This window comes from Taudactylus pleione, unplaced genomic scaffold (assembly GCF_031769625.1).
Source record: "Taudactylus pleione unplaced genomic scaffold, aTauple2 ptg000225l, whole genome shotgun sequence".
Lineage (NCBI taxonomy): Eukaryota > Metazoa > Chordata > Amphibia > Anura > Myobatrachidae > Taudactylus > Taudactylus pleione.
The window spans coordinates 12,177,901-12,249,989 of NW_028284627.1; the positions used below are offsets into that span (position 1 = coordinate 12,177,901).

At 45.3% G+C, this 72,089-nt stretch overlaps 1 protein-coding gene across 2 annotated transcripts; it reads right to left on the reverse strand.

Annotated features, from left to right (window-relative positions):
* Positions 1-1,958: 1,958 nt before the first annotated feature.
* Positions 1,959-28,271, reverse strand: IL12B (interleukin 12B). 2 transcript variants are annotated; one of them, XM_088479016.1, is made up of 8 exons: positions 28,000-28,271; positions 22,712-22,799; positions 21,896-22,144; positions 16,724-16,832; positions 13,696-13,874; positions 11,519-11,679; positions 9,280-9,398; positions 1,959-2,179 (listed from the first exon to the last, which is right to left on the reverse strand). In XM_088479016.1, the coding sequence occupies exons 2-8, from the start codon at positions 22,797-22,799 to the stop codon at positions 2,098-2,100; spliced, it is 987 nt and encodes a 328-aa protein (XP_088335142.1). In that variant the 5' UTR covers positions 28,000-28,271; the 3' UTR covers positions 1,959-2,097. The 2 variants fall into 2 exon arrangements, with proteins under 2 accessions (XP_088335142.1, XP_088335143.1); XM_088479017.1 differs by having other exon boundaries at positions 2,097-2,179; positions 9,276-9,398.
* Positions 28,272-72,089: the final 43,818 nt, after the last annotated feature.

The following is a 72,089-nucleotide window of genomic DNA, read 5'->3' on the forward strand; positions in this document are numbered from 1 at the left end:
AGTTGTGCCCATTAAGCAATGCCCCCAGTAGTTGTGCCTCTTCTGCAATGCCCCCTGTAGTTGTGCTGATTAAGAAATGCCCCCAGTAGTTGTGCCCCTTCTGCAATGCCCCCGGTAGTTGTGTCCATTAAGCAATGCCCCCAGTAGTTGTGCCCCTTCTGCAATGCCCCCTGTAGTTGTGCCTTCAATGCAATGCCCCCTGTAGCTGTGCCCCTTCTGCAATGCCCCCTGTAGTTGTGCTCATTAAGCAATGCCTCCAATAAACACAAAAGAGCCGCAGGTTTTACCACCCCTGGCATAGCGCATCTGCATTTTCTTTTCCTTTGCATATTACTTTAAAATCTCAGCATGATAGCACCTTTCATTACTATTAGGGTGTGCAGTCTAGAGCCACTCCCCACACTCTGTTATGTATATCCATACACACACCTGAAGTCTGAGATTACTTCAGTCTAGATTGGCATCCCTCCTCCACCTCCCTCCAGTGGCGGAACTAGCAGCGGTGCAGCCAATGGCTTGCACCAGTATCGGTACTGTATAGGGGGACTGTTACTGGAGGCACTGTATGGGGGACTATTACTGGGGGAAAATGCATAGAGGGGGCTACTTCTAGGGGCACTGCATAGGGGGGGACTACTACTGGCGGCAATGCATAGGGGGGATTACTACTGGGGGCAATGCATAGGGGGGACTACTACTGGGGGCAATGCATAGGGGGGATTACTACTGGGGGCACTGCATAGGGGGGACTACTACTGGGAGCAATGCATAGGGGGGACTACTACTGGGGGCAATGCATAGGGGGGACTACTACTGGGAGAAATGCATAGGGGGGACTGCTACTGGGGGCAATGCATAAGAGGGACTACTACTGGGGGAACTGCATAGGGGGGACTACCACCGCTGTCTTGTTCCGACACTGCCTCCCTCTATATGTTTTTAAGCAGGGCACTAGCACCTGACTGCACTTGGTAACAGGCATAATTTAAATTAAGTCCTATCTATATTTATATAGTGTCAGTTTATTTGGGGAGAGCGTTTGGGCGTGGGGCCCCCTGAGCTGTTCTGGCTGGGCCTCTTCAGGGCATCACCACTTAATACACATAGTAACTTTTTATATTACTTTTACGTTTGTTTATTATTATGTATTTTTTCACACATTTTTTACTTTAGTTACTATTTCAACACTCATTAGCTACCTTCACATAACTGATACTTTATAACCCTTCACTGTCACCTTTTTTTTTTGTGTGTGTGATGTCCTGGGGGGGTCTTTGGCTAGGCTGTTTTTTGGGGTGCCCTGCGCTCAGATGTGAACCCCAGAGTGTTAGGGATCTTCTTGATGAGGTGACCTTGACGTTGGTGGGCAGGCCCGTATCATTGCCCAACGATATGCTACCTCTGATATGATATATAATTACAATGTACATTTAAATTGGAACAGTAATGATCGCATCGTGCATCTGCAATTTCTTTTTCTGTGCATATTACTTTAAAATCTCAGCATGATAGCACCTTTCATTACTATTAGGGTGTGCAGTCTAGAGCCACTCCCCATAATCTCAATGATTGCCAGCTGTCAGTAAATTTTAATAATATTCAGCAGAAAATAGCAAATTTGTCAGTCATCCATCAGTAAATAAGACATTGGACCGAGAGCTCTACGTTATGTTTTACAGTACCACAAAATAATTTTGGGCCTAGGAAGGGGTCAGTAAAAAAATGCTTTGAATGATTGCCAGCCCTGTTACTCCTAATAGCAAAATTTTCTCTATTGTGTTGAAACTTCATTATAAAATAAAAAATATGTTCACAAAATGATACGTGTATTTTGCCATATTAAAGTAATGGGACTAAAAACAAAGCTGAAGATGAACCCAAAGATTTATTTTCTATAAATATATAAATAAAAGATACCCAAGTATTGACATTACAATACATTGGACTATTCACTTTCATGTAATTGTTTAGAAAAATAAAATATGATAGTATTTTCCATTAGTGCAAGAACGCGGGAGGGGTAAGACAGGATGGATACGTGAACTGTCTGCAATTCATTGTCCAGCATCTGTTGTAGCGTTATATTTTTCTTTACATTCATTCTTTTGCTCTTTTTTTCTTCTTCTTATTTTTCCTTTTGTTTTCATTTTTTTGCTTATTCTTTGATTTTCCTTCATGTCTACAATTTAAAGGGGGAATGCAGTTAACAAGTTGTATTTGTTATCCTCACATCCAGTTGTAATTTTGGCTTTTTTATGTTTATTATTTAAAAACATACATCACTAGTTTCATTGCTAGTTCCTATAAACCACCCTCCATCCTCCCCCAAGTTATAGTGCCAAGGGAGATAGTGGGATGTTAGTTTAAAGGAAATGGGCAGATCCTGGAAAATCAGAGGCGTGGCATCATTTGTCTATGCAGTCGGGAATTTTGTGTTGTATGTGTATAAAGAGAATTATTATTAGAATGTGTGTTTTAAAAGGTGTAGTTTACATGTTACTTGTTTACATGCCCACCAGGAGAACTATCAGTAACCAGTACAGGGAACCATGGCCAAGCATGTGTGTGAGTGGAGGTGGGAGAGCGTCTGGCCAAATGCTCTATTTTTTGGCTGCGTCCCTGCCGGGCCACCAGACAGGCCTGGCACCAGCTTTCCCCCATCTTGATGGATTTTAATATGAGATTATTTTATGGATAATCTCATATTGGACATTTAAGCCATACTTGCCAACTCTCCTTCATTGTAAGGGAGACTCCCTGAAATAGCAGTATCTCCCTGTCTCCCTGAAGAGTCTGCCAATCTCCCTGATTGCACCTTACCCCCATTATGAAGCATTTATATAAAAAAAAACAACAGAAATATACATATTCAAATGGGATCATTAGTATAATTTTCCTGTATTGGATATAAGGCACAATGACCCCTATAGCTACATACGTTTTCTGAATAGTATTAGCGTGTTTTCATCAATAAGTAGATCTTACTAACTGCTTTGGGGCGCATTTACAATTGGATGAAAGTCAATTTTATGACACGCCTCTCAGATGTAGCAGTACACGCCCACTTTACCGCCGCGCTCATACTGTAGGTGTTACTTTCAAAATCTTCATGCAATGCTTTTTCAAAAGTAGGCAAGTATGCATTGAAGATGCCATTATTCAAGGATTATTAGATGTGTTCAAATTTTTTATGGTTCAGACATGAATGGCAGAAGTAATAGTTTCATTTGGGAAATATCGTCATTTATATCACTGCAAAGAGGCATGGCACTATACTGCTGTCTAAGCTGGAAATGTCATAGTGCACCTCAATTATGCATGAACATAATCATTTGTAGCCGTGTCAGGCACACTGTGGTCTCTATTTATTAAGACAATTTTATATTAATTTCCAGTGAAACCGCCAAAGATTTGTGTAACCCATGCTGCTATTTATGAAACTGCTAATACTAGAGAAATCAGATATTTCTTAGGCCTTACCCTACTTTGTACACTTGGAATGCTAAACACTTTTCGCCTCTAAGTAATGCCATATTGAGATGGAGATACCTCTACATTACCTACTGCTGGTAATGTATCTCGTACTGGATCCCTGCCAAGCTAAACAACAAAGCATTAGGCTGCTGGTAGCTGGTAAAAGAAGAGACCTGAGGAGGAAGACACCACTGAGGGTCATGAGGAGAGTAAGTACTGATAAATACTGCTGGTATGTATGTTTGTATCACTGTGAGTACCTATAAAACAGCGTGATTTTTATCATTGTTAGAAGTCACAGAGTTTGACCTTTATCAATAGAAAATAAGTCAATCAATGATCCTTGTACCCTATCTATGCTCAGTGTGCTATTTTTAGTCCTACCAGAATGTCTGGGGGACTATTGAAATTTGAGGAGTGCTCCCAGACTCCGGGGAGAGCAGGTCACCCTCACACATCCAGTCCACCTCTTAGCGAAATGAGCGGGACTTGGTCACCACACTCCCCCTTAATGATATTGTGATGTACGGCATTATGCCACAAGGGGACGAGGTCTAATGATGAGAAGCATATGGTACTGACCAGCAGTCATCAGCTATGTCTCCCCCCTGGGTACTCTATTGGAAGGGAAAATAGAAAAAAGTATACTCTTGCTGCTGCCGATGGTGTGCATTGTGTATGCATTGTGCGTATGCGCATACCTTAGTGAAAGTTCACAATGCATTTGCTCGCTGCACATAGACAGCCCAGCACAGTGAGTGACAGGAGAAGCCGTTTGTGGGTAGCAACAGGGGCTGGCCATTAAAAACGGGGGAGTGGAGGTGCAAACGCAGGCGTGCCTGAGCATCAGTGGCGGGCTGGGCCGGGGGGCAGGGTGCCATCTGCCCCCCGGGCCGGTACAATTCTGGTGTGTCAGGGCCGGCATGCAGAGGATGCGACGCTACGGCTCCTGTGCTGCTGCCCAGAGAGAGAGAGACGATTCAAGTAACAGGGGCTAACACAAAATGGCTGCCCCCATATCAGGCTACAAAAAGATGGCCGCTGTTGACCAATGGGGAGCCAGGTTTCCCTACCCACAATTCCAAGAGGCTGGAGAATGAAAAAGGGGGCGTGGCCTATTGGGGGAGTGGGAAGAGCCTAAAGAGGAGCTGCTGCAGAGATGAGGAGTGCCTGCTTCCTGTCTTCTACACCCATACCAGGTAAGTGAAGGGTGTCACAGTGGCATAAACTTTGTGTTGTTTTGTTATTTAAAATATGTGTGTGCTGACTAAGGCCCTCATTCAGAGCCGCTCGCTATTTGCGGTCATTCGTTCTAAAACAAGGGGTGGCTATTCAAATGAACCGTTCGCTAATTGCGGTCTGTTCACGCCTCTATGTCTGAACGAGCGAACAAAAGTTGCGGTTGTAATTTTGAAAAAGACGCCCCTGGCCGCTCGCACCATACGTCATGTCCACTATTTATTAGATTAATTGAGTACATCGAACAGCGTATGAACTGCTCGCTATTCTTGTGGCTGTTTTTTTCAACCGCTATTTTGCGAGCAGTTCGGAGTAAAAAAAAACCAAGTGACGTGGTCAATGACGCTGCTGTATTAATTATGTACTCCCTTAAAACGCCCGTTTTGACCTTTAAGCATGCCTGCGTTCTAATTCCACACCCCCATTTTCAAGCACCTTCCCCTGTTACCACCCACCTACGCCTCCCTCTGTCACTCAAAATAGCAGGCATTCGCTATATAGCGAACAAACGATTTTCGGCCGCACTGACTGGTTCGCGCATGCGTATTAAAATCCGTACGCATGCGCAGATGTGCGAACATCGGTCAGAACGAACGAGCGGCCGCTTACGAGCGGCTCTGAATCAGGGCCTAAGTGTGACTGTATGTATTGTGTGCATGTGTGTGTGCTGACTAAGTGTGACTGTGTGTGTGTGCTGACTAAGTGTGACTGTGTGCATGCTGACTAAGGGCCTGATTCAGAGCCGCTCGTAAGCGGCCTCTCGTTCGCTCCGAGCGATGTTTGCCCAACTGCGCATGTGTACGGATCGTAATACGCATGCGTGAACCAGTCAGTGCGGCCGAAAATCGTTTGTTCGCTAAATAGCGAATGCCTGCTAATATGAGTGACAGGAGGAGGCGTATGTGGGTGGTAACAGGGGAAGGTGCTTGAAAACGGGGAGTGGAAATCAGAATGCAGGCGTGCTTAAAGGTCAAAACGGGCGTTTTAAGGGTGTGCATAATTAAACAGCAGTGTCATTGACCACGTCACTGGGTTATTTTATAGCCAGAACTGCTCGCAAATTTGTGGTAGCAAACACCAGCCACAAGAATAGTGAGCAGTTCATACGCTGTTCGATGTACTCGATTAATCTAATAAATAGCGGACATGACGTATGGTGCGAGCGGCCAGGGGGCGTCTTTTTCAAAATTACAACCGCAAGTTTTGTTCGCTCGTTCAGACATAGAGGCGTCAACAGACCGCAAAGAGCGAACGGTTCATTTGAATAGCCACCCCTTTTTGTTGAACGAACGACCGCAAATAGCGACCGGCTCTGAATCAGGCCCTAAGTGTGACTGTGTGCATGCTAATTGTGACTGTATGTGTGTGTGTCTGCTGACTAAGTGTGACTGTGTGTGACTGTGTGTGACTAAGGGTCTCATTCAGACCGGCTCACAAGCGCTTGAGCGCTCGCAAGTGGGTCAATGTTGTGCCCTGTGCACGTGCAGCGGCCACACTGCATGTGCGCAAGCCCCGGAGTGAGAGAGAGATTCCCTTGCTCCGGGGCTCGCTACAAACGGTGCGGCTGTCGATGGTGATCGACAGCTCGCCCCATTAGTTAGGCGGGCCAGGGGGGTGGCTGGCCAAATGGAGGCGTTCCCATGCGAACGCCTGCTGTTTGGGGGCGGCCCCACTGACATCACGAGTGATGTCAGTGGAGAGCTTACGGCTCTGTTAGTGCCGAAAGCTCTCTGGGGCTTGCGGCAGACGAGACCCTACCTCAAGGGTCTCGTCGCAAGCCCCAATGGTCGCGATGGTCTCGACCATAGCGACCATCTCCTGGTCACTCGCTAAAGCTGTGGGTAGCAACCTATAGCTTAGCGAGCAGCCAGGAGGCCGTCGGAAAAAAAAATGCGGTCGCCCTCATTCAGAGCGAGCGCTCGCATTTTGTGAGCGGCTCTGAATGAGGTCCTAAGTGTGACTGTGTGTATGTGTGTGTTGACTAAGTGTGACTGTATGTGTGTGTGCTGACTAAGTGTGACTGTGTGCTGATTAAGTGTGACTGTGTGTGTGTGTGTGCTAAGTGTGACTGTGTGTGTGTATATATATAATCTGTGCGTGGACATTCTGAAGTGGGTGTATGGAAATATCAGAGGTCCCAAATCCTGAGCCCCCTGATATTTCCATACCCCCACGTCCTCTTAAACACCGCACACATTCCCTCACAGTCACAGCACACCACACACCATAGCTCATAGCATACTTCACACCAAAGCACACTGCCCACCTTACCCTGCTCTGCTCTGGTAAACGCGGTCGCTGCGCTCCCTTCCCTGGGCCCTTCCCCAATCTTTCTCCTTGGTGGTACTGGCATTTTGAATTCAGCGCCGGCTGTGAGCAAATGACAGCTCGCGGACTGTCAGCCAATTGGGTGGCCATGTGGCCGCTCCTGATTGGCTGCCAGTCCATTAACCGTGATTGGCTCATGGCCGGAGCCAAATTTAAACATACAGCTGCTTGGTGACTGGCGCTGAGACAGTGATAGTCCCAGCCCCGGCCTCCCCTGATTGGCTGCTGCTCCGCGAGCCATGATTGATTCGTTGTCGGAGATAAATTTAAACAAGCAGAGAGCAGCCGCTTGTTGACCGGCACTGGGACAGTCCCAGTGCCGGACGGGTGCCGAAGTGAAGTAACGGCATGACATACCATTTCATACCAGCACACTTCAAGCAATGTGTGTGTGTGTGTATATATATATATATAAAAAAAATTCTTGTCAGAAGGTGAAAAACAAGCACCTTATAGTGTAATATATTCAAAGTCATTGAAGTAAATAAAGGTAATTATGATGTGTACCATACCATATAGGTTCAAAAAATCAGGCATGTAGTAGTTTACTGTGGTACACCCCCCCAACATTACTGTCATGCCCGTTTTTAAAATTGCACTCGCCGGTAGAAAAGCAGGGCCACTTGCTCTGGTTTGCCCCCCAGGCTGAAAGTTGCCAGCCAGCCCCTGCTGAGAATCTCAACCGCGTTTTAGAGGTGTGCATAATTATATGACAGCATCATAGTACACGTCACCTGGCTTGTTTTTACACTGAAGGTTCTCGCAGTGCTTGTAGCAGGGTATGGTCAACCTCAAGAGCTGCGATCGCATCTGATGTTACCCTATGTACCAATGGTTGCATACACTATCTGGACATGACGTGCACAAGTGGGCATCTTAAAACAGGGTGGTGGATGTCTGCATACACTATGTGATCGCTCTCTAAGAAATACTGGGCATGCTAATGCATTGCTGTGTGGTAGCACTGCCTACGCAATTTGCATACACATCGTGCGAGCAATCGCATCTAGCGAGCGGCTCTGAATCAGACCCAATGTTTCAGAAAGACTAGGTCACGGAATCCACCACCTCCTGGCTTATTTGATGTTGTGTATTTATTGGAGAACCCTTGTAACACTAGAATGACATTGCTATTCCCTACTCCCTTAATAGAGTTTTTCCCAAACCCAGGGCTTGATTCCAAGGTTTACACAATGCCTATATTTAAGCAGATTGAGCGATTGTTTGACATTGTGAATGCAAGACAGATTGTACTGTGTTCACACTCGTACAGAGGATTCACTCGCAAAGTGAGTGACAGGTAGTCTGCGTTTGGGGGAGGTAACGGGGGTGTGGCTAGGCAAACGCAAGCATGTCGGGACCATTTAAACTCCGTTTCATGGGCGTGCATAAATTAGCCATTGCAATCTCCTTTGCAGCATGAGAGCTCTCAGTGTGCCAGGAGAAATTGTGTCAGTCAGTAATAAATATACCTGTTCTACAGCAAGGAGATAAGGAAAATTTGTACTATTATGGTACCCTGAGGACTGGACTTGGGAAGCACTGGTTTAATACAGACCCCTCTCAGGTGCATAATGCATTTATGTGAGATGTTTCTTATATATGCAGAAGGATCAGTAAAGCACAAATGACAACTTGCTTTTAGTTGCAACAGTTATACTTGCATACTTTTTTTTTTCCTCCCCAGGAGAAGACGGGGGGAGGAGAAGCAGGTGGGTTACAATGGGGGCGGGGCCTGACGGTTAGCATAATTAAGCTCCCCTTCGCAGTAAATTGCCACAAATTTAAATAGGGGATGGGGCTAAGAATCGTATCAATAAGCCCCGCCCCCTACACTGGGACCCGCGATTGCCACAGAAATTTTCCCCATTCTGCCCACTTCCTAGTGAATGCGGGAGAAATGCTTACTCTACCGTGGGTCGTGGGGGGAGTTACCCGAAAAATCGGTAGCCTCCCGTGACCTCCAGGAAAGTAGGCATGTATGTTATAAGTGCATTTTCCACCTTCACATGGCTTTAAGTTTATGTAAACCACCTGCGACTTTTAATAAAGACATCCTTTGTGTCCTAGCATTGGGTTCTGTGCTTTAGTCATGCTTTCAGTGTGGTTAATCAAAGTTTGTTATTTTTGTCAATGACCCAGGTTACAATACAAAATTACTCTGGAGACATTCTTGTTATCAAAGCATAGAGCGCAGCAGAGCTGCACAATCTGGTACACAGACTGTACCTTACCTACTTGCAACATGACCAGTCACTCCATGACGAATTAAAGTACATATCTCTAGCTTGGATGCAGAAACCTGATATTTCTTTATGATGCAGAATAAGATCTGTACCTTCTACATTTTCATGGTGCTAAAAGTTATAAAAAACAAAACATACATATTATTGTATAGCAGTTCAGAAAATATTTATTTTCTCCTAGGACTCCTAGGGGTAAATTTACTAAGATGGGAGTTCTATTTAAGAAGTGATGTTGCCCATAGCAACCAATCAGATTCCAGGTATTATTTTCTAGAAGGTGCTAGACAAATGAGAAGTAGAATCTGATTGGTTGCTATGGGTAACATAAATAGAACTCCCATCTTAGTAAATTTACCCCCTAGAGACGAATCGCTGTTAGGTAATCAGTTAACTGATTTTGATTGGTAAAGCACAAATGACCTACAGTATGATTTTTATATATGCACCACCTCAGCCAAAACATTTTTCTTATGTAATGTTACTAAAGATATTTTCATTTTACCAGGTTTTGTTGCATTGTCCATTTTTTTTTCTTGTAATGGAGACTTTTTCATGACAGTCATATGAATGCTTATAGAGAAAATGCTAGGGCCACCATCACTGGCAGTATGTGGGAGCGTTGGAAATATTGGTGGTTGCCTTGGGGAAGTGGCTGTACACGGGTTTGGGATGGGTACCCTGTATTTGCTTCTCCCCCATTTCGGTGCTCCTGACTATGCATCACTAAAGGGGAGGTCGGCCAACTCCTGTCCTTACAAACACGGCCCAGGAACAAATGCCCCCTACTCCTCCTCTACTAATTGGGATATGTTGCAGTATTAAACCAAATGTATATATTTTTTTAAAAACACTTTTTTATTATGCTGTGACTACAGGCACGGCGCCGTGACTTCTTCATAAAAGCCTATAATAAGGGAATCCCTCTTGTATTATTCCACATTCTTGTTGCTCGTGGTCTTCATTTGAGAGAGCTGAACCAATACAGTAAATTCACAACAACAGAGAAACAGGGAGGGTGAACCAGATAATAGCGCTACTAAATCTGCCAAGCTTCAGCTAAGACTCCACAAACCTAATATTCATATAGGACAGGAGAAAACCACAACTAACATTCTCAATCTTAATGGGTAAACAACTCCAATACATTAAAGAGGCAATACACAGAGATGCACCTCATGATTTAATCTCCTTCATGTATATTTTAATTCAAAACCTTCAGTCCTACTGAGAAGAGTTGAAGAAAGAAAGACTTATGCTGGGTACACACTGGCCGACATATCGGCTGTTCAATTGAACGGCCGATATATCATGGGCGCAACGGCGGGTGTGTACCTAATAACTTTGGATTGTTAATGTTAAAAAGCATTAAAACATTGTTGATCAAGATTTCTAATACATAGTAATGTTTCACAGTATTATATTAATATAATATGCAGGAGTAATTTTTTTTTTCATTAAAACAGTAATGCAAAACAAAATAGTTAAAAAGGTTTAAACCAAATAAATAGTTTTATTTATTTTTTTTCGCTTTTTATAAAACCTGATTATTTTTTCCAACCTGGTATGTTATTACTACAGAACAGATTATTGCTATAAATCAGATGTATACTGAAATCAAAGGGTAGCATGTCAAGTGAGTCACTCTCATTCCATTAGATGTCATTTGAAAATATGGCCTCAGCTGTAAGCAGGATATACTGTACTATATAGGGCCTCATTTATTAATAAGTTTTATCACCAAAACGAGTGATATCGGTAGTAGAGAAGTCACCTTTTGTATACGCCTGACTTCCCCTGCTGTCTTTTTTTACAACAGAAGGTTGAGGCACAAGGAGTAGGTATCAGGGCTCATTTGATGTATTCCTGCAGTATTACAATAGTAATAAATAATAATGGTAATAATAATAATAATTATAACAATTTTCATCTTGATTTTTCCATTCTCTTCTAAACTCTCTGGCTTAAACAAAACAGTTATTTTTACTATATTTTTAAACTTCTTTTGACCATGGCAATCTGTGAAACATTTTTTTCTTTTTCATGACATCTGGGCTACTGAGAAAACTCGGTAATCTCACAAAAAGAGACATCACTTTCTCACTTACTTACTAGCGCCGCTATTACTACTTTAAGTTAAATTCTCCATGATCTGGAATAAATGGTTAGTCACACAATGGAACGACCAAGAATGGACCAAGGTTTAATCATACTTTCCTGATAAATGTAATTACCTCTAGTAGATCATTGTTGCCTTTTGTTATCTTGATGTTAAAGATGAGAGGGAAAAATGTGTGTACATTGCACCAGGTTTTTGGGTATTTCCAATGTATGGAAAAATGTTTATCGTTCTTGGTTTTATTAATTAGCAGATCTTGTGGCGGGTCAGGTTTGACTATAAAACAAAAATTTGAATTAAATTAAAAGGTAAAGTTGTACACATACAGTATATCTAGTCTTGTATCTTAAAGTGCCAAATCTAGGTCCAAGTAGACGGGTTGCAAGGGTTGGACTGGCCCACAGGGGCACAGAGGTCTCCAGGAAAATGGCTCAGTGGCCATTTTGCTGTAGATGTTTCTACTGTGCATACGCAAATTGCTACAACTCCATTTTCCCTGTGATCTGTGTGGGACTTGACGCGGGACCCCGGAGAAGTAAGTATTGAAGAACAGGGTATGCCATTTTGGGCCCTCTGGACAAAGGGGCCTGTGTGCCCCACACACCCTGCACCATTATAGATACGCCAGTGGGTGTGAACCATAGCAATCAATTAGATGTTCGCTTACATATTTTAGATTCCTTTGTTATTATCCTAATTTTTATATGCGGACACAATGGGCACGCAGCGTCTTACAAAGTGCATTAACAGATACAGTACAGACCGTATGTACCTGGATTAACAGCATCAATCAACCTGGGATTTTAGAACAGTTGGCCTAGTTATAGGGGTACTTGGAAAAAAAAAAGGTAAAAAACATTGGGCCTGATTCCCTACGGATCACAACTGCATATGCAATTGCAATTACGCACGCAGTTCAACTGCGATAGGATTCTAATACATTGTGATCGCTATTCCCTCACAGCAGCACTACACAGGGACGCCCATTTTACTTAGCACACATAGGTACTGTTTAGCAAGGCTGCAAAACCATCGGTACAATCGAGTACAATCGCAGCCTCAGGCACACTTGCGCAAGCTCTGACCTTACTCAGAAATTGCTAACTTCCATGCACGCTATGAGATCTCAGGCTGCGTAGGCCGTCACAGTGGCAAATTTATGCACGTCCCTGTAACGATGTCCGAACGCACTGGGACGCCTGCGTTTTGCAGACCACTCCCCCGTCACCTCCCACAAATGGCACTTCGTGTGAATCACTTTGCGGTGGATCTGCGTAGTCACTGCGATCGCAGTCCCCATCGCAGCAGCTGGTTCGCGCACGTGCACTGCAATGCATACGCATGTGCAGAACGGAACAATCGCCTGATTGCGTGTTTAATCGCAGTTACGTAAGGTAAGGAATCAGGCCCATTGTTGTTTGTTATGGTGCATAGTCAAATACATATATAAATGGAAACCTAATGCACCACTGCTTTTAGTAGGTATTAGGATACTGCCTAGGAAGTCCCAAGGGTTTGCCCCGGCCCTGGGACTAATACAATGATAATAAAACTGCAACCTATCATTTCACTACGCAAAGCTCCTCATGCATCAGTACAATCTGCCTTGTGCCTCAATGATGTCAGTAGTTCCAATGCAATTGATAACATTGGTCCACCTCACAGAATTGCTGCTTCCACTGTGTTTCAGTGACGGGTGCCCTTTGAATCTCCATGTGGTTATAGGACCTCATTCAGAGGCGGTCGCAAGAAGCGATCGCTCTCTCTGAATGAGGGCGGCCGCTTCATTTTTGAAGTGCGGCCTCCTGGTCGTTAGATAAGCTGTGGGTTAACTTACCACCCACAGCTTAACGACCGACCAGGTTGATGGTCGCGATGGTAATCACCATCGCGACCATCGGGGCTTACGACCAGACCCTAAGGTTGGGTCTGGGCACTCGTAAGCCCAAGGGAGCTTTCTGCTCTGATGGAGCAGGAAGCTTCCCACTGACATCACTGATGATGTTAGTGCGGCCGCCCACAAAACTGTAGGTGTTCGTTAAGGAACGCCTCCGTTTTGGAAACCACCCCCCCGGCCCACCTACCAAACGGGGCAAGCTGTCGATCAACATCAATAGCCGCCTCTTTGGTAACGAGCTCCGGAGCGAGAGAGTTTCTCTGTCGCTCTGGGGCTTGCGCACGCGCAGTGCAGCCACTGCGCATTCGCAGGACTAACCATCGAGTCGGTTACGAGCGCATCGGCACTTGCGACCTACCCTGAATGAGGTCCATAGTCCAGCTAATTTTACTCACTGATTTCTCTCAATGCGAAGGATAATGTGTGATTCTCGTATCTCTTTTCTTTAATTACGTGCAGGATGACCGTGATGTTGTGTTCCTCTTCTGCATAGTGACATGACTGCGAGTCCTTACAGTCTACCGTATACACAGAGTTCTCTCTCACTGGCTTCTGACAGTCTAGGCTGCTGTTACTGAAACAGGTAATGTTGAATAAGGGGTTGGATACTAGTAAAAGTGTCCAAGTATATATAATGCAAGTAATAGGAAAAAAAAGTAATGAAGTGAAGACAATTTAATGATCGATGTGTCCTCCAATCACATAAAGCTGCATTGCAACCTGAAACTAACCTGCACCTGCCCTCCCTGGACACCCGCACCACTGCCAGCCCTCTTTCCATTTCTTAAATGTATTAATTTAACATACTGTACTACTGAGATTAGGGGCCTTAATCATCACAAACAGCATCTCAGATGCAGATGGGATGTGATAAGTTTGCCCAAAATCAAAAATCCCATATTTGAATATATCGCATGAATGTAGCAAATATAACACAGGCTTGCCTTCTCTCCCGATTTGGTCGGGAACCTCCCGAATATCGAGTGCCGCCCCCGACCCCCCGGAAAGGCAGGCAAGCCTCCCGGGTGCCGCCTGACCCCCCCCCCCCCCCGCTACTACAAGAAACCCCCGCCGCCAATATTTTCGTCATTGTGAAGAGGGGGCGGAGACACAATGACGCTATCGTGTAGCTCCACCCCCGGTTCCGCCCCTAAAACCGCGTCATCGCCTTGCCATGGCCCCGCTGTGCACAGACATTCGGGAGCGAGAGCTATATTCAGAAGACACCTGCACACCCTTAACCACTGCAGCTTTTTTTAAAGAGGGGAACCAAAATGTTCTGCCACTAAGGTTCTAATTCAGGTTTAAATAAAGTCACTTTGCCAATGACAAGTCACATATTTAAAAAAAAAATTGAATCTAATAAAAATCTTTTACATACATTAAAGTACACCAAACTGCTCATATTTTAAAATACACAGTAAAAACCCTTTATATATTTCCTGACTTTACTCTTTCCTTGAAAATACACTTATTTGACCACAAGGGGTATACCTACTAAAGTGACAGTTTTTGGAAGTGGAGATGTTGCCCATAGCAACCAATCAGATTCAACTTAACATGTAACTAGCACCTGCTAGAAGCTAATAGCTAGAATCTGATTGGTTGCTATGGGCAAAATCTCCACTTCTTCTAAAAACTCTCACTATAGTACATTTACCCCCTATAATCTTTAATGCATTCCAGTGATCTCATTTCCCAAATATTCACCTTTTTTCCAGCATTTACCAGCATGAATACTAGCCACTGTTGGAGTTTTGAATAGAATTTATTTGTGATTGAGCATTACTGCAATTGTTTAGTACAAAGCAGCTTGGTTAAGTGTTTTTTTTTTTTTTTTTATGTTTGTTAATTATGCCATCATTGTATACTTTGCCATATTTTGCAGTCATTTTATTTATGGCCCCTAGTAAAACGTAAAATATATACCGTAGTGTTTTGTCTGTATATATCTTTTTAAAGTGTATCTGTCCTCTGCAGAAATTGAAGGCAGCCATTTTTTTGGCTAAACCAACATTCACTGCCTGAGTCAGAGGCATAATGCCATTGCGACTTTTTACGCAGCACAACTGCGTCTTTATGCTAATGCCACTGCCGATGGAATCCATACAGAAACGATCATCGGGTGTGACACTAATCCGCTGCTTTGCGTAAATAGTCAGAATATCGGTAGCGCCATCGAACATCGCACCTACAGAATGTCTGTCTGAACATGGGCACTGGAATCAGTGCAACTGCGTAAAAAGTTGCATTTGCTGACCACGACACGCCCCGCGTCTAGCCAGCCACCCCCAGGTTGCCACCCAGAAACGCCCACTGAAATTCCACATCTCTGCGCACAAATTCTCTCTGCATGCCCCGACAGTAACCATCGGCATACGCAGTGTGATTCGGACACATGCACAGACTGTAAACATCGGCCCCTTGCGTCCGACATCGACATTGGGCCACCTCGGAATCAGGCCCTCAATCTTAAAATTCCCCATAAGCCAGTGACTTCTATTATTATTGCTAGGCTTGTTTTTAACTTCTACTATATTTTCATGTGTAATCTTATTGTTCACTATGGGCCAAATGTAATAGGGTGAGAGTTTAGAAAATGTGAGAGTTTAGCAGTAAACTCTCACATTGGTTGAGTTTTATCTTCAAAATGGGAAAACATCTGAATGAGATTTTAAATCGTGAGTGTTTTTTAAATCTAAAAAAACATGCAAGTTCGCTCTGTTACTTTGTTTTTGGACTCTATTACATTAGCAAAGTTTAAAAAGTGTCAGAAACCCTCACTTTTCTAAACTCTCACCCTATTACATTTGGTCCAATATGTTCATAAGGATTAAGAAATGTTTCATATTCACAATACCTCCCATAAGTTTCTCCTAGTTTGGAGCGACTGATTTTCATATCATAGCAACACGCCACATGGGACCTTGCCCACTGTTTTTTCAGACCTCCTGCTCTAACGTTACTACTTATTTGTTCTTTTTTGGTGATTTTTCTTTTATTTGTTCTGAGGATCTTGGTTTAAGCTCCTCTACCTTACAACAGTGACCCGAACAAGGCCTCTTTATCACTCCTCCTATCCCCCCTCCACTACCCCTCTTTTCTCTTTATTTCTTCACTGTCTTTTCTTTTATGGTTTTATTGATCTCCATTTGTGTTCATTCTATATTTTACAATGTTATTTACAGCTATTTTTGATATGTGCATTAGCATTTAATGGTACTAATTTCTCTATATTTTTCGTGTAGATCAGTCTATTGTTATTGTTGTACTTACATATTTCTATACTGATTCTAGAATCCTAGTAATTTATCTTTATATTTTTCCTAATTTTACTTGTTTATGCATTAATCTTTGTTTTTGTTTTTTTATATATGTTTCATAAACATTGTAATAATAGATAAGTTTATTTGGCGTTCTTACCCTCTGTGCGCTTCAAAAAAAAATTTTGGTATGTTGCCTGTTGAAGTCCACGAGCAGCTGAACCGGCCACTATAGTTTTTGACCTTGCAATGTACTGGTTCTTTTGCATCTACGGTAAAGATTATTATTTAGTATAAAGATAGTATTTTGAAAACAGAAATGTATACTTATTTACAGGGCGGACTCTATAGGTTGGCCAGTGTGGCACTTGCCAGGAGTTCTGGTAGAGGGGGGCACCACCTGGCTCAGCCTGCCAACCCCTAGAGGGACCGTCTGCTGTCCAGATGACCAATTCTAAACCTTTTTAATTATTAATTATATTAATTTTCATTTGCTCTGTTCAGCTGTGTCCAGAATTGTGATAATCATAGGGAGGGAACGAATTATCCCATGTCTAGTTATAAGTTCTGTGCTCAGACAGAACATTGCAGGTAGGTTTGGCTCTGTCAATTATGATGGAGGTGACATCAGTCTAGAAGATTTAGAAGTTAAGAGCCTGCAGCTTCTTATCTGGGACCTTGTCGCGGCTAGAACTGGACTGTGGACACCAGGAGCTGTGCCCTGTCACCACAGTGGGGCTGGGTTGATATTTTAAATGCGTGTCTAGTGGGATGAAAAGCAGCCTTAAGTAACATTACAGCACTATGCGCAATGATTGCTGGTGACGGCTGTTCTGCCACTCAGGCTAGGAGTGCGGAGCTTGGCTGCAACGTTATAGCTAAGCGCCACTCTCTCCCAGCGTAAAACACTGAGGAGCAGTACCGGTGTGATTTTTGATTCTCCTTCATGTCAGCAGCCGGTGCTCCATGTGGGGCAGTGAAAACACTGGATATACGTCATTATGCCACTCATCCAGCACCCGCTAACTATTGGTTCCCTAGGCATCCTCCTAGGTTCCATTAATGTTAGAACTGGCCCCAAATGTGGTAATAAGCTACAACTGCCATTAGCTACTGTATTGTAAACATGCATCAATAGCAACACTAATTCCTGTGTTTATGTGGCATTTACAACTGCATTGATTTTATCAATTTGCATGTCCCTGTTTATATATACTCTGTTGTGTTTTGCTTCTGGGAAATGTAGTCTTGTCCTAGAGCCTGTGCATAATGCTCTATCAGAAGTACAACTGACAATTGACAGAGGCCCATGCACAGGTCACATGGTATATTTGTACCAATCAGTGAGCCCTCATTAGTAAAGTCTGTGCTCTTCTTCAAAGAGGAGACAACTGAGGAGACAACTATAGGCAGGCACTAGTAGTGGCCAGAGATACAGTATGGACTATGGAGGGAAGGGAACCAGCTTTGCCTCACAGCACAGCATATTGCAGCAGGTCCTGTGTTTCCTGCCTGTAGGGTGTTTAAGCAAGGCAGGTAAGTGTAAATGCTATCTTTATACCAATCATCATTATTATTCCATTTGTTTGCCATGTTCTTTGCTGTGTGCAAGTTTGGTCATGGATCTGTTGTGTTACGTAATCTTGGGAATTTTCTGGGTGCTTCTATATACTTCATTCTGCATTAATTTCATGTTTAGGCATAATGTCACCCTTATATACTATAACAATGTAATTTGGTTGGTTCAAAAGAACTGTTGTGTGTATATATAATGCAGAATATTAGGATATTTCTGACTGTCTTGATGTTAAATGCCAGTGATTATGCATACCTCCAATCTGTTCTGATTTAGACAGGACAGTCCCAATATGGACGATCTGTCCCAATGTCATTTTTGGGACAGTTTTGATGGTATATCCCGTTCATCTAAGAGATGGACAGGAGTTGCACGCACCTATCTTGGTGCATGTGGCATTCAAAAAGTGATTTTAGTAGATGGGAAAGGGATATAAGCGGCCCAGTGCTTTGTAAGCTCTGCCCATACCCCCATGACACATGGCAACGCCCCCTTCTCCTGTGTGTGGTGGCGCCGATACCCAGAGTGGAAATGTTGGGAAGTAATGCTTATAACTGAGATATTTCTCATACATAGGGCCGTATTCAATTAGGTGCGAAAAGCCAGTTTCTGCTGAAAAGTATCGCGAGTGACGTCATTTCTCCTTGCGAAAAGTTTCCTCCGTATTCAATTCTGAAGACTTTTCGCTGGTGCGGAAACTCAATGCAATGGGACCTATGGAAAAGTTTCACCTATGAATAGGTGTCGGAAAAAAGTGCAGAATTGGAGTTTTGGGGTACGAAGCTGCGGAACCTCCCCCCTGCTCCCTTGGGACAGTCCCCCAAAGGTAAACTGTGTGAAAAAAAGTTTCAAAAATTATTTTGATAACCCCAAAAAAGTACTTTCGTTTTGGGGGTGAAAAAGGCCAAAGTTGAGGGACAAATGTAAAAACTAGCTAAATATACTTCAGGGGGGTCCCCAAGGATGACCCAGGTGTTTTTAAGTTTGCAGGTGCTTGCGGCAGGTGGATTTTTACGATTTTAAAACTACAAATTTGCTGGGACTACTTATTTTGAGCCAAAAAAACTGCTAAATGCTATTCTTCACCACTTATGTAAAGGCGCTAAATAGCAGCTATTGAGAGCATTTAAGTACCCTAAATACCTTCAGCAGGGCTATTCAGGGGTATCTAGAGTGATCACCAATGTCAGTGCATCTTTTGGGGTGTCAGGCTGATTTCCCCAAATCTAGCAGTACTTTTCACATGTTACAGTTTCGCCGAGTCCCATTTTCACAGATTTCTAATTGAATACGGGGAAAAGCAGGCACGTGCGCGATACACATTGAAAACCAGCAATGTTATCGAAAAGTCCAGCATGCAAAAAGTATGGGACTTTTCGCCTGGAATTGAATATGGCCCTAAGACTAATTATAAAGGAACAATAGGGATGAATTAAACATAGACATAAACAAATTCATAGATATATATACTATATTGTGTCATTATATTGCTTCCATCAACAAAACTCACAAAAAAATAAAAATGTGTTTGTATAATTTACATGTCTGTAATATATATATATATATATATATATATATATATATATATATAAACTTTAAGTCTATTTATAGATACATCTGTAGTAGTATAAAAAACAGCACAACATTAGGTAATGTTATCTGTGTTTTGTTTTTTGTTTTATTAATATACAATTTGTCATCAATTTGCATTTTATGGTAAAATTCTAAATAAATCAGCCAAACCAAGCAACCATCAAACGAGACAATAGTTCTAGAGACAAAACGAGCATGGGGTGTCTAAGGCTGGGTACACACTGTGCGATATGTCATTTGTGTGGCCAACGCACAACGTATTGCATAGTGCATCTGTGCGTGTGTACAAACAATGGTCCTGATTCAGAGGCGCTCGCTATTTGCGAGCGCTCACTCTGAATCACGGCGGATTTTTATTTAAAAAAATCCGCCTTGAAGTCGCTCGCATAGCTGTGGGTGACCACCCACAGCTTGTGCGGGCGGCCTGGCGATGGTTGCGATTATCGCAACCATCGGGCTTGCGACGAGACCCTTGTGGTAGGGTCTCCTCCACCGCAAGCCCCAGTGAACTTCCTGCTCTACTAGAGCAGGAAGTTCACTACTGACATCACGTGTGATGTCAGTAGGGCCCCCCCACAAACGGCAGGCGTTCCTTCGGGTCTGAATCAGGCCCAATGTGTCTGTGAATGACGTTGTCCACAGACATATCAGGTCGGTTCTGCAGCACAGCCGATGCCAGAATATTGCAGATATATCAGTAGATCTGCCAGTGTGTAAGGGTGTTCCGCCGATCGACCCATACACTGGCGGCGAGAACCACTGACATCACAGCTATGTGGGCAGGCCCGCCAAGAGCCGTGGCGGGCCCCGGTAACAGGGGGCGTGGCCTAATCGTGGGAGGCGTGGCCACGCCCCCTTGGCGAGAAAAAAAGATTTGCGCAAAGCCCGGGGGGGCGCGATCAGTGTGATCGCTCCCCCGCACAGGCATAGGAGACTGCCACTGCCAGAGCAGCCACGAGCAGTCTCCAACTGCAGCTCAGCACACGCTGTGTGCTGGGCTGCTGTGAGGGGCGGAGCGGCGCCGGACCCAGGCCCCCGCCGGGCCCCTCAGGAAGCCCGGGTAATCTGTACCCGCTCCCCCCCCCTCTCGGCACCCCTGTATGTGGGCACAGTTACATATCCGCCCAGTTGTGATTTCCACCGGACATTGTGTGTATGGCTTACCAAATCGTTTGCTCGGTGGCTCAAACAGGTGTGTACCCAGCTTTACTGATTAATTATAATAATAATAGTAATAATAATAATAAATTAGATGCAACCTTTTTCTACCCCAACCAAAACATAATTTTAAACAACTTTTTCACCATAGATAAATAGTTTCTGAATTTTTATGTGGAGTACAGATAGGTGATTAGAGGACCTGGATATTAGCCTGTACCAATTCAGCATGACTGAGGCTCACATAAATGGTTATCTTTGCTCAGCTTTTATTAGTTAATATCCCAAATGATAATAACATTTATGTTATAATTGTTTATTGAAGAGCTGAGTGAAATTTTAAAAATTGTTCCACAAAATATTTTCCTCATTCTGCAATTGGCTGCTATAGAAAGTGGCCTAAAGTCTTAATTTTTGTTCCAATTTGACATATCCAGTTTGCACAAAATTTTCATCATCTATATGGTTAATGGTGTTTGACAATGTGCTGATAACGATGAGGGCTGGATGGATATGAAATGTAATAAACAGCAGTTTGTCAAAATTCTGGTTTGTTTCGGTTTTAAAAAAGTCACCGCTTTAAACCCTGTGGCAAAATTGCTGTACAGTGCATTACATCTTTTCTCATGGAATGAGTGAGAAAGTCCCGTTCATAATTATTACAATTTAATTTCCCTTAATCAAAGTCAGTTGTATTATTATTATTATATTATTATTATTATTACTATTATTAATACCATAATATTTCATTAGATGTCATGTGACATTGTTCTGTAAATTAAGCATTCACTTTGGAGGGTAAACTATTCTCCAGGTAACTGTACAGAAAAGGTGATGTTACCCATAGCAACCAATCAGATTGTGCTTCCAGTTTCGAACCAGCACTAGAAAAGTAACAGGTCGAATTTGATAGGTTAATCTGGGCAACATCTTCTTTTCTACACAGTTACCTGTAGATCAGTTTTAAAATAAACAGTTCCTATTAGGAAGTGATGTCATACTTACGTGACAATATTCTTTTGTACACTGGTAGGTTAAGCGAATTTAGTAGTATAACTTTAGAGTCAACGATCCCAGTTGAGGTCTGACAGGTAAAGTTTCCCACATCAGCAAGTTCATTCACAGTTATACTTAATGTCTTTTGTCTATGTAAATGCCTGTTCCACTGGACGGACTGGTGACCAGTAGCATTACACTCAATTTTTACTACCTCTGATGGATTTTTCTCCTTCGAATTCAAGTCTACAATTAAGGCTGAAAGAGAAAAACCGTAATGAATGAAAAGCAATGAGATGCATCTTTGTGCAGTGATTTAACTCTTGGAGATGTACGTGAAGTGCCATCGGTACGCCATGGTGCGGGTCAGTATGCTACCATCTTATGGACACCAATATCACACTTTTCTCTGACCAGCCATAGACATGTATGGGGAAATGAGCAATGTTTCTGCACAATAATTCTCTAGGACTTACAAAGTCGAACATTGCGATCGGACATCATCATGGTCGTGAAGTACAGTAGCATTAACAATTTTCCCCTTGCACTCCATATCGATGTGCAGAGAAATTGGCGATGTTGGGGTACTCTATACTACTGCAATGTACACAGCTGCGTATGGTGGCCGCACGTCATGGAGAATTAAATACGGGCTCTAGAGACATGAATCGGGTAAAAATTGACAGATGACAGATGTAGTTTTGCAACAGCTGTTGGCTATCAATAGAACATTGAACATGTTTTCAAATACATTTTGAAAGTACATTTGCTGCTAATTTGCTTACACTAATATAACATAAATAGCATAACATGTAATACACTTACTATATTTCTTTAAAGGGAACTCCCATGCTCCTTGTAGAGGATGAGCACAAAGTATGAGGAAAATGACTCTTGGTACTAAGTGCAGCATCTGTAATTCAAATGGTCTATTAGTGCGAAAACACAAGCAGGACTAATTAGGTCTCAGAGGTACAAAGACAATACTGGAAAAAGTTAATGGTAATAATTATGGCAATACAGTACAACCGCATAGCGGCCAGCATATAAGTATGTCTTCCCAGGACACGCTGCTGATGGGCAGCTCTGTCATTCAGGACTAATGTTAGTGGATATGGGACTGCACTATCTAACATAACACAAGTATTTGACATTACCATAGTACAGTATTACTGTACTTCAAATATTACTTTTCAGTCTATTCCATGACAAATGCCGGAGCCATTCTACTTGCGTACGGCATCGCTGACGCTGGATGTGACACGCCCCCGAAACGGTCGCAACATTCCTACGTTTTTTCCTGTCACTCCCCCAAATGCTTCCTGACTCTCAGTCACACTAAATGCATGCGCAGTTTATTGATAATTGCTCAGCTCAGTAAATATCGGCAGTGCGTACATCTCAGGCCCTATGATCTTCAGGTAAAAATCTTAAAAAAAAAAAAAGTTTGTTCCTTCAAAGTGGAAAGAGTTGGTAGCAGTCTACTTATATCCAACAAATTAGATCTCACCTGAGGGAAAATATGGCGGCCCACACTCGTTACTTAATGTAAATAAATGATCTATGGAATAGCGTCTTATTAGTGTGGCTAGGTTAGAACGTTATTGAAGATGATGTGAGAAAACACATCCCTTTAGCAATTATCTCTGCGCTGCATAACATAATTAATAAACCCTGCTTGTAAATGTTCCTTGTAATGCACTGCCAAATCCTGCAGGATATAAATTCCCAGGTACAGTAATCCTTTATAAAATTGCCTATGAGCTGTTCCTTTCCCTTTTCCGGATGTTTCACAGCATAGATCGAGCCAATTAGTGATCACATGAAGCAGCCATGTAATCAAATGACTCACAGCACAGCAAGCACCACTCCCAACAACGTGGACTTATATCTTTGTTTAGTATAATGTAATAGCGTTGACTCCATATGCTGCAGTATTAGCATTTATGTCTGCCTATTATTTCTGTAGCAACCAGTGACATCCCTGAGGCACGACGTCACTTCTTCATAATGAATTTCTCAATTATATCACTGCTTCATAGTGAATTTCTCAATTATATTCTCATAACTATTGATCATAATGCCAAAGAATATCCAGTTAAAGCATCAAGTCCACATAGCTATTCTTTATCTTCTTTTCAAGAGGGGAAGGAGTGGGATGCAATGATGGTATTTATAATAAGCGACAAAGCGTGTCTGTCTGTTTATCCTTTATGCACAGCCAGAGTTTTGGACCTAGCTCCACCAAATTTAGCATAGTGGTGTAGTTTGACCAGGATTAGGGGTTTGCCTAGGTTTATACTTTGTCAGGGCTACACACTGTCAAACAATCCCTTAAAATGGGGACACTTACATTACACAGGTTCTGGGGATGACACCAGTGGAAATTGGCAGGCTGCCAAAAACCTGTGTGAACGCTACAAATGTATCCTTTTAATCTCACAAGCTGAGCAAACTTTATGTCTCATGCAAGTTCATATTAAATCCAGAGTAATGCTGGGCATACACTATACATTTATCTGTCAGATATCTGTCCAATCTAGCTGGTTGGAATGAAAATCTGGTAATGTTTGGGAGCAAATGACATTCGACTATATGGGCCCAAAACACTGGAAAACAGACAAAAACGATTGTTCAAAATGGTTAAATTTCTTTGATTTAACCAATTTGTCTGAATGTTCATTTTTTTCTGTTTTTCAGTATTTGTAAGCAAATGGTCAATTGTCATGTGCTCCCATACATTACCAGATTTTCAATCTAATCAGCCAGACTGGACAGATATCTGACACTAAGGCCCGTATTCAATTAGCCGTGATAATTTCACTGCCGGCGGCAGAATCTAGTTTCCGCCTACATCGCATGTTTTGGACGTGGAAACTTATCAGGAGCGCCCCCTCTATTCGCCCTATTCAATTCAAATGAACGCGAAAACGGCAAGCCACGATGTCGGAACAGGCGGAAAGTGCTGTCAGAAATGGGGAAATCAGCCTGAACCCCCCAAAAAGGTGCACTAACATTGGGGATCAATGTAGATGTCCCCGAATAGGCCTAAATAAAGCTGTTTGGGGTTCTTAAGTTGTTCCAATAGCTTCTAATTAAGTGTCTTTGCACAAGTGGTGAACAATGGCATAAAACAGTTTTTTTTGTGAAAATAAGTAGTCCTGTCAAATTTGGGGTACTGCAAAATGGGTATTAGCATGTTTTAAAGTCTCTAAAGTGAAGTTAAAAATATTGAGAAAAACCCACCAGTTGCAAGCACCTGCAATCAAAAAAACACCTCACCCCTACTTGCAGACCCCCCAAAGACTATTTTGCTACTTTTTATGTTTGTACCCCAACTTTGAACTTTTTTGCCCCCATTTTCAAAGTCATTTTTTGTGGTCTCCTTCACTTTTTTTTTTAGGGATTTTTGACACAGTTATCGTTTGGGGGGCTGTCCCAAGGGTGCTGAGTAGTTTTTTGATGTTTGCACCCCTAAACCCCAATCCTGCCTGCTTTCATAGGCGAATCTTTGCCGCCTATTACACGAACGCAAAAAGTCTTTGCAATTGAATACGGCCAAAAGTTTCTGCCTGGCGAAATTACGTCATCCATTTCCGCTGATTCCGACTTTTCGCATCTAATTGAATATGGGCCATAATTGTATAGTGTATGCCCAGCATTAGTCCTTTGTAAAGTGACCATATATGTTAGTCAGCCCTCTGTGTTTGCATGCAAGAGCGTAACTAGAACTTTGGGGACCACAGAGCAAGATCTTAAAAAGGTCCCACCAAGGGTAAAAAACACATACATTTGCTCCCACATATCGCAGGTATGTACCTATAAAATCGAAAAGGATAGCTCTCCTGAGCTGCCATTTGCGATAGAGCGACTTCAGGGGTTTATGACCCAGAAGTCCCTCTGAGTGTCATCGGTACGCCATGGTGCTGGTCAGTACGCTGCCATCTAATGGGCACCAACATCACACATATTCTCTCACCAGCCATAGATATGTGTGGGAAAATGACGTGCCCGCTGCAAAGCACACTGGGAGGGATCCAAATATTGGTTAATGCCATCTAAAGAAGATGTTACCCACGGGTCCAAACTCCGGTATGCATCGTATTCTGGAGATTAGTGGATATGAGAAATGCGTTAAACGCCCGAAAAACTGCATTTTGTGGGGTTTGGCGCCTTTCTGCCCTTAGTACATCCCACCCACCTCCTTTAAAGCACACTTATTTTCTCTCCCGGGAGTCGCAGGAGGCTCCCGATTTTTCGCATTACCCCCCGCACCCCTGAAAGAGTAGGCATATCTCCTGCATCCCGCCCACTTCCTAGTGAAGCTGGCAGGATGGGGAGATTTTTAGAAAAATTTGCCGGTCCTTATGGAGATGTGAATCGCATCATTTAGCCCCGCCCCCTCCACATGGGCCGCGAATTGCAAGGTCTTCATGTAAATTAAAAAGGGGCCTAATGACGGCTATAGTCTGGCCCCGCCCCCGGAAGATGAGAGTAGCAGGTCCTCTCCGGCTGGTGCCCTTAAAAGTCGGTAAGTATGCTATAAAGTGACAGAAGCTGATTGGTTGGTATTTCTTTATTCCACAGAGTTCTAGGTAATCGACACTGATGTATCAAATTGGTGCTTGCATTAGTTCATGAAATAAGGAGTTACCTCTTGTGTAGCCACAATAATCTGTAGTGTAGCAAATGGTATTGCAGTGAAGCTGTTACACTTCCATATTAAAGTTTCAATTAAACAAATCTAAAATCCTGATGTAAAATATCCTATGCAGATTCCATATACTCACAGTCCAGGATCAGTGGTTAAAGGTAGTCCAGCTCCTCACTAGTTGTCCTGAATTGGTGAGTGAGCTGCAAAATAAAGACCGTCCGTGTACACTAGCCGCACTGTGCGGCTCTCTGTCAGAGAACCCGGCGTACTTCAGCAGTTGCCCGGCGTCTCCAACAAAGTAATGAGAGCAATGTCCGTAATGCATCTAATCACAATAGGAAGTAACGGAGCAACAGTGTCCCTTGTACAGCGTCTTAATGCTCACCCTCAGCTATAGAGGCATGCACCCTCTAATAGCGGCTTCTGTGATGGATATAATCAAGTAAAGGGCAACCGGAGTTTTAGGATCCTAGGTCTGGCGCCTATGTTCTAACCCTCAGATGGATTGTTAGCACCCTCCTTAATGAGTACCCCAGGTGCAATGAGGGATGAGCTGATTCCCAGGTCCAGTGAGTATATTTAAGACAAACTCCTTCTGTGTCCAACTAGTGAGGAGCTGGACTACCTTCAACCATTGACTGATCCGGGACTGTGAGTATATGGAATCCGCATAGAATATTTTACATCAGGATTTTAGATTTGTTTCATTGAAAACCTAGTCGATTACCTAGAACTCTGTGGAATAAGGATATACGACATTTCTCAGGTCCTTTTTGAGACCTTTGTTGAGACGTTTGACATGTACATGTGTACGTTTATCTTTTAAGATATGTATTTTATTTTTGTGATATTGTGACTGTGATTAAAATAGGATATTTAATCCTTACATTGTTTTGTGTCTATTAAGTGCCACCTTATACTATTTTTCTGTTTTGCTTTGATTTTTGCTTCTCGTATAGGTGTGCAGCATCATGACACTTTTTGCATATACACCACTGCTAGCGCCGGGTCCTGTTTTACTGTTTGTTGGTTGGTATATCTTTTCTGCAAGGCTTAGTACATAGAACCCTTATTTAGTAAACAACGGCACTTCCCAGTGCGTTGAAATGTGCAGGCTCGGTTCTACTCGGTTCCGTTCGGTTTTCTTTACCGAATCTTATTGGCTATCCAAAACTCGTGACAGCTGATACCCAATAAGATTCGGTAAAAAAAACCGAACGGAGCCGAATAGAACCGAGCCTGCACATCCCCTGAAAATTAAAGTGGCAATGCTTTTAATAGCTACACATGGGGTGTTTTGCTACAAAAAGCATCGTCCTCTTAAATTTAGGGCTTAAAAACCCCATAGTGTCCTGTTTTTCATTTAACATTTAAATAGTTCTTTAATATACAGAAAAGTACTATAGACACATACAAATACTAATATATAAAACAGACAAAATATAATTGATCACCTTACCTCTCTGCTTGTGACTGGAACAGATCCTGGAGCAGATCTCTTGGTATTGAGTGTAAATGCTCTCTTTTCCTCAGAGTAGAGGATTCTGGGTTATATACTGGAGAAACACTAAAAAAGCAAATGACGTCACCGTAATGTCCCAGACCAGGAGGAAGCTGCTATGGTTCATATTGTTTTATTTTTGAAGCTGATAGATTATTTCCTCTTTCCTCTTTTAGTATGTCTTGCTGTATAGAGGTAAAGCAATATTTTATACATCCGCCTGTCATGTAGTGTTCTGCTTCCACCTGTTAGGGCCGACAGTAATGTAACTTCACAGCAGTGATCAATCAGTTAAAAGGGAAATTTGGTCAAAACTGGTATGGCTTTACTATGGAATTTATACAATTGCTACTATTACCAGAAAAGATATGTCCCATCAAAGATATACCACATTTCTAAGTAGTTTCTTCTAAAAAGAAAACAGAACAAAGTTTCAGTTTTTTATATATATTTTTTTAAATCTAAAGCCTTTTACAGGTTTTACAGTGCGGACGCTTGGAGATTACATCATCTCCTTGTGCCGGAATGCAGCTCTCCTCGTGCTGTAAACGGGATCCGAGTAGGACTACCCAGGTTATCCGTTTACACCGAAGCTCACACAGGTCCTTCCCATGTAAGGGTGCATACACACCTGAACGATTTGTAATCGTTCCGATTTCCTATCCAATTTCCCTTGAAGGCAGAACTTCCCAAATTGAGCGTTCACACTGTCCAATTTAGCATAAGATTTGACGATTTGTTGAATCGTCAAATCGAATGCGCTGTACAGTGTACGGTGGGCTGATCGTCCGGTTGTCCGTACACACTGTGCGATTGGCACCTTATCGTATGCGTTATCTTATGATTGTCTGTGCTGCACAGACAATCATAAGACGTCGCATACGACCAGCGAGTGCGCGCAATTGTGCGTACACACTATGCGATTTACACGATTCATCGTTCCAATTACCTTAATCGTGCCGATATCGTTCTGGTGTGTATGCACCCTAAGACCCTGCTAGGGACACGGGAAGGATTCCCAGGTGACGGAACCTGGGTGAAGCCGTTTCCACTGACAAAAATCATTCATGTGCAATAACCCGGGATTTTCAAGCCAGTGGAAAAGGGGTGTAAGTTCCTAAGTTACATACCTGCCAACATGACACATTTCAGGAGGGACAAAATGCTCTGCCCTGGACTTCACTCTTAATTTATGATTCCCGTCACCTGTGTAGAAACACCTTTCTTATCAATTAACTAGTTCAACACAGGTAACTGCAATCATAAATTATGAGGAAGGTCCAGGACCAGAGCATTTTGTTCCTCCTGGAATGGGACATGTTGGGAGGTATGCAGTTATTTATGATCCATAATGCCCATAAAGTAGCAGAGATCCTGTTTTCCAAACTACAGCTCTTGCAGCATTTGTCCTGAGTTTTCTTTGGAGACATCATTACGTGAGCTATTTAACACTCTCAGAGAAGTTTATCTTAGACATCTTCGCATCTGAAGATGGTGTTCACTTCTATGGGGATGGTCTGTAAAGGCCCCCATACATCTGCGACAGATCGTCGCGATGTAGCGATCCCACAAACCAGCATCGCAGGATCAGTGAAATCTGCCGATCACAATCAAAAAATTATCGTGATTGGCAGATCGGTGAAATTTAACATGTAGAATTTCACCAATCCTGCGATGGATCGAGGAACATCGATGGCCACCGGTCGGCATTTCCAACTGGCAGATCGGCGTTTTTGTTCCGATTGCAACATTGCGGCGATCCGTCGCAGATGTATGGGGACTTTTAGACTGATCTTCAGTTCTACCCCTGGAGGCTTAAGCTGTTTTTGACGCCCATTACACAGTCAGGTCTGAACTTGGAAGCAAAATTATAGCGTTCCCTATCACTTTACTTTTTACGGAAGCTAATTCCCTTATGCATGTCCCTTGATAAATTGCCATGAAAACACATTCCAAATTTATAAGATATGGGGCCATTAAGTATGTTCATTTTTGGATAAGCAGAAATTTTAATAAACAGGTCTGCAGGTGTGGCATGGTGGCACAATGGGTAACCCTGTTGCCTAGCAGCCCTGTGGCCTTGGGTATCATTCTAACTAGGATGCTGTGTGCAGTTTGCATTTTGATCACATGGGTTTCACTCATGTCCTCTAGTTTTCTCCCACGGTCCAATATACTAGTAGTAGTTGGCTTCAAGCTATGGGCGGTATTCAATTAGTTTTGCATCGGCGAGAAAGTTTTACTTGCCGTACTTTTCACCTGCATCACATGTTTTGAATGCGGAATCTTATCGTGCGCATCCCCGCTATTCGCCGTATTTCATTACAAAACAGGCGAAAACTGCAAGCGGCAAATGCAGAACAGGCGGAAAGTACTGTCAGAAATGGGGAAATCAGTCTGAACCCCCCCAAAAGATGCACTAACATTGGGGATCAATGTAGAAATGTTCCAATAGCCCTAATAAAACTATGTGGGGTACTGAAGTTGTTGAAACTTCTTGTTATTAGTGTCCTTGTAAAAGTGGTGAAGAATGGCATTAAGCAGTATTTTTTGGTGAAAATAAGTAGCCCAGTCAAATTTGGGGTACTTGAAAATGGGTGCTAGCATGTTTTAAAGTCTCTAAAGTGAAGTTTTGAAAAACGCACCTGTTGCATGCACCAGCAATCCTAAAACACCTGACCCATCCTTGCAGACCCCATAGAAGGCTATTTCGCTAGTATTTATGTTTGTGCCCCCACTTTGTACTTTTTCGCCCCCAAAATGAAAGTACTTTTTTGGGGTGTTCTTTTATTTTTCCCCAGGATTTTTGTACACAGTTGTCCTTTGGGGGGCTGTCCCAAGGGTTCTGAGTGTTTTCCCCACCTTTGAACCCCATATCGTTTGGGGGGCCAAGAGTGCTGAATGGTTTTCCGACATTTGCACCCCTAAACCCCAATTCTGCCCTTTTTTTCCGCCTGCTTTCATAGGCGAATCTTTTTCGCCTATTACATTGCATTGACTTTCCGCGTACGTGAAACCCGGCTGGAATTGAATTTGGAGATAAGTTCCGACCACGCGAAAAGCCGAGATCGGCGATACTTTTCTGAGGATAACGGCTTTACGCTTCTAATTGAATACCGCCCTAAGTTGGCCTTGTGTGTGTTTATGATAGGTACAGTAAGTAGATAGTAAGCTCTACTGAGACAGATACTGATGTGAATGAATAAACATTGTCTGAATCCAATCACTGTGTAAATGTTTTGGCACTGAATAAAAGTTACACATATGGGATACATACGATTTGTTGATATTTATGCTGTCGACAGCGTAATGTCTATGTAAGAATGCCGGCATGAAAGTTATGTGATTTAAAGCATGTTAACCATGTCGGCATTATAACTTTTAAGCATGTTTAAAATGATTATGCCAACACCGTTAACATGCTTTAAATTATTCCGCAGATCACTCCTGCATCAGCCTTGTCCCATTGTCATTACGCCAGGGGTTCCCAAACTTTCTTGAGTATCAGCCTCTTTTTCACGGCACCCCTATGCCAAAAGTTTCTTATTGAGAAATTCAGCAAATGTATTTAATTAAGTAAACTGTACTTACCTGTCATCTATAAATACTGTTGTGTGCTGGTGAACAGGGTTCCTCTTCTGTGTGTCCACGTATGTTATGGTTTGCAGCCACCAGCACTGTGTTTTTCTATCACATTGACTATATTATTTGGTACTGGACCACCAGCCCATGGCACCCCAACATCCCAAAAATATGTTTGCACTCAATACTTTTATAATGACCCTCCTAATATCGGCCTTCAAAATATGATCATGTGGGCTACAAAACGTTGCATATAAAATCGCTACTAAATGAAGTATTATTTACAAATTTTGGCAAACAATGGTGATTGATAAAACAATGTAAAAAAATTAAATAAAATCAGTTAACCGGTACTGGTCACAGATAGGCCCTCTTTTCTGTAGTGGAAACAGGTGTTTCAGGTAGTGCTATCAGGTCACATGGATTCTGGCTGGACAGTGGACAGATGTGGCATGGTGACACAATGCAGTGCTGGGACCCTGTGTTTCATTATTGACGGAGGACTGTGTGCAGTAACCAATAATAGTTTATTGTTGTAGGAGAAACATAACATGCTACCGTGTCTGTCCTCCAACTCCACACTAAGGTGTGAATTCAATGAGCTAGACCCTGCAAGTCCATGCAAGTAGTTGTTGCTGTATGCCGCATCGACGGTTGCTCCAGATTTGCTGTAGAGCTTTGTACAAATATTCGCTAGTCTGGGGCGAGACCAGGCCGCATGGGCGTCGAGAGGAGGTTCTATTGCCGTCTTTTCCACGACGTTGTGTCGGCAATTTGCGCTCCTCAGGTCTAACTGAATTGACCCCCTAAGTGTTTAACCTAAGCGCTTCTGCAGTATAGTGTAACCGCTCAGCTAAGGCAGTAAACCTCTACCTAGTTACACTAGAGAATAGTTATACTTCGTCAGTAGTCGCCATGGAGTGTTGAGTGCACTCTGGTTCTGACGCAGAGTGTAGTTAATGCCCATTTGCGGAGAGTATCTTGCATGTTTTCGTAATGCACATGCATATGCTGGTGACTGATGCGGTGTAACTGAGCTGTGAGAGTAATGACGATGGAACTGCGGCCGACTAAAGTAAAGAAAATCCCCTTGATATCCAGATCAAGTTATGATAGCCTTGATCTGGATATCAAGGGGATGTTCTGCAATCTGGATATCAAGGGTGGTCTTGTCATTTGGGAGCCAGTCATGGTACATGAATATTCAGAGAGAAATTCTATAAATCAATACTACAAAGTCAATTAATAAACTGGGGCTCAGTCGGGGATGGGCCGGGGCTGTAGAACAGCCCTGACATCCACAGAAGAGGGGTGTGGCCACACTTCATGGGGCTAAACTATGAGAAGATTTCCACAGAGTAAAGAAAATCCCCTTGATATCCAGATCAAGTTATGATAGCCTTGATCTGGATATCAAGGGGATGTTCTGCAATCTGGATATCAAGGGTGGTCTTGTCATTTGGGAGCCAGTCATGGTACATGAATATTCAGAGAGAAATTCTATAAATCAATACTACAAAGTCAATTAATAAACTGGGGCTCAGTCGGGGATGGGCCGGGGCTGTAGAACAGCCCTGACATCCACAGAAGAGGGGTGTGGCCACACTTCATGGGACTAAACTATGAGAAGATTTCCACAGAGTAAAGAAAATCCCCTTGATATCCAGATCAAGTTATGATAGCCTTGATCTGGATATCAAGGGGATGTTCTGCAATCTGGATATCAAGGGTGGTCTTGTCATTTGGGAGCCAGTCATGGTACATGAATATTCAGAGAGAAATTCTATAAATCAATACTACAAAGTCAATTAATAAACTGGGGCTCAGTCGGGGATGGGCCGGGGCTGTAGAACAGCCCTGACATCCACAGAAGAGGGGTGTGGCCACACTTCATGGGGCTAAACTATGAGATTTCCACAGAGTAAAGAAGTTATGAAAAAACAGACAAACTGCCGCCCATATCAATAGATGCACCGAGTGGGTGGCGCTACAAAGTGTCAGTCACTTGGCCGGGACCGCCTCCCCCAGTGAGTCTCCCCCCTACGGCCACAGGAACGAGATCGGGCGCCTGTCTCTCATGCCGTGCGAAGAGGAGGCGCCCTGAGGACCCACGCCATGTGAACGCTGTTCAGCGATCATTTCTTTGATAATAATTATGAGCCTGCCTTGCAGCCTGTGTGTATCCGCTCTCACTGTGCTGTGCAGTCCAGGCAGTGGGCATTTATTATTTTGATTCAGCAAGGAACGGTGGGAAGTCCCGGAGCAGAGCATTTAGTACCTGGTGGAAAGGGTCATGATGGAGGGTCTGTAACAGTGCACCATTCTAAAATGATGAAGAGTTTGCCTGCAACAGCTAAAAGTGCCTGGACCTAGACAGAAGGGGTATGATCTCTTCGCCAGTGTGCTTTTCTTAGGAGCAATGATGACCGAGGGGAGGGAGCAGAGCCTCTAGAAGTGGTGAGTTCCTCCACCTCTGTAGGACCACTTTAAGCACTGGTTTGGGGTGGCAGTTGGTGTGGCTCCCTTATTTGAATTTTGGGTTGCGCTGCAGCCCCACCTCTGGAGCCACCACTGGATACAATTATGGGAATTAAGATATAAGAAACTACCATAATAATCAATTACAATAAATTATATATATTATAACTTCTTAAGAGAGGAGCTGAACTATTATGGGAAGAGATACTGCAAACATTCTGAATCACAGAATACACTGAAGGAGCCAAGTGTGAAATAATGCATTTGGAAAAACAGGAATTATTACACTGAGACAGTTTGTTTCATCATAACGTCTTTATACTGTGGGATCCTCTCACAGCTTACGTAAAATAGAACATTTGACAACATATGTGCCATCATACTGATACTTGAATACTTGAGTGTATATAGTATCAATAATGGGCCTGGGCTGCCGTGGAGCCTATGCAAAGCTCTCAAGATGGCATGAACCACCTTTAGCAGGCGGCATAGGGTCATATTCAATTTGGAGCGAAAAACCGTTATCGGCGATACTTTATAGCCGATGACGTCATTTTCGCAGGTTTGACTTATCCCCGTATTAAATTTTCACGACTTTTCGACAGAGCGAAAAGTCAATGCATCAGACCCTATGAGTATCACCTATGAATAGGTGGTGAAAAAAAATGCAGAATTGGGGTTTTGGGGTGCAAACTTCCAAAAACCACCCTGCACCCCTTGGACAGTCCCCCGATAGTAATCTATGTCAAAAGAGTTTTAAAAAGTACCACAGGACACCCCAAAAAAGATACTTTCATTTTGAGGGTGAATAAAAAAAAGTTGGGGGACAAACTTCTAAACTAGCAAAATAGACTCAGGGGGGGACCCCAAGTATGGCCCAGGTGTTTTTTTTATTGCAGGTGGTTGCGGCAGGTGGATTTTTCCCAATTTTTAAAACTTCACATTAGCACTTTACCCATTTTCATGTACCCCAAATTTGATGGGACTACTTAGTTTTGCAAAAAAAAGTTGCTAACTACTATTCTTCACCACTTTCCCAAAGACGCTAAATGCACCTACTGAGACCATTTAAAGACCCAAAATACCTTTTGCAGGGCTATTTGGGGGTACCCATAGTAAACCCCCATGTCAGAGCATCTTTGGGGGGTGTCAGGCTGATTTCCTCAAAAATGACAGAACTTTTCACAGATTTTCACTTCGCCGGGTCCCGTTTTCGCCAATTTGCAATTGAATACGGGCAATTTTATATTACTCTTGCTGGGATACCCGTCGTTGCCTGGACTACAGCACTTTTCGCCTATTTTGCCTAATGACAGCACTTTTCGCTTATTTCTGTTTTGCCAGGTCCCGTTTTCGCTGATTTGGAATTGAATGCGGGGACAAACGCAATACTTTATCCCTCTGAAAAGCGGCGATGACCGCGAAAAGTCTGGCAATGGACTTTTTGCTTCTAATTGAATATGCCCCCATGTCTAGCATGGCAGCCATCAGGGGGGAATGCCTGGACTGGAGTCCCCTTCCCGTACAAAAGGGAGCCCGTCTGCAGTCGCACTGTGTGGCTGAAATTAATCTCCCCTGCTGTTTGTAATCTTTGTATGCTAAGCTTTGCTAGAATCAAAGATTGTGGATTGATTATGCTGTCTGCAACAGTTTGAATGTATCTACAGTAGTGCTGAGCTGCTCATGAGCCTGCCAGACAGTCTGCTAAGTTCCACAGGGCGGCTGCTGTAAGATGAGACAGTGAGTGAAATGCTAATAATGCACACTGTTTAATGTCAAAGTGGGCTTATCCATGCAAACACAGAGGGCTGACGAACTCTATATTTCATGTATGCAGCTGTTGGAAATGTGATATAAAACAGAACTTTAAGAGTGCCCTGGTTTTATGGGATTGTGTGACAGTGTGTGGTCCTGGATTTTTCCTATGTGGCTGACCTAAACTAATGAGCAGGAATTTCAACTTTTTGCACTGGCGTATCTATGATTGGTCATGGTGTGTGGTCCACGGAGGCCCACACTGCACACCCTGCACCCATTTCTTCAATACTCACCTCTCTTCAATACTCACCTCTCCATCTCTACAGCCATGTCAGCAGTGGCTGTACAGATCACTGGGAAAATGGTGGAGTGGCCATTTTCCTGGCATTTTGTGCATGCGCAGAATGAAACAAATCGCCTGAAAAATGGCCACCGTGCCATCTTCCTGGAGACCTGTGCATGCACAGTAGACTCTGGCACAGTACCCTAGTTTACTGATGCTCATTAATGTGCTGCTGACTAGAGAGGAGAGGGCCCATACAGAGACTGCACACGGGTCCCCTCCTCTCTTAATACGCCCCTGCCTTTTTGCATTAAGTTTTGTTCTCGAATTGTAAACAAGGAATGCCGGTATTATCTCTTCACTCTACAGTGCTGCGGAATTTGTTGGCACTTTATAAACAAAAGATTATAATTAAGATTGCATTCCTTTAACAACAGAGCTTTAATAAGAAAGATGTGTTGTGTAAGATAAAATTGAGCTTCATATTGTTAATTTTTTATTTAAAAGATCTTCATCTTTGGTCTTTGCGGTAATTCTGTGCCTTATTCAGAGATGGACGCAGTATCGAAGTATGCGCAGTTGAGCGATTATTTGCTCAAAGTCCTGGAGACCCCTACTGTGCATGTGTACCAGTGAGTATATGCAGAGGTCGCTGTCGAGAATAGAATCGATTGCAATAGAGCTGGTGGCGCACAACCATTGGGTGTTCCCGGGAGATGGCGTGAAGTGTTTGCAAAAAAGGCTGTCTCATGCGGGTGGCGTGGCTGTGTCATGGGCGTGTCGTTGAATGCCTCTGCATTCCCCTACGCAGTGCCACGGCCACAGAAACCATGTTTAGAGGCATTTAAAAAGGAATCAATGAGCAGCCCATAGGCAGTTGCAGGTGGCGATGGTGCGCCAGTGGTGTAGTGTTTACAACCGCCAGTGGAGTTGCACTGTCGACTGGGCATTGAAGGGGGCATCTCAGAACTTGCACAGTTCGTTGCACGCTAGTACACAAGGGGAAGCCGCGCATGCATTAGTGCCCATCTCTGGATTAGGCCGTTTATTGGCAACCATTTTCAATGGTAATTCTCTACTGGGTTCAGTTAGCTAACACAATAGATAATCAGTGGAGGCATCCAATCAGAAAATAGGAAAAAAATGGAGGGACTGATAATGATAGTTATCATGCGTCCATCTTGCCATGAAGCAGGGCTCCCTCTTCCCCTTGGATTGTAAGCTCTCACGAGCTGGGCCCTCTTCCCTCATATGCTTTTCCTTCCCTCACTTATGCCAAAATCCCCTTCCCATTGCCAACAATAGCACCAAGCCTTTGGGTTCAGCAGACGATGCTTATATGTGTATTATGACTACTGATACAGCAAAGTTTATATACCTTGTAGTTCATGTCCTGCAATCTTTTGTACTTTCAGTCTCCTTTTTTTTGTTATGTTCAATTAGACGCGAAAAGCCGAGATCCACAGAAAAGTTTCGCAGATCAGGGCTTTTTGCGTGGCGGAAACGAATTTCCGTATTCAATTCCAGCCGGGTTACGTGTACGCGGAAAGTCAATGCAGTGTAATATGTGAAAAATGATTCGCCTCTGAATAGCAGGAGAAAAGAAGGGCAATATTTTTATTTTGGGGTGCAAAGGTGGGGTAACCAATAATAACCCTTGGGACAACCCCCAAAGGACAACTGCGTCAAAAAATTCCATGAAAAAAATTAAAAACGCCCAAAAAAAGTACTTTAATTTTGGGGGCGATAAAGCACAAAGTGGGGGGGAACAACTTCAAAATTAGCGAAATAAGGTTCTGGGGGTGCTCTAAGAAGGGGCCAAGTGTATTTGTGATTGCAGGTGCTTTTATGAGGGAGGAATTTCACTTTTATTAATACTTCACTTTAGAGACATTAAAATATGCTAGCACCCATTTTCAGGTACCCCGAATTTGACAGGACTCCTTATTTTCACCAAAAAATACTGCTTAATGTCATTCTTCACCACTTGTGCAAAGACGCTAATAAGAAGCTATTGAAACAACTTAAGTACCACAAATAGCTTTATTAGGGCTATTCAGGGAACATCTACATTGATCCCCAATGTTAGTGCATCTTTTTGGGGTGTTCAGGCTGATTACCCCATTTCTGACAGCACTTTCTACCTGTTCCGACTTCGCGGCTTGCCATTTTCGCGTGGTGCGCACAATAAGTTTCCGTGTCCAAAACACGAGATGTAGGCGGAAAGTCCGGCATGCAAAACTTTTCCGCGGTCGCAAAACTAATTGAATACTGTCCTTAGTGCAGGGCTCGACAAATCCCGGTGCCAGGTCGCCATGGTGACCAGATTTTGGTGCCTGGCGACCAGGTTTTACAGGGAGGGAAGAAGCAGATCTATCAGCCCCAGCGGAGATTATTGCAGTGGGCATTTCATGCACAGTGTGTGAGGCCCAGTGATCGCAGTTTTAATTGTTTCCTGTTACCTGTAGGACCTGGTGGCGTTGCGGCGGCAGCGTCTCCCTGACCAATCACCGCACGGCACCTCACCCCAGCCAATCACCGTGCGGCATGTAGCAAGCCAATCAACGTGTGGTGCCTCCCCCCTGCCAATCGCCATGCGGCGTTTAGCAAGCCAATCACTGTGCGGTGTCACCCCTGCTAATTGTCTTCTCCGTGGCAAATGTATACGGGCAGGTGTTTTGTCGGTGGTGACGGGCCATCTAGCAGCCGACGCTCCTTCAGCAGCGCTGAGCTCTGTGCACGAAGGAGGCAGGGAAGGTGGACACTGCAGAGAGGATGGAGCTGCAACAGTGACCCCGCCGGGGGCTCCCAGCAAAAGCAAGGAGGTAATCACTACCCCATGTGCTGTGTAACACCCTTTTAATCCTGTCATTTTTTTTTGGGGGGGGGGTGGTCTGGCTCCTACACATTCACCCTGGCTCCTAGATTTTAGAAAAATTTGTTGAGCCCTGCCTTAGGACCTGATTCAGAGCCACTCGCTAGATGCAATCGCATCCAGCGGATACAAATTTGTCAAAGTGATGCCATGGGAAGCGCTCGCTCGCCACGGCATATGCACACCCACTTTGGCGGTGCGAGCGATCGCTCTGTGTATGCAGCCACCCACTAGCGTATGTAGAGACGCCCACTAGCGCACATCATCTCCAGGAAGTGTTTTAAAACATTGGAACATCGAGCACCATCGCATGTGATCGCAGCGCTTGTGGTTGCCTTACCCTACCGCAAGCACTGCAAGGACTTCAGTGTAAAAAAAGAGGCATGTGACGTGTACTGTGACGCCTTAAAGACGGCGTTGAAACACCCGGGCACGCCTGCGTTCGCACCACCACTCCCCCGTTATTAGTGTCCTGCCCCTATTACCACCCACAAACGGCCTCGCCTGTCACTCATTTCACTGGGCTGTCTTTGCTGGGCGAGCGAGCGGGCTGCGATTGCACAGAGTAGTTTGCTCATGCGCAGAACGAAGCGTGCGCATGTGTGTACGCACACCATCAGGCCGCTTGGGAGCGCACAGTGCTAGCGAGCGGCTCTGAATCAGGTCCTTGGGACCTCATTCAGAGCCGCTCGCAAAAAGCGAACGCTTGCTCTGAATGAGGGCAGCCGCTTTTCTTTTGAAAGGTGGCCACCTGGCCGCACGCTAAGCTGTGGGTTGCCACCCACAGCTTTAGCGAGTGACTAGGTGATGGTCGCGATGGTCGAGACCATCGCGACCATCGGGGCTTGCGGCGGGACCCTTGCGATCGGGGCTTGCGACGAGACCCCCCCACCCCGCTTACAAAACGTAGCGAGCCCCGGAGTGAGTGCATTTGTCACTCGCTCTGGGGCTTGCGCACGCGCAGGCCCTCACCATCGACCCGCTTGCGAGCGCATAGCGCTTGCAAGCGGGTCTGAATGAGGTCCTCAGTGTGTTGCCTAAAAAGGGAACATTTTGTTATAATTGGTTTGCTGTTATATAAATGATAATTCAAAGTCACTTACTTGAAAACTGTATTTCATGGTGGGATTTTTTGGGGGGGCAGATTTCCTGTGAAAAACATTTGGTTAATGATGAATAAAATGACAGAAGATGACTGCTTTCTATTACGTGTGTGTTTTTCCATTTTAATTTGTGTTTTACTTCCCCATTTAATATTGGCCCTGAAGCCGATAGCAATTGTTACTTTTTTTTTAAGCCGTTGCTCTTTCAAGTGAAATCAGATTGGATTTTATACATGTTTTAACATCCACATAATGGGCCTGATTTCTAGTCAAAATATCCACAAGTGCGGACATCTGCTGAAGCCAGATTTAATACACTATGCTAAGGCTACTATCCAGATACCTTCATGCGTATGGTTGTACTGCCCGCGTTTTTAATTGTTTAGCCGTCATCATTATTATTGGCACTCACACTCGCCCCATGCTGGGTGCTTTACTTTTGGGCTTGTGTGCGAATCAGGCCTAGTGTTAGCAGTGCTGTAAAGGGGCCCATACATCTATCCTGCAATTCCCCGATCCCCCATCGCCGATTCGATCTGTCGGGGAATGGGGGAATTTCTACATGTTAAAAATCCCAGAATTGCCAATCTTGAACATTTTGTGGTCATGATGGGCAAATCAGGGAAATCCAACATGTTGGTTTTCCCAGATGCCCTGACCCAGACGTCTGGGGATCGGGGAATTGCGACTATCCATTGCTGATATATGGGGCCTTAACCCAAGGCTCGACAAATCCCGGGGGCCAGGTCGCCATGGCTACCAGATTTTGGTGCCTGGCTACTAGATTTTGCAGTGAGGGAGGAAGCAGATCCTCATCAGCTCCAGCAAAGATTCGTGCCTATAGTATTGCGGTGTTCATATCATGCACAGGAGTACATGTGCTGAGTGTCGCCTGCGGTGACTGTTGTGCATACTTGCCGGTATCCTGGCTGCCCCTTCCGGGAGGGAGCAGCCAGGTTGGCTTAGCAGGGGGACGGGGGCCGGCAAAAGGGGGCGGGGCCAGGGCAGGACGTGCTGTTTGGGGCTATGGGCGGAGCCACTTACTCGCATCATTTTGCCCCCGCCCCCGCTACACAATGCCAAGATTTCCGGCATTGTGGAGCAGGGGGCAGGGTCTTGATGAGGCAATTTTCGGGAGGCTCGGGAGGAGTTTGTGCTAAACAGGCGGCCCTGCATTATAAAGTGGTCTGGGTTTTATGCCCAGATCACTAGTTTGTGCTAAACAGGCAGCCCTGCATTGTAGGGTGGTCTGGGCATTGGACCCAGATCCCTAGAGATTGGGTATAAGTAGGTGGGCCTGAATTATAAGGTGATCTGGGCATCAGAAATCGGATAATCAATAATAATCCTCCTGTCCCTGGTGACACTATAAGCACTAGGGCGGTTGGGTGAATGGACATCATCGGCACGAAGCCTCAGCTACCCAGTATTCACCTATACAGTGCTCACACACTCAGGTGTACTTTGGATCTCCCACTGTTGTGCGAGATCCCCTAACCGGTACTCAAGGAAAGAACAGACAGAGGGAGAGAGATGTAGAATTTTTGGATCTCCCACCATTGTAAGAGATCCCCTATCTGACGCTCAGGTGAAGGACAGACAGACACTGAGAGATACTCACACTAGACCTCTTGTCACCTTGACGTCCGCCAGCCGCTATGAATCAAAAGAAAACTTCACTTCCGGAAACTAGGTGTGCAGGTAAGGTACGTTACTTCACAAACTCTCCGCTATAGTAACAAGAGGATTCAATGCAGCCAACAAATAAACATTCTTTTACACACTATATAAACTAGGCTTAGCGACAATGCACATCTAGCGGAAACACTCTCAATATAGCTGCCCCTCTCTCTCTTCCCAGCCGGCCGGTCCTGTCTGTACCCTTTAGGAAAACCCTGCTGCCTTTACCTTGCTCCTCTAGACTGGGTCTTCAGAATCCCCACTGCATAGATTCAGCGCCAAGGCCGGACAACCTCTTCCGCTGACTCCTGAGGAAAGAATGCCCAGTATCGTGAGCCTAATACTCAGGCCCACCTAGCTGGGGCTATCACGGGCGGTCTGGGTCTAATGCCCAGATTACCTTATCAATAGGGCCCACTTACCAGGGCCCAGTACCTAGTGATCTAGGTCTGATGCCCAGATCATCTTATAATTCAGGCCCACCTACTTATACCCAATCTCTAGGGATCTGGGCCTAATGCCCAGACCATCCTACAATGCAGGGCACACTGTTTAGCACAAACTAGTGATCTGGGCCTAATGCCCAGACCACTTTATAACGCAGGGTCGCCTGTTTAGCACAAACTAGCGATCTGGGCATAATGCCCAGATCACTTTATAATGCAGGGCCGCCTGTTTAGCACAAACTAGAGGGCCTAATGCCCACTTATAGGCCCGGGCCTAATGCCCAACTCTGTGCCCCCAGGCCTAGCGCCTGATTGCGCCACGGACCTAATGCCCGAACCTTGATGGTCTAGGGAGGAATTTACAGGTAAGTGAAGGTGGCCCACTGCCGCCTACCCTTCTCGTCGGGAGAGTCTGCAGTGGGGAACTTCGTTAAGCTCTTTAACTTCCCACCACTACAGAGCTCTCCGCTCCTCAGCTTCGGCTCAGCCGCCAGCCACCGTCTTCCTCGTTCAGCCGTGGTGCTTCTGCCTTCAAATGTTGATCGCGGCGTCTTCCAGCGCCTCTGGAGCTCTCCTTTCCTGCAGACGATCCTCTTTTCTTGATCCCCGCCGACGGACTGACTCGCCCTGCTCAGCAGCGCCTAATATACGGAGCCGCGAGGGGACGGAGCCATGAACCGGATTGGCTGTCCGCCCGCGAGCTATTACTGGCTCACAAACGGCGCCAAGTTCAAAATCCGCGTATTTGGTTGGATAAGCTTGTATCTTTTCAGATGCAAGCTCGTCCAGCCCCGTCTCCCACCACAGCACCGCGATGCCCGAAACGCCGACGCCTGCCGGTCCAGTGGACACTGGATTCCGGCACGGATCAGGCCCTGTACTGGTGGCCCCGCTCACATGTGCCTAACCCTAACCTCAACCCTCAAAACCTTTCCCTAACCCCGCTACTTACCTCGTTCGGGCTGTCATCCTTCGGCATTTCGGCATTGGGATTAAGATAGGCGGCAGTATTTCAACACCTATTTTAAGGGATTTCCCTGTTGGTATTGAGACCGGCGGCATCGCGACCGCCGGTTGTATATCTACATCCCGCAGGCAACATAATTGTGATGCTCTGTGATCTTGATACCTCTTGTGTCCAGTTCACTGTTTGGCTGCTGTACCATCCAATCAGTGTTTTAGAAACAGAATGGCAGGTGTCGACAGCATTATAATTCAAAAATGTATTATACCATTGCCAGAGGGCGAGTGTCTCGCACATGGCAGAAGTGAAGTGTAACTTTAAATTCTGCTTATCACAATTTCCCATAGGTGAAGTGCACACCATATATTCTCATGTGTGGGCAGCATAGTCCTAAACAAACCTATTACATTTAATTGTTACTGACTGTGTTTGAAAACAGGAAATGCCAAACACTAGCACACAAAGAACACGATCACATGTCTGGGAAATCACAGCTCCTCAATTATGCTTTGTACAGTCTGTGACATCATACATCCTAACTTACATTTTCCAAATTCCTGTTCAGAGACAGGTAATGCACAATCTTTTTATTAATGGATAATCTATCACCTAATTTTATATATATATATATATATATATATATATATATTTTGTTTTTTATTTTTTTTTTCAACTCATTGCCAAAGACCATAATTGCTTACAGGAGAACTGTGTTCTTTTAACACATGTAAAACGCTGTTTAACTTTTACTAGGATAACATTCCAGTGTACATACAGATACAGTATATAATGTCAGCATGTAGTGTTGCACTTTTAAGAAAATGTTTGTAATCATTCACACCAGTCCTTGTCCCAGTATTACTTATGGGTGGGATATACTAAGCATCCGCCACTTACCAGGTACATATCGTCGATAATATCACCGGTATGTACCTAGAAAATCACAAAGGAAAGATCTTCTGTTAAGAGCTGCCCTTTGCGATAGAGGGACTTCTGGGTTTATGACCAGGGAGGGACTTTGTAGCATTAGCAACAGTTGCATCAGGGTCAGACTCAGAATCAGCTCTATGTGTCATCATGTTGCAGATTATTTAGTTTCCTCATATAGATGTTTGTTTGTCATCTCATTTATCACTTTTATGACGCCTTTAAAAGAGAAGTAGTCACTTTTCCAGTAAATAATATCATGTCTCCAGGCTCAAAAACAAATATGTTTTATTACAATGTTTTCTTATTTTATACTTTCTAATTAGGGTACCTAGTAATTAAGCCAAGAGGAGGAAATGGAGATTAGTTGAGGGAATTCAGTTAAGATTTTCAAATCTAGGATGTTTGTGGTGAATATTAGGGATCTTTCACCACATATCCCAATATAACCCTAACAAATTGTTGAAACGGACTATTGGCCCCCGATAATTAAGTATCCAAATCGCTGCGAGTTGAAGCGGTGAATACTTTCCTTCTGGGGCAATTTAGCATTGTTCCAGTGAGAGGACATCTGATCTGACTATCAGCTGTCCCCACGATCCCTAACACTGCTACCGAGGTAGCAAAGATGTTTACCCTTTCCGAACCTGCCCAGTGTGCATGTGCATGGACCAGTGCTGTAGAGCGCTGGCCTGGGGAAGGGGGTGTGGCCTAATCACAGGAGGCGTGGCCATGTCCCCTTAGGAAAAAAATCTCTTTTTGCAGTGCCATGAGCCCGTCAGCCCGACGCAAATCCAGGGGGGGGTGCGATCAATGTGATGTGCTGCTGATAGGTAAGAGGGAGAGGGTGGGAGCGGCATAGGACACGGGCCTTTCCAACAAGCCCGGGTCCGGGAAATTAGTACCCACTCCCCCCCCCCCTTCTCTGCGCCCCTGGCACGGACACAGGGTATGCAGTATGGAGGTGGTGGATTGGATCTCTCTGTGCAACCGGACCCTTTTTTTCCATTGGAAGGAGCGGGGCTCCGGTGGAACCAACACCATCTAGTTTTTGGAGTTTACTGAATACTAGGCCCCTTGTAATTAATGTTTCCGCATGTGTAACGAGGTCATTTGTGATAATCAATAGGACCCTAAGGGGCCCATTTATCAATGATCGCTTTTGCAATGCAATCAGGGTATGCCAGTAACACCTCTGATCGCATTTCAAAAAGGATCCTATCGGCCGGATGTATCTCCTGCGATGTCTCTGGAGAGCTGTCAGCCAGTGCAGGGGGTGGTGCTCATGAACATCCGCCATAGCTGGGGAGGATTCCGCCGGCTAATAGTGCGCAGTGTAACCCATAGGCTACCGCGGCTAACGTCATCTTCAGATGGCGTTAGCTGCTGGGGCCAATATCTGGAATGCATTGCATTCCGGATATTGGTGAATTTGGCAGCATAGAAACCTATGGGGGAGGTGGCTGCCAGCGGCAATGGAGGGATCACAGCAGGTATCAGAGATACAGAACCTGCTTCAGTCCCTCCTTCATACATACGGGGGATACTTAGTACATACTTGCCTACTTTGAAAAAGCATTTCAGAGAGATTGTGATAGCAACACCTATGAGCGCGGCGGTAAAGTGGGCGTGTACTGCTACATCTAAGGGGTGTATCATTTAATTAATTTACATCCAAATGTAAGATTTATTTGTTGATGAAAAGACATTAAAACTTTTCAGAAAATGTATGTAGCCATAGGGATGTTTGTGCCCTAAAACCAATACAGGGAAATTATACTAATGATCCCATTTGAATGTAAATATCTCTGTTTTTTTAAATATAACAGCTACATAATAAGGGTAAGGTGGAATCAGGGAGATTGCTAGACTCTTCAGGGAGACAGGGAGATTACTGCTATTTCAGGGAGTCTCCCTGACAATGAGGGAGAGTTGGCAAGTATGACTTATTTGAGGTAAACCCCCGGAAACCTGTGTTTTCGGGGATTTTACCTCAAATACACTTTGATAAATGGGCCCCTATGCCTTTATGTGGTCAAGGTAATTTCTGGTGACTACATTGAATCACACCTGTCATGTGACATTCTTCACAGTGGGAAAACAGAAGGGATTGTAAGCTAGTATCTCACTTCTTTACGTGTTCCTTTTATAAAACACAAACACTGAGCATCCTCTTTCAGTACAGACACAGTATCGACCTAAAAGGGGAAATAACAAAAAATCACCTTATTGCTATGTTGTGCTACACATGCAGGTGGAATGTTTATATTCCCTCAGCAGGATATCCCACACTTCTCTATTTTACAGATCAGTAAATCAGATATCAATAAAACTAAGTAGAAATATATGTGTTTAAATTTAAATATGACCTTCTAACTACTAGTAAGAGACATTAAAGGATTTGTTTTGGTATTCATTTCATAGTAACAGAAAAGGTTGCAGGAGGCCTGTTGTACTGACTTGATGACCAGTATAAATAGATTTTATATCCCCTTATTAAAGTAATTTGATTATGAAATGTGATATTCATAAAAGGGGTTCTGCCACGCCACCTACGCAAAACAGCTAATTGGATAAGACATTGGTAGGACTGCATTCTGTGCTAAGGAGAAATGAACATGATTGTGAACATCATTTTAGAGGATGTTTTTTCTCTGTGCAGGGTTACAGCATTAAATTAAATTCAGCAGTCAGCTGCATTTTACTCCCCTGGCAAAAGAACAAGGGAGCTGTGAATGTTCTCAGTGCAAGCCTGCCAACCTTCTTCAAGTGGGTATCAGGACCTTTGCGCGTGTTGAAAGAGGAAATGATGTGCCCATGAGCCCCCGACCCTAGTAGGCAAAATTATTCTGTCTATTCATGTACAACATAAAGTGGGTACTAAAAGATATCGCTATATATCGTATCACATCGATGCGATATATAGTGAAGCTTAGTAGCCATTCATGTACACTTACCTGTCTGGCGTCTTCGAGCGCTATCTGGACCCTCTCCACGATCCCTAGACGCAGTGAGAAGACAGATATATCGGGAGCCGGATATGTCTGTATTCTTACTGCGCATGCGCCGGTGTCTGAGAGCAGCAGGTCAGGTCAGACCTGCTGCAATGGACGTTGGGAAAAGGGGGCAGAGACAGCGTCCGGGTGCTGGGCAGACCTGCGGTATAGATAACGGCATCATCAGATGGCGAATCTGTGCGGATTTTTAGAAGTGGAGTTGTTGCCCATAACAACCAATCAGATTTTAGCTATCTTCTAGAAGGTGCTAGATAGATGATAAGAATTTTTTTGCTATGGGTAACAACTCCACTTTGGAAAACCTGTACTTTAGTAAATATACCCTCTAGTTGGCCTGCACTTTAGTAAATATACCCCTAGTTGGGTGTGGCTCACAAGCCAGCCCTTGTCTAGATGTTATCCTGAGAGGTGAGTGCATTTAACTGCAATTTAATGGTGTGTTGGGCATATATGCATAGAATTGGGGTCTTTTGACAGTGGGCTGCAAGCAGGGGCGGATCTAGACTCTTGCTTATGGGAGTACGGCGTGTGTGTGTATATGCAGTGGTGGTAAGGATGTGCTTGCCACCACGTCGGCGATCCGTCCATCATCATGGATGCCAATGGGGCCCCAGGGAGTGAGGTACGTGTCGCCTGGTTCCTCAGACACCTCATTTATCCGGTTTTAGTCACCTGTAGGAGGGGGACCTTGTGTTTCAGGGATGGGCTAGACCAAGTAGAGCCCAGGGCGAAAAATTCCTTTTGGTGCCCCACTTAAAAGGCCAAAAAAATCATTACTGTATTTGTGTGTACTAAATAAAAACTCACCTAACCTATATGGTGGTTTCTTGGCAATGGGGACCCTCTGAAGAAATTGATCCTTCGTGGGCAGACAATGTCCTCAGTCAGTAGTCACTATTCATGTTGAAGATCACATGGTCTGGAAGATGCCTGTTTTTGTAGGAATATAACCAATGTCATCATCGTACAACAGAAAGTTCAACCAGAAATGTGCCCCCTGTGTCCCCTCCAGCCTCCGGCCCCATGTTCCGTCCAGCTTCCACCCCTCTATGTCCCCTCCAATCCCCTGTCATTCCAGCCTCCAGTCCTCTGTGTACCCTCCAGCCCCCCATCATTCCAGCCTCCAACCACTTGTCATTCCAGCCTTCAGCCCTGTATCCCCTCCAGCCACCTGTCATTCCAGCCTCCTGTCCCCTCCAGCCCCTCATCATTCCAGCCATTCAGCCCTCTGTGTCCCCTCCAGCCTCCGGCCCCTTGTTCCGTCCAGCTTCCACCCCTCTATGTCCCCTCCAATCCCCTGTCATTCCAGCCTCCAGTCCTCTGTGTACCCTCCAGCCCCCCATCATTCCAGCCTCCAACCACTTGTCATTCCAGCCTTCAGCCCTGTATACCCTCCAACCACCTGTCATTCCAGCCTCCTGTCCCCTCCATCACCTCATCATTCCAGCCATTCAGCCCTCTGTGTCCCCTCCAGCCTCCGGCCCCGTGTTCCGTCCAGCTTCCACCCCTCCATGTCTCCTCCAATCCCCTGTCATTCCAGCCTCCAGTCCTCTGTGTACCCTCCAGCCCCCCATCATTCCAGCCTCCAACCACTTGTCATTCCAGCCTTCAGCCCTGTATCCCCTCCAGCCACCTGTCATTCCAGCCTCCTGTCCCCACCAGCCCCTCATCATTCCAGCCTTTAGCTTTCTGTGTCCCGTCCAGCCACCTGTCATTCCAGCCTCCTGTCCCCTACAGCCCCTCATCATTGAAGCCTTCAGCCCTCTGTGTTTTGATCAAACTATGAACAAACTTTTATTTGCTAGTACACAGAGATTTGCTGTATATTATTGTTAGCGCCGATATCAAAAATATTTCTATTATATATTGAAGAATCCTCAGGTCCCTGTTCTGTGGTAGATGTGGAGTCTGCGGAATTGCAGAGCTGCACACAAGCGCCTGTGCAATTCCGTCCATGTAACATGCTAATGCCGCAGGAGCTGTCTGTAGGAAACAGACGCCTCCTTGCTGCATCTGCGATCCCAGCGCTGCGACCGAGGTCGCAGCCTGGAATTACCACTGTGACCATTGGTTGCAATGTTTGCCCCTTTAGCCTGACCGGGTCCTGGCAGCTTGCAAGACCAGGAAATCTACATCCACCCTGGCCTCGTCCCTCCTGGAAAACTGGGGCAATACGCCTGAGGGTTGCCTTAGCAGGAAAGACTCCTCAAAAGGTGTACAAATGTATGAAATTAGCAGCTTCTTTATTTAATCCACATCAAAGAAGATGAATGGGTTTTGTGCAGCCATCCAGGTTTTTCAAATTTGTCTGTTTTATTTGACATAGACCCATCAATGACTTCAAATTATATAGGGGCTTATTCATCATCGGGGGCCATATGATAAAGCGATTAGTAGGGCTATCCTGATAAATATGTATATATTATAAATATATATGTCAGTGAGGGTTTCCCTTCTATCTTAGTACAGGATACCCTGGTGGCACAGGCTTTATTGCTGGGAAGCCATGGCTGCAGTATGAAGTATGCTCGGACTGGGCAGGTGCCTTCAGTCACCTTCCCTTTGGGTGTGGATAAGGCCAGGGTCCTTTTCTCAAATAACAGATGATTTTTATGATTTAATTGGGAGATCACTTATTGCAGTGGAAAATTATGGTATTCAACCATTTTATTGTCCCGTTCATTTTCAACAGATTCATGGAGTAGTAATATCACACAGTTGTCAGAAGTGTGTTCAATGAATGTATATCCAGGTGATATACTAGTAGCACATTCCGCCAGTCTAGTTGGCTGGTTGGAATGGAATGGTAATGTGAAGGAACAAACGTCAATCTCAACATTTTTCTCTGAAATGGGGGAAGACCGCCAAAAACGGTCATTGAAACTAATTGCTGTATTTGAATAAAATAGATTTATTCAACTTGTCAGAACAACCATTTTTATCTGTTCTCCAGTGTTTGGGAGCAAACTCATACATTACTAACTCTTTGTTCCAAACAGTCTTCTAATTGGCTGGTTGGAAAGATAATTTTGGGTATATAGCCAGCTTTAGGGGTCCCTGAGGACTGGAGTTGGGAAACACTGGTGTAATCCAATAGTTCTTGTTCCAAAAAAGGATGTGTGTGATATTGTGTGTTGTCTTTCCGAAGGTCAGTGCAATGTCTTGCTTTGAAGCTTACTCTATGCCAACAGTGCAAGAGTTATTGACAAAATTGGCTCAACCAGATACTGTATATTACAGATCCCCAATCTGACAAAGGGATATTGGCAGAATAGTATTCAAATCATAAAATGGCTTTCACCGCTACCTTTGGGCATTTTCAACTTAAAAACATGCCTTTCGGTTTAACTGTAGGTCTTCGGCCCCTTTCAGAAGTAGGCGGTAGCATATTTTGGTGGCATTGTCATTTCTGCATAGAACAATCAATTCTGATGGCCAGAATTACATTTGTAAGGCAAGAAACCAATCATTTGTGAGGTTTATGTATTAATGCAGTTGTAACACTTCTTATAGGAAAGGTAGAAGCTTTGACCAAGGCTACTGTACCTACAACAGAAATGGATGTACAGCAGTAGTTAAATATCGCAGGATTATACTGGAAGTTCATTTCTCATTTCTAAACAAAAGTAACTCTATTAATAGATCTGTTAAAAAAATAAAGTACAAAAAGTTGAAGTGACTTCCTCATGCTAAGGAAGCATTTGATTCTAGTTTATTTTATTTTTGCAATAAATGTTTTCATTAAGCTCACCAAAAACATTGACACAGGGTGTAATACACCCTCACAAAGGAGTGTCTTAAATTCACAATTTGTCTCAAACCATTATTTTCCAGACGTGTGCTTCAAATGTAGGTTTAAGGGCAGCCCTGTCCCAGATACATGATGCTGTGGATTACACAATTATCTTTATTAGCAGGAAGCTCTTCCCAAGCAAATAAAACATTCAGTAATTGAAATGGAGTCCAGGAAGTGCAATGGTCCAGTGATTCCTAAGTATATTATTTGACAGGTGTTCTATTTCATTTCGTTGCGGATTTTGCTCTTCTAAGACTCCATGAAAGATAATAATCCTAAGCAGATGGCACAAGGCTTTCTCTCCAAGTCTGGAAGAGCCAGGCTTCAGCCAAAAGCATTTGGGGTCCCCAAACCTGTTATTGTTAGGGAGTTGATGTCTCCCTTGTGTGTCCGCTGTGCCGCTGGAATCCTCAGTGCAACTGCATGGGTGTTAACCATCACAGTTAGACTCCTCTACCTTTTCTTGGTTTTTTTCTCAGCACAATGCCTACACCTTAGTGAGGTCCATCTTTTCAGGTCATGGATCCTTATAGTTCAATTAGTGGATGAAACTTGGAAGCCCCTATCTGACGCGCTGGAAACAACAGGAACACATACCCACGCACAGGTAAAGGGATAAGTCATTTGTTACTGGGATGAAGGCCTGGTAACCTATGCCCTAACAGCTAGGCAGTGTGTGCTGTTACTCTTCGAGCAACAACAATGGAAAAAGGTATAGGGCCTGATTCAAAGCTCTGCTGATGTCTGACATAGTGGTGCAATTATTTGCTACTGCGTATGTGTCTAAGTTGCACCATGCGCGCATCCCGATTATAAGCCTGATTCAGAGATGTACTGTATGCTCAGCCAATGGTTAGCGTACATCTCTGATTGTTAGAGGACAGTGCATGCGCAGGATCTCTCCATCTGTGATTGATAGACAGGAGCGTTTGGGAGGCAGAGCGGGAGCATTGCTGGGCAGCGTTCCCGGAAATGGGGACATGTCGGTGGACACAGATTTTCTCGCAAGCTTCCAGGACCCGGTCAGGCTGCAGTAAGCTTCGCCCAAAGGGCAAGTAGCAAAGGTGATCCCAAGCTGCGACCTTGGTCACAGCGCTGGGATCACAGATGCAGCAAGGAGGTGTCTGTTTCTTACATTTGAGATTGATGGAATTTCACAGCTACTTGTGTGCGGCTCTGCAATTCCGTCCATCTCTGAATCAGGCCCTATGTCTGTGTAGAGTTGTAATTTCAGGCACACGAAGGGTGAAGTGTAGTGAAAATGTAGTGTGTGTTCCTGGGTGGTTTGAAATGGGAGTGGCGTGAGCATGTCTGTGAAGGTGGTTGCGTACACAGACGCTGGAACGCTCACATTGGAGGCCATAGTCAGACAAAGAAACTGCACCTGTCACTGTTGGTGCAACTGATGGTGGCATCTAAGGAGGCACCAATCGGTATTAGTGCGTGTACAGACGCTGAATGTGGGCGTATCAGTCCTTGCACATTTGGATGCAATGATGAACACAAAGGAAGGACTTTGTAGCAGCATTTGCATAAAGTTGCAGACGGGTGACCGCCAATAGACCCCAATGCCTCTGAATCCGTCTGCTAATGGTATTTCAATTATTATTTTTTTTTAGAAATATATTTTATTAAAGCAATATTACATAGTGTTACATAAAGATATAAAAGATATAGATAAGGCGTACAGTAATCAATGGGTATTTTTTTGTTTTGAAGATTAAAAGTTGAACAAAATATCTTTGTATAGAAAAAAGTTACATTAGCAAAGTTTATCACAACAAAAGAGATATGCTCGCTCACCTCATCCCCTCTCCCCCCAACCCAATACAATCCCCCATGTCTGTATAAAGATGCATTTTTGTATTATAAAATTACGTAGTTATTGGAGGGTCATTGTCCACCATACGGAGCATATACCATGTGGCATTTGAAAAAGAGCTGTGAATTTGGGATTTAACAGCTGCAGAAAGTGTTGCTATATAGCTCTCCCATACTGCTAATGTAGTTCCTACCCACTCCATCCTAAAAAGATAAAAAGGCTAATAGAAGGGGGCTCAGGATGTATACAGGTTTGTAATATGGCTTTTCTTGCCGCTGCACTTACTGCCAGTAATTTTCAATTGTTTTTTAATTGAATGCAGTGATCGCTGAAAAATTGTGGGTCCCAGGGACCCCTCACTTTAATAAATTAGGGTCCTCCATTGTTTCTGGGTCCCATCACATATTGTGGGGGATGAGGGCCGGTAGCAATTGGGACAGTGCTGGGGACATGTAGTAGATGGGGTAGAGGGGGATAAGGGCAAGCAGCAATTGAGGTAGAGCTGGGGGTAAAGGCAGGGATAAGTTGGGGTAGATCTAGAGGGGAGTAAGGGCAGTCAGTGCTAAGGGTAGGGAGGGAGTAAGAGCAGACAGTAGTTGCAACAGTGCTGGGGGCCAAGGAGGGGGCTAGGGGAAGACAGTGCTGGGGTAGGGAGGTGGCAAAAGTGCAGTACTGGGGGTCAGGGAGGGGGTTACGGGCTTTCATTGGCATTGCAGAAAAGGGTCCCACCACACACTGTCAGTACCCTGGGGCAATTAAAACAGGCAGACCCGTCGCCACTACTCCGGCTTTCCCCTTCTCAGTACAGCCCCCACATGCTCTTCGTCCCACCCCCCCATTGGACAAAGATACGCTGCGAATGAACCAGATTTTTTTGTGAAGATACTGGTCCGGCGGCTGCTATGTGTATAATTAATATATATATATATATATATATATACACACACACAGCAGTTGCGGCCGGCACTCCTTAGGGCTGAAAAGAATATCATGCGTCTGGTGCCTTCCTTAATTACCTATCCCAAAGAAGGGAAGGAAATAATATTATATGCAGTAATGGGCAGCACTCACGACGACTTCACAAAAGACACAGTACTTGTGTGGATAATATATATGTACACACATACACAAACATATACACATGCACCTTCCAGCCCTCACATCCCCCATGTCACCCCAGAGAGTGTAAAAGAACTGGAGGTGAGCTGTCCCCACCCCACACTAAGTCACTTTTCACCCAAACAACCCACAGCCAAGGGCACCCTACCACCTCTCACCTGGGTTCTGGGCAGAGTGCCCCTCTGCAGAGTCTTCGGTCCGCGGCTGCCGGGAGAGTGTAGATGCCGGTAACTGGAAAAAGGCTCCAGGATACACGGTTCCCCTGACACCTCCTTCTGCTGCTTGGAGTTGGGGTGCTGGTGCCACATGTACAGGTGGTGAATCGGAGGTTCCGCCTGTATTGTCCAGGGTGCAGGTGCTGCCAGTGCCTGTATGGGGGGAGGATTAAAGGTGCAGCCGGTACTGGGAGGGGATTGGAGGTGCAGGTGCCGTCTGTACTGGGGATGGGATGGGAGGAGATCTTAGGTGCAGTGCTCAGAGGTGCAGTGACGAGTAGCACATGCTCCAGCTTCCGTTCCTCTCTGGGTCGGCTCCAAGCTCCTCGTGCTGTGCACAGTCCTCCCCTCCCCTTCTGTGGTGGGTGTGGCTGCTGCTGTGTACAATCCAGGCCTGGATCTGCTGTTTGTGTCCTCCAATAGCTAACTGGTGGCGAGCCACGGACGGTGAGGGCGTCCTCCTCATTGGATGAGGAGATGCTGCCGCCCGAACCTGAATGGTTTGGGAAGATGCTGGGGCTGGGCCAGCTGCTGCGGCAAGCTGGGGACGGGGCGGACGTCCTCCTCATAGGCCAAGGAGACGCTGCTGCCCGAAGCTGACTGGTTTGGGAAGTTGCTCGGCCAGCTGCTGTGGCGCGTCCTGCGGGACCCATTCAATTTTAAAAAATTAGTCCCTCATTGCCCGTAGCGCGTAAATACGCACTATAGCGCGTATTTTGCGAACACTGTGAATGTATTAAACTCCCCATCACCAGATGCATGTCTTCCCACTCCCAGGACCTCATTCAGAGTCGGTCGTTGCGGCCGCACGGTCATACGTCACCGATGTTCGCTAAACTGCGCATGCGTAAAGTTCGCAATGCGCGTGTGCAAACTAGCCGCTACGATCAGAAATTTCTCTCTCCTTGAACACAGCCAGGTCGGTAGTTTGAGTGACAGATTGAGGCGTTTGTGGGTGGTAACAGGGGAAGGTGCTTGAAAACGGGGGAGTGGAGATCCGAACGCAGGCGTGCCAAATTATGCGAACACAGTTTTATGGGAGTGCATACGGTTTATGGGAGTGCATAATTAACAAAGTAGCGTCATGGCACATGTGACATGGGAGGTTTTTACACTGACATGATCGTAGTGCTTAAGAGAGGGTATGGTCAACCTTAAGCTCTATGACCAGTTCCGATGGTCTCGATCAATCCTTATATGCCCGGAGATGACGTGTAATGCGTACGAGAAGGGGGCGTATTTTTTTGTCTTCCGGCCGCTTCCTCCCCTTGGTCGGCCAGTTACCGATCCAAACTTAGGGACGCAACTTGCGAGGGAATCATTTGCATATCCTACCCCTTTTCCCGTACGACCATGCGGCCGCTTCGACCGACTCTGAATGAGGTCCCCAGTGTAATGCAAAACCAGTAAACCATAACAACATGAAATAACGACACTGAGACTTGCTTAAGGGGAAAGGAAGGTCAGCTTTTATTTAATTTACCTAGGTAAACTATTAATAACTAATTAAACTAGCAGAATACTAAAACACTAAATAATCTTAAGAAGAAGGAAAAGACAGACAAAGAACGGTGGCACCAAAAGAACGGCCCCACAATGTAAAATCCACCATCTGTCACTCCATTACTCCACCCCTACCAAAATGGAAGGCGACCAGCCAGCCCATTTCCACGCCCATGGTATCCACCTCCCGCCCCAATGACACAACATGAGCTCACCTGGAGCATTGGTACCGCTGACCCCAGCAGGGAAGAATCAGCCTAATGGTGCATACACACGGTCAGATAAAAAGGACAATATAAACTATATCGTTTATCGTTCAATCTTTTATATTGTCCTTTTTTTTAAGACCCCTCCAATGACCAAACGACCATCGTGCATGCAGTCCAACCTGGTTGATATCGAACAGGTTAGCCTATTTACTAGAAAAAGGAGGGGGATTTAACCCCCTATTGTACCTCAGCACACTGAATAATACCTGCAACAATATATGAAGACTATATGGTCATAGAAATTCAGAGATATTAGTTGCAGGCATTTGCAAATACATGGGAGGCTGCTGGGCCACGTCACGGCTTCTCTGTTACCAGCAGTCCCTAACACTAAGTATGACCCCTCCCTTTCATGCACCTGATTAGTACTGCTAGATTGATTGAGCAGCTGCCATTTTTGTTTGTTTGTTATGAGTTGCATGAAGGAGCCAGCATTAGTAGGGCATGCTGGTTCTAGTAGTGCTAGTTGGAGTTCCCAGGGGTTACTCCCAGGTAAGCTGGCTCTCAATTTGGATGCATTTATGTATGTGCCTTTATCATGAGGCCTTACATTTGACAAAATTATATATGTGCCTTTATCATGAGGCCTTATAATTGGTATATTTTACATTTGGGGTGAGCGTTTGGGCGTAGGGCCCCCGACTCTGGTCTGGCTGGGCCTCCTCAGGGCATCACCACTTAATACACATAGTTGCTTTTCACATCACCTTTTATGTTTGTTTATTATTCATGTATTTTTTCACATATATTTTAACCTCTCATTCCACACTTAATGATTACTCACACACAGCTATACTTTACACTGCACTGTCACTCTTTTTCCATTTTCGTGTGATGCCCTGGGGGGGTCCTGGGCTGGACGTTTTTTGGGGTGCACTGCGCCCTGGACGTGAACCCCTTAGTGTTAGGGACTGCTGGTAACAGAGAAGCCGTGACGTGGCCCAGCAGCCTCCCATGTATTTGCAAATGCATGCAACTAATATCTCTGAATTTCTATGACCATATAGTCTTCATATATTGTTGCAGGTATTATTCAGTGTGCAGGTATAAATGTTAAATCCCCCTCCTTTTTCTACTTAGTATGACCCCTCCCTTTCATGCACCTGATTAGTACTGCTAGATTGATTGAGCAGCTGCCATTTTTGTTAGCCTATTTACTATAGGGACCCGCGATCGTTGATCATGGGTCGTTATAGTAGTTTGGTGGTGGTGCATGTGCTGGATGTTCAATATCGAACATGCAGGACGTTCAGACAACGATATCTGATTGTTGTCTGATCATCCTGTGTGTACAAGCCATTAGCCATGTACTGGGAGGGGGAGCACCTGAAGCTCCATAGACAGATGGCGACCAGTCTTTCCCGCCAACCATGGACCTCAGTCGAGAACTGTGCCGCCACCATAACCTAATCCATAACCTCTAAAATACCCCTAACTAGATCCTCAACAAACAAGAAACAACCCTCCTCATTCAAATGCACACCATCTGGATGGAATAAATGAGAATCCCGAAAACCAATACAAGGATGTGAGATCACACCACCACAAAACATCCAGAAGCTGGCTGCACCCTGGGTTAAAACCAGTGGTAAAACAAAAACTCCTCAAGACCCCCACCGGAGTGACGAGTAGCTAGTCATTCAAGTTGGGATGCCATACACTTACCGAGGGTGGATATACCGCCTGTAGACATTCGACTTCCAGCGCCCCAGTGCTTTTATCTACTCCACCGATGTGGCTGCCCTGATATGGAAGGAATGAGTCCCGAACTCTCTTGCTGGGAGGCCAACTGCCTCCAAACTTGTTTAAGAACACAACCAAATTGAAAACAGGTAATTGGGGATCCATCGGCATGCATTAACCAAGCCCCTTCTTTCACTGAAGGACAAAGGTCTTCGTATCTCCTTGCCCAAACCACCAGACACACTGCAGCATCTGAGCAAGCTGGCATGTAAACCCAAACGACCCCTTCCCAACTGATCGGTCTTAGACCTGCGAACTCTGCACAGCAACGCCGAGTCATCTACAAAAACTTGTGAAGAGAGCAGCGAAGGGAGCCCCCGTTTTGAGGGCGGATCAAGCACCGAAACCCTGAAAGACTCGTGATACGCCATCACGAACGCCATACTGAATAACCGCACCTCGAGGTCAGATGAGCAAACAGATAACAAGTCCTGCAACAATCGTGCCAGCAGTTGCGAATCGATAGGACGCTGGGTATCTGGAGGAACCAGAGCCAAACGCACGCAACCCTTCAAAGCCTTCTGCACCAAGAAGTACTTTGAAAGGTTCTCCAACTCCTTCACCCGGAAAAAATGGGACAACCCAGCCAAGGTTTTAACAGCCACAGCCCTGGACCTGCCCAAATCTAACAGGCTCCACACCAATTCGAGCATAAGCTCTCGACTGGTCTTACCTCAGTTTTCAGGGCGGACTGCAAACATACGCCATTCTGCCCTTGGTGCACGATAGCTTCGCAATGTCCCTGGGGCCAGTGGTCGATGGGCTAACACTACATGCCAGCTCGATAACCTGCCAAACATAAGATGGGCACAACCCACCAACCTGATGAGCCACAGGTGAAAGAGAACGAAAAATGCAGCCAATCAGAACGAGACAAGATATCACTGTTCACTCTCAGGACATCTTGTGCCCGAAACACGATGTTAAATTGCAAACAACGTAGAACCAATTGAGCCATCAAACTAATAGCAGGCAGGGATGCCGCTCGTTGTTGATAGACCGCGTGAACCACACCAAAATTAGGGCACTGTGATTGCGCAATAAATGAGTCCGAAGACCATAATAGGGAAAAGTTCAAGAAGGAGAAGGTCCCTCGTTAAACCTCTAGTCACCCACTCATCAGGCCAAGGGGCTGCGCACCAATGACCGTCAAAATAAGCCCCAAACCTGATGAGCCCGCTGCATCTGTGAACAACTGGAGGACACAGCTGGGCTCCGTGGGCGAAACCCAAATGCGTGTTCCGTTGAATGCAGCTATGAACCCTACCTAGACCCTGAAGTCCCTCAGCAATTCCGCCGACAAGCGAATAAAGTGATGTGGTTTTCGCACTCGCGCAAGAAGCCCGTTCCAACTTTCGGCTGAACACCAGCCCCATTGCAATCACTCGGCACGCAAAATTGAGAAGTCCAAGCAATGATTGACCATGACGTAAGGTAACTTTACTCGACGCCAACGCCCTCGCTAGCGCATTATGCAGCCTGTCAACCTGTTCTTTTGGAAGATGGCACTCTCCCATCAGAGTATCGATCTCGATCGGCGAGGGCTCTTACTTCTTATCGAGGGCAACGGGTACGCCGAACTCCAAGAACAACGAAAGAGTCCCCGCCAACATGTTAGCACAACGTGAAGATTCAGGGGGAACCATTAGCAGGAAATCATCCAAATAGTGAGCCACTCCCCGCTCCCCCGACCTATAAAATACGACACAAGTGCAAGAACATGCTGTACCTCTCAAAATATGCGCATGAAATGGAGCAACACATAAGGAGGCATCTATCTAGAGAAAACCCGTCCTCCAGCCGAAAACCCATGAACAGAAAATAATTTGGATGCAGCGGCAACAACCAGAAAGCGGACTCAACATCTATCTTGGCCAAGAGGGCCCTGGCCCCAATGGACCGGACCAAATCCAACGCCTTGTCAAATGACTGATAAGTCACCCGACAAAGGTCCTCTGGTATTACATTAACTGAGGACCACCCTCCCTGGCCAAGACAGATGCTGGATAAGCCGGAATTTACCTGGGATCCTCTCTGGGACCACCCCCAAAGAAGACAGAACTAAATCCGGTAGAGGGGGCCCACCATGCGACCCAGACTGACCTCCTACATGACCTTCTCCCTAACCGCAGATGGAAACTTGCCTGCTGAATGTAAGTTATGCGGCGAGCCTGTGCGAACTACACCTAGTACTGGTAACCAAAAGCCATAAAGGGAGCCAGCCCGCATCATTGCGCTGTGGGTAAACGTTGAGCCAGCGCGACATGGCAGTGATGTCGACTGGCGTGGGGGCCCTACTTCGTACCAAGACCTCCAGGCTGTCCCCCTGATGAGGGGCCACCACCCCTGACTCATGGCACACGACTACACTCCCTCCCCGCGTGCGCACCCCCGCATCTGAGACATTGGTGACGAAAATGACACTTAGTGCCATAGGGGCACCTTCCGCTGTTGAACGCAATGCACTTACCCTTAGGCCCAGCCATCCCCCCAGAGAGCGCCGCCACTTTGCCAGCCTCCTGCCCGCACTTAACGCCCATAAGCTCCGCACCTATCCGTTGCGGGTTAGTGGCCTCAAGCCAATCCTCAACGACTTTTAAGCCAAACTGCCCAGCCATGCTGCTTACGACAAAATTCCTTGTCGTAAGTGCGCCACACATAACCCTTTGCTGACCGATACAGATTATGGATCAAATGTAAATATTCGTCGGGGCACATAGGTAAATAGCAAGCCATGAAAACACAAAAGCCACTCACCCAATTCGTATAGGATTTATACGAGTTAAGTGCCTTCTCTTCGCTACTGCCAGCACCTTACGGGCTTTAGAAGTAAGCACAAAAATGTTGACATAACGGCCCACTCTAATTCACTCCCAGACACTTTGCAACCCCTTTGTCGTCACAGCACAATTCCGATGAAGTCGAATCCGTGGATGACGTGGAAGACTCACCTCGCTGACTCCTCCCAGAGCGCCATCGCCGCTTGCATAACCTGTACGCAGACTTATATCTAGAAGTCTCAACTTCCGAAACCCATGAACTATCACCCACACCGGAAGCACTTTCTAAGGAGACCATATCTGCCTGCCAATCCCCGGCACCAGACACCACATCTCTGACTCCATCCCCGGCGGGAACACCAGTCTCCGGACTCACAGCAGCACCATCTGGTGAAGAAACAGATAAAGAAGCAGGAGGAGGCACCACACTAACACCACCAGAGCCCGTTGCATCAGAGGAAGAAGACATAGCTGTAACAGGCGTATTCGCCCGAATACTAGAAACCCATCCCAGCACATTCACCCCTGGATTCACACAGGAAGAGGGGGCCCCCACACCACCGAGCACCGGCGTCAAAATTTGTAGAAACTGCACTGCCAGAGGAACTGAGTCCCCAGCTGCTGAAAATCAACTGGCGGTGCTTGAACCCCAGATGCCATAGCACCCTGAGACCCCGACAGTAATGGAACCATGGCGGAAGCCATGACTGTCATTAATGACGCTAGCGGGGATATAGCTACGCTGGACACTGCGCTACTCTCCGGGGCCAGGAGCGTAGATGCCAGAGCCACAACCAAAGGGACCACAGCAGGAGCCAAGGGGAAAGGGGGAGCCGTGGGCAGTACCCCGGGCCACCACCTGCGCATATGTCATGGCTACCTCCCCAAATGGTCTGCCTGACCCACCACCAGAAAGCGGCCACACCAAAAGCCCCCCCTGCTGTAGCCTACTAAAATGTGGAGCCTGCAGCTCCTTTGTGCCCCTACCATGCGACACCTGTACATTTTGCTGGCGCTGCGCCCTGCCACCCCAGAGAGGTGGCTCCAGCTCTGGACCAGAGTCCCCTGATCCCAGCCAGAACTCAGAGCCAGAGCCGCAATGATAAACAAGGGAGGAGCATGAGGGGGAAGGAGGCATACGTGCTCGGCAGCGGAGACTCGCAGCAGCACTGCCCGCCGGGCAAATTGGCCTCGCTGCGGTGCTTCCCAGACCCCCCGCGGCCATTATCACCATGACGATCGCCTTAAGTACTGACTAGCGGCACCGCCGGGTGCACTCACAATTTCGTCTGGAAGCCGCAGCCGATGCCTGTCCTTGTTGCAAGCCGTCCCCGGCATCCATATACCGAGGTCCGGCCCGTTGTGACGGGGGCAAGGCATAGTTAAGTTGTGGGGATGCGGGGCACACATGCTGCAATGAGAAAAAACTGCACACGCTGCACTGCAGGGCAAATAAGGAAGGCATAGCTAGAGGGAAAACAAGTGTGATGGAGAACAGAGGAAAGAGGGAGAGCTAGACTGAAAAGACAAGTGAAAGAAATGGAGAGAGAAAAAAACTGAAAGAGGGAGACAACTATGAAGATAGCAGACATAAAAGGTAGGAAAGGGACAGAAGTACCAGCTAAATACCACAAAGCACAAATTAACTTATGAGACATACTTCCCTGCAGCAGAACCGAAAAGGAAGATATCCTGAAATGGCTGCTGCAGCAGTCTCCCTGAAATGGCCCAGAAACCCCACCCCCTTACATCCCTCCTATAGGCTGACCCCACTCACCCCATCCCATAATACTATATAATAACTAAAACATTAACCCTCTCTAGCACGTAGACAGACATTCACTGGCACGGGTGTTTAATTTTACTCCTTGCATATGAAATGCACTCTGCCTTAATTCTAAATGTCCGAGATGCATCATGAATCTTTCTTGTACAATTTACAACCCAAATCTTGTACAGGGGCGTCTTTAGAAGATTTTGTTTTCCATTTTAGCCACAAGCACATCACGTGGCTAAACAGTGATATGAAAATAAACGATACTGAAATAAAGGGGAGTTCTAAACATTTTTTTAAAATTTACTTTGTGCTAGTTCTGCAAATAAAAGGTATTTTTTGTTTTTATTTCTTTTCACCTTTAGCCTATTTGGCTTTCTGATTGTCTGGAGATTCCCTGTCCTGAGTTTCTCTGCTGACATTACCAGCACCAGTGCTTTACTGTACATGTTTTATTACAGCTCTTCTCAAAGGCATTTTAAGACAAAAACCATGTTCAAATTTCCTTGTGTTGTAACTCTCCACTGAAAAAATGGCACTGGGGCACATTAACTTACAAAGACTGGCATTATACCACAGTCTTCTGCTCATGTACCATAGTTCTGACACTGGGATGTAGTCCGGAAGCCGACTGTCTAAATGCCGACCGCCGGCTTCCAGACACTGTAATCCCGACTAAATCTAGACGCCTGTCATTTGACCGTTGTCGGGAGACCAGCGCCCGGCATCCCGATCAAGCGGATGCCGGGCGCCGGAGCGGACAGCCGCGCGGGGGGGAGGAGGGTTAGGTTTAGGGCCCCTGGGGGGGACTTAAGATTAGTTACCCCCCCGGGAGGTTACGGTTAGGCTAGGGGGAGGGAGTGTTAGGGTTAGGCACCCCCGGGAGGGAGGGGTTAGGGTTAGGCACCACCCCATGGGACTTAGGTTTAGGCAGCGGAATAGGGGGGGTTAGGTTTAGGCCCTTAGAGGGGGAGTTAGGGTTAGGTACAGGGGGGGGGGAGGTTAGGGTTAGGCACCCTAAAGGAGGGTTAGGGGGTAGAATTAGATTAGCTAATAATTACCTTTAGGACGATAAGGATTTCCTCCTTTGTCGGGCAGCCATGCGGCCGGCGGTAATACATATCACACCCCTGACACTAGCTTCATAAATATGGTGCCGATGCCATTAATCTGGTGATTTTGGCCGAAATTCTCTGATGAAAGAAAGCGTCAGGTTCAGATGGTATTTGCTGGGATAGCAAGCTATTCGCAGTTATTGTAAGAAAGGGAGCTTGAACACATTCAGGATTTTCACTAAGCTTTTGCAAGTACACAGGTTTTGGAGTCTGGAGAGTGCTGCAATATAGGACTAAGGCCCTCATTCAGAGCCGCTCGTAAGCGGCCGCTCGTTCGTTCTGACCGATGTTCGCACATCTGCGCATGCGTACGGATTTTAATACGCATGCGCTAACCAGTCAGTGAGGCCGAAAATCGTTTGTTCGCTAAATAGCGAATGCCTGCTATTTTGCGTGACAGGAGGAGGCGTATGTGGGTGGTAACAGGGGAAGATGCTTGAAAACGGGGAGTGGATTTCAGAACGCAGGCGTGCTTAAAGGTCAAAACGGGCGTTTTAAGGGAGTGCATAATTAAAACAGAAGCATCATTGACCACGTCACTTGGTTTTTTTTTAGTCAGAACTGCTCGCAAAATAGCGGTAGGGAAAACCAGCCACAAGAATAGCGAGCAGTTCATACGCTGTTCGATGTACTCGATTAATCAAATAAATAGCGGACATGACGTATGGTGCGAGCGGCAAGGAGGTGTCTTTTTCAAAATTAGGACCGCAAGTTTTGATTGCTCGTTCAGACATAGAGGCGTGAACAGACCGCAAAGAGGGAAGGGTTCAGTTGAATAGCCACCCCTTTTTTTTGAACGAACGGCCGCAAATAGCGACCGGCTCTGAATGAGGGTCTAAGCCAGCAGCAGGGAGCACATTATATAACATAACTGCACTAAAATGCGAATGGAATGACTGTGTGAATTGACTGTATCCTGTCTATAATTATCTTGTAGGATGTACCCTATTATTTGTATGCTGAAATTTTAATGAAGAGTCTAACCTAACAATCATTTGTAAACTAGCATGCTTAGAGCAGTATTCAGTTAGCGGCGATATTATCGGATCTCCGTTTTTACGGCGATATTATCGGATTACCGATTTTTCATGTAAAAATGGAGAAAACTTTTCTCAATTTTAAAAAGGGGAAAATGTGCAAAATCCCTATTTTTGTGTAAAAATGTGGGGATTTCTTACAGAACCTTTGGACAGCCCCCCTAATGATACTTTAGCTAAAAAAAAAATCGTAAATTGCGTACTTTGGCGATAAACGACCGCTGACATTTCGGTCAAATTTTTATATTTTTCGTGAAAAATGCATTTAATGTATTGGGGGTGGTATTTCGGAGGGACATAAAGATGCGCCAAGTGTTTTAAACATCGCACGTGGCTGGCGCAGGCATTTTTTAGCAGTTTTAAAAAGCCACCTGCGCCAGCCACGTGCGATGTTTAAAACACTTGGCGCATCCTTATGGCCTTCTGGAATACCAGACCCAATATAGTAAATGCCTTTTTCACTGAAAAAAGAAACATTTTGACCGAAATTTCAGCTACCATTTTTCGCCAAAGTACGCAACTTCCGAAAAAAAATTTCGACGGGCTGTCCAAAGGGTTCTGTAAGAAATGCCCTAATTTTTACCCAAAAATAGGGATTTTGCTAATTTTTTTTGCCTGCCCTAGGCTGGAGAAAAGTTTTCTCCAGTTTTTAGCCGGAAAACTGCAGTTTTTAGCCAAAAAACTCAAATTTTTCGCCGTTGTTGGCGAAATCGTCCGCAAATAGACTGATCGCGGTCGATATAGCGACAGATCGGATGGCCGATTCGCAAACGACAGTGAAAACGGGCAATTTCGCCTCTAATTGAATAAGGCCCTTACTGATCAAGATACTAAACTTGTTTTATCGTCTCTGTATTGGTACCAGTTCATATTTGCACACTGATATATGATTAGTTCTATAATCAAGCAAATATTATCTGTAGTAGATTACTCAGCTGTTTTGTTATTAATATAAATAAATATATATATATTTAAATGTTTTAGTAATTGTTATTTACAGTGGTTGCATATTTACTTGTACATACGTCATGTTGCTTGTCAGAGCCTCTTTTTTTTAGATGCACTCATTGGAGGTTCCAGACAGAGTCGTAACTAGATTGTTTGGTGCCCTGTGCCAGAGAGAGCATTGCCCCCCCCCCCCCCCCACCCCCATCCTCCATTTTTTAAATAAGGACATACGATAGTGCATCTGAAAACGGGCCATGGCCTCATGGGGAAGGGCCAGGGAAGAGATAGGGGAGGCCAGGAGATGCTGGGGATAAAAGAAGAGGAAGCTACAAGTGGGAATGATAATAAACAGGAAAATTGACAGGTCCAAACAGCGCCCCCTGCCCTGCGGTGCCCTGTGTCTCACCACCCTGGTTATGGCCCTGGTTCCAGACTCCTTTTGTGGAGGCAGCAGACAATCATACAGTAATTTTACAATCACTGCTATATATTTTAGAGCCTAATATTGTTTAATTTGTATTTGCTACCTGTATCATGACCGCCAGGCTCAGACATGCAATGTGTGGCCACACAGTTACTTCTGTCAGCAGACATGTTTATGGATTAATAATGTGGCTAGTCATTAATCAGAGTGGTGGGAGGTCTCCACACACTAAGGGACCTATTTATCAGTTAATACTTGCAAAATATCCCTTGAAAACACCTGTTTCCAGGGGTATCCCCAAATACTAAGTGTCCCCCGTATGTATCTATACGGCATACTTACCGACTTTGATTAAATTCTGTGTTTATTTAAACATTTCTTTACAGGTGAACTACAGGTACCAGCGGGCCCTTAATGCCCCATATACTGGTACTTGTGGTTCCCCAAGTACCAGCATGGAGGGAAGGCTTGCTGGGACCTGCAGTTCTACTGTAAAGACAATGTTTCCTCTTATCTTTTTTTTACACAACACCTACACTATCAACCCACCACCCACTGCCCAGCCTAGACTAGGGGTGCCCTGGAGAGGGGGACCCCTTTATTGGGGTGGTCCCCAACTCCTCAGGGACCCCTGGCCTGGGCTGACTAGCAGTTAGGGCTGATGCTGCGGCTGGAGGGCCCGGTGTTAGGGCTCCCCTGGCTGTGGCATCAGCCCCCACTAGAAAGGTTCCGGTACTGGTTCTGGAGATTACAGGGGGACACTACACGTTTTCCCCCTGTAATTCCAAAACCAGGACAGGATCTGAGCCCAGTGCTGGTTGTGATTAGTACAGTGGAACCCTACGCAATTTTTTCCCTGTACTTACACAACCAGGACTGGCTATGAAAAGTCCGGGGCTGGTTCTGTTTTAGGGGGAGACCCCACATAATTTTTTCCTAAACATTAACTCTTTTCAAGCTTTTTACAGTAAGATACATGCATGCATCTCACTGATGAATATTCTCAAGTCATTTATACAGCTGCAGGGGTGACTCTGCACCCTGTGATTGTAAGCTGCTGGACTAACAAAGCTATTGAGCTTTGGGCAAGGGAACTTATTCCTTTGGCAGAGCATATAAGTGAAGCTGCGGTTCACTTTGGAGAGGCATCCAAGGACATTTGCAATCTTGCCTCTAGAACTTTAGCTCAGGCAGTTTCAGCTCGCAGAGCGCTTTGGCTTAAACAATGGCAGGCGGATGCTGAATCAAAGAAAGCTGTGGAAGCTCTTCCCTTTACGGGAAGTGTCTTATTTGGAGCGGAACCAGATAAATGTATTTCTCAGCCTACTGGGGGTAAATCCACTTATCTTCCATCTGCGGCTCCGCCTCCTAGAAGATCTTACTTGGGACCCTCGTTTCGGTCCTTTTGTGCACCGGGACGTTCCCGTGGTCGCTTCAGAGGAGGACCTCAACTTCCCATGGTTCCAGAGGCCGTGGCAGATCCAAAGCAACAGCTACAAAACAGGAGGTTAAGTCCACTTAGTGCATGACGGGCCTTCGGGACAAAACTTCGTACGGATGCTTGGGTTCGAGACCTCATCACCCACGTATACAAGCTCGATTTTCAGTTTCAGCCTCCCCCTCGGTTTTTCACCACTGGTTTCACAGTTTCCTACGACAGGACTGTCGTATTACAAGAGGCGATATTCAAACTTTTATCCATACGGGTTTTGGTCCACATTCCGAAGTCTCGGGCAGGGTTTCTACTCCAGTTTGTTTGTAGTTACGAAGCCGGACAGCTCGGTCAGACCGTTTCTGAACTTGAAGGATCTCAATCCATACTTGAGGATATTCAAGATCAAGATGGAGTCCCTGCAGTCAATTATTGTAGGACTGGAGGAAGCTGAATAGTATCTCTAGATATCAAGGACACCTACCTTCACATCCCTATCTGGACACCTCATCAGCCGTTTCTGAGTTTCGCCATTCGGAACTAACATTTCCAGTTTCAGTCCTTACCCTTTTTCTTGTCTGCAGCCCTCAGAGTATTCACGAAGGTCATGGCAGTGATGATGGGTCTCCTTCGGCAACAAGGGATCACGATTATCCCTTACCTGGACAATATCCTGTTGAAGGCTCACTCCAGAGAACAATTATGGCTGAACATCGCTGTGAATAACAAGCTTCTCGCAAGTCACGGGTGGATCTTGAATTTTCCCAAGTCTCATCTGCAACTGACACAGAGACTCCGGTTTCTGGGATTGATCCTGGACACTCTATGTTAGCGGGTTTTCCTTCCTCAGGAAAAAGCAGCCTCCATTCAGGAGATGGTGAGGACGGTTCTTCGACATCGATTTCTGGGAAAGATGGTGGCGGCTTTCAAGACGATTCCTTATGGACGTTTTCACTCGAGACCGTTTCAACTCGACCTCCTCTCCCAGTGGTCAGGTTCCCATCTTTTTCTTCACCAATGCATGAGATCATGGCCCTCATTCAGAGCCACTCGCTATTTGCGGTCGTTCGTTCTAAAACAAGGCTATTCAAATGAACCGTTCGCTGTTTGCGGTCTGTTCACGCCTCTATGTCTGAACGAGCAAACAAAACTTGCGTTAGTTTTTTGGAAAAATACGCCCCCTGGCCGCTCGCATCCTACGTCATGTCCTCTATTTATTAGATTAATCGAGTACATCGACAAGGGTATGAACTGCTCGCTATTCTTGGGGTTGGTGTTTGCTACCACAATTTTGCGAGCAGTTCTGACTATAAAATAACCCAGTGACGTGGTCAATGACGCTGCTGTTTTAAATATGCACACCCATAAAACGCCCGTTTTGACCTTTAAGCACGCCTGCGTTCTGATCTCCACTCCCCGTTTTCAAGCACCTTCCCCTGTTACCACCCACATACACCTCTTTCTGTCACTCAAAATAGCAGGCATTCGCTATTTTGCGAGCACATGAATTTCGGCCGCACTGACTGGTTAGCGCATGCGTATAATGATCCGTACGCATGCGCAGTTGGGCTAACATCGCTCGGAACGAACGAGCGGCCGCTTACGAGCGGCTCTGAATCAGGCCCCATGTCCCAGAACTCGGATTTCCCTTCTCTGGAGGGCAAGAGATTCGGAGTGTGGGATTGGTCTCTCCACAGACGCGAGTCTGAGAGGATGGGGGGCTGTCACTTAGGAATACCTCTTCCAGGGCCGCTGGACCTCGCAGGAAGTGAGTCTGCCGATAAATATCTTGGAATTACAGGCAGTGTTCTTCAGCTAGCAAATCACTTGTTGCGGGGCAGAGCAGTCAGAGTTCATTCATACAACGCCACAACAGTGGCGTTCATAAATCGACAGGGCGGCACCCGAAGTCGGGCGGCAATTAAAGAGGTAAGCCACATCCTGTGCGGGGCAAAAAAGTTTGCAGTGGCGTTTTCAGCAATCTTCATACCAGGCATCGACAGTTGGGAGGCAGATTACCTCGTGACGTGCACCCAGGAGAATGGGCGCTGCATCCTCAGGTGTTTCAACAACTTGTCCACTGGTGGGGTCTTCCACAAGTCGACCTCATAGCGTCCAGACAAAATCATCAACTACCTTGGTACTGCTCTCGGATGAAAGACTCTGAGGCAGTGGCAGTAGATGCACTGTCAACACCTTCGAGGTTCCAATTTGTCTATCTGTTACCACCTTTTCCCCTTCTCCCTCGGATTCTACAAGGCATCAAAACGGAGAGGTGCAAGGTTCTCCTAATGGCTTCGGAGTGGCCTCACAGAGCTTGGTATTCCAATCTACGTCTTCTGCTGATCGATGATCCGTGGCTCCTCCCTCTGAGAGACAATCTTTTACTACAGGGCCTGTTAGTCTATCCCGACTTAAAGCGGCTACCTTTGACGGCGTGGCTGTTGAAAGGGTCATCCTACGTAGGAAAGGGATCCCATCCAGGGTAATCCCTACTATACTTCGGGAAAGAAGTTACTTCAAAGCATTACCACCGCATTTGTAAGACTTAAGTTTCATGGTGTGAACAGCGGGGCTCCCCTACTACAGATTTTAAACTAGCCAGACTTTTTCTGCAAGCATGCTTCTCGCCCGGACTACGTCTGGGTTCCCTGAAGGTTCAGTTTCAGCACTGTCAGTATATTTCCAGAAGAAGCTAGCCTTGATTCCGGATGTTCAGACCAACCGTTCTACAAGAAGTTATACTGTTACAACCACCATTTGTACCTCCACGGCTCTGTGGGATTTGCATCTGGTCCTTTCCTTCTTACAGTCTTCTCTGTTTGAACCTTTGGAGACTGTGGAGTTTAAATACCTTTAATGGAAGGTGGTACTTCTACTCGCGCTGGCCTCAGCCAGACAAGTTTCGGAGCTTGGGGCCCTATCCTGTCGTCCTCCATACTTGGCATTTCATTCGAATAGGGCGGAACTCCGTACGAGAATTTAATTCTTTCAAAGTGGTTTCGGCTTTCTACATCAACCAACCTATTGTGGTAGCGGTTCTTCCGCAGGATTCACCAACTTCAAGATCCTTGGATGTTGTTAGTGCTCTTCGGATTTATGTGAAAAGGACTGCAGCTATCCGTAAAACAGACGCTCTTTGTTTTATATGATGCTGCTCATCCTGTTTGGCCAGCTTCCAAACAGACCCTTGCCTGCTGGATTTATCTGACTATCAGACAGGTATATATAGCCTCCTTTTTCTATTACAGCGCATTCCACTCATTCAGTGCGTTTCTCATGGGCGGCTGCTTAATGGGTTTCCATGGAGTTGCTCTGCCGGGCGTCCACTTGGTCTGGCCAGCATACTTTTATCCGTCTTACAGATTTGACACGTTTGCGGCCTCTGCAGCGTAGTATGGTCGTGCTGTTTTGCAGGGTTCGCAGCGCTCTTCCGCCCGTGATGGGAGCTCTGGGACGTCCCCACTGTCATGAAGCCTTCAGTGTCCTCTAGTGGATGAAAGAGAAAACAGGATTTTGGTACTTACCGATAAATCCTCTTCTCCGATTCCATAGGGGACACTGGACGCCCACCCTGCGCTGTTCATTCCTGCCATGGTTGTATTATGATCTGTTAGAACTGTTTAAGGTTTTCCTTGTTTTATGGTTATTCCAATCTCTCTACACTTCCGTGTTGTGATTATTGTGTACTTGTTTCACCTCCTCCTCTTCCGTTTATGTTTTTGTTCTTCCAGATCTCCTCGGCCAGCTTGGAGGGGGTATAGAGGGGGAGGAGCTAGTCACATTTTTAAAATTTCAAGTGCCAGCTCCCACTTAGCACACGTCTGTACCCCACTGTCATGAAGCCTCCAGTGTCCCCTATGGAATCAGAGAAAGGGATTTATCGGTAAGCACCAAAATCTTGTTATTTCATCATTTTGCCACATAGTGTGGCCGTGCTAATGGAATAACTTTGCCAAAACAAAGAAAATACATCAATTTTAATAATGTCTTGTCTCTATGAAATGTTAGTCAGATTACAATATGAAAGACACATGAATCATAAGATTAAAAAGAGGATGTATTGTTATAATTAGGTTATGGGATATGGAAAACTTGAGATCCATAGGTCAGCTGATGGATAAAACTTCCAAGAAACCCATCCTATGTGCTGAAGCCATAGATAAATAAGACTTAATTGGTCTTTGTGCATTGACTTTTCTGCAGGCCCATTACACAGTCTGTCATAACTTTCCTCTCGGTTATGCACTGGGATAATCCTTTAGTTCAGAGGTGTGGCGTGGAGTCACGAGAATGCTTCTGTTGTCTAGATCAGTGGTTCCTAAACTTTCTTGAATCATGGCGCCCTATTAGCATTTATTTATTATTATCATCCTTAGGTGCAGTTATGTAGTGGTGGACAGGGTTGCGCTACTGTTTGTCCACACATTTTATGATTACAGTAGCAGCGCCCAGCACTGATTTTGTCTATCACATTGACAATAAATAATTTGATTTGGTCTTGGACCACCAACCCGTGACACTCCTGCAAGTGCCTACAGTTTGGGAACCATTAGTCTGGTATGCAGTCGGGAAGCCGGTGGACCTAACCCCGACAGCCGGCTTCCCGACAGCTTAATCCCGGCGAGGGTTAAATGACAGGCGTCTAAATCTAGACGACTGTCATTTTACCGACGCCCGGCATCCCGTTTAAAGTGATGCCGGTCGCCGAGCGTGGACAGCTGCGCGGGGAGGGGGGGGGTGTAGAGGGTTAGGTTTAGGGCTCCTGGGGGGGATTTAGGGTTAGGCACCCCCCCGGGAGTTTAGGGTTAGGTTAGGGAGAAGGAGAAGGAGGGTTATGGTTAGGCACCCCCCCGGGGCATTTAGATTTAGGCGGCGGGGAAGGGGGGGTTAGGTTTAGGCACTTAGAGGGGGGATTAGGGTTAAGCACTGGGGGGAAGGTTAGGGTTAGACACCCC

Excerpts from the sequence above, each read along its gene's own strand:
- IL12B (XM_088479016.1), bottom strand. The coding sequence starts at position 22,799 with ATGCTGCACTTAGTACCAAGAGTCATTTTCCTCATACTTTGTGCTCAT. Across the intron at positions 16,833-21,895 it reads GTACAAAAGAATATTGTCAC|ATGCAAAAGAACCAGTACAT; the intron begins GTAAGTATGACA and ends TCTTTACCGTAG. Across the intron at positions 11,680-13,695 it reads CTTCGCATTGAGAGAAATCA|TCAAACCTGACCCGCCACAA; the intron begins GTGAGTAAAATT and ends TTTGTTTTATAG.